This window comes from Vulpes lagopus, chromosome 1, assembly GCF_018345385.1.
Source record: "Vulpes lagopus strain Blue_001 chromosome 1, ASM1834538v1, whole genome shotgun sequence".
Taxonomy (NCBI): Eukaryota; Metazoa; Chordata; class Mammalia; order Carnivora; family Canidae; genus Vulpes; species Vulpes lagopus.
The window spans coordinates 144,515,266-144,579,660 of NC_054824.1; the positions used below are offsets into that span (position 1 = coordinate 144,515,266).

A 64,395-nucleotide genomic window follows, 5' to 3' on the forward strand; every position below is an offset into this window, starting at 1 on the left:
TTTTTCTTAGGTCTACCCTCAATCACGCCCAATTCTCTCTTGTCCATCTTATCCAGAGAGGTGACAGAAGAATGGCTGGGCACAGCCAGACTATGTGAAGTAACCTGCTGCTCTGAAGGCTGTGTGTCTTCCCCAACTTCAGGCTTTATCACCCACTGTCAAGGATACGGGGCAATCCGGTCCCATTTGACATTGAGCATTCCAGACACAATGCCAAAGTCCTCTGGGGGAAAGGAATCATCAGATAACTCCACGTCTAATGCAGCACTGCAAAATGGAGTGACAAACAGGTTAGTAAGTGGGGCACCAGGGTGGCTCAGTGGTCGAGGGTCTGCATTCAGCTCAGGTCATGATCCCAAGGTCCTGGGATTGAGTCCTACATAGGGGCTCCCTGCAGGGAGCCTGCTTCTCCCTCTGCCTGTGTCTCTGCCTGTGTCTCTCATGAATAAATAAATAAAATCTTAAAAAAAAAAAAAAAGGGTTAGTAAGTAATGATGGGGGGCTCCTGGCTCGCTCAGTCAGGGAAGCAGGCAACTCTTGATCTTGGGGTTCTGAGTTTGAGCCCCACGCTGGGTGGGGAGAGGACTTAAAAATAAAAATAAAACCTTAAAAAAAAGTAATCAGCAATTAAATCTGCCTGCTTGTACTAAAAAATCATCAGGGACACCTGGGTGGCTCAGCAGTTAAAGTGCCTGCCTTCAGCCCAGGGCGTGATCCTGGAGTCCCGGGATTGAGTCCCATGTCGGGCTCCCTGCATGGATCCTGCTTCTCCCTCTGCCTGTGTCTCTGACTCTCTCTCTCTCTCTCTGTTCTCTCATGAATAAATAAAATCTTTAAAAAATAAAAATAAAAAAATAAAAATTTTTAAAAAATAAAAAATCATCACGAGAGAGATATAAGTCACATAGTAACAGGTTTGCTGCACTGAAGAATCTAGGTCAAGGACTGAATTATATGGCTAAAAAGCACCAAGGAAGGAAAGAGCTTAAATTCTCTCTTGTCCCAATTTCTGTGTCGTCGCGTGTAGGTACAGAGAGAGAGGACCAAGACACATATGGAAGAGAGAATGAGAGCGAATAAAATTAAAGAAAGGCAACACACATGCTTACAGGTTGATGAAAGAAAGGAAGCTAAAACCTGCAAGCCCCATTGCTTCTTCCTCCTCAGAAACTTCCAGCTCCAGAAAGTGGGAGAGGTTTCTACGAGCTTAGGTCAAAGCAGGTCCAGGAGGGCCGGCACTCACAATACCTGTTGTTGCAGGAACCCCAAAGCTCTCCGGTCCCGCTGGGAAATCTAAGAATCGTTAAAGGGCCCAACCTGCAGCCCCCGGCCCCCTCACCTTGAGCCAACATTGTAGATGTTGTACTGCAAGGTCAGGTCTCGCCCCTCCACGGCGTATCTGTTCAGCAGTGACTTGGAGGCCAGAAGCCGGGCTCCTTCCTCCGCATGACTGACAGCAAACAGGGCCAACAGCAAGGAAGCCAGAAGCCTCATCTTGGGGGGACGGGGTGGGGGGGGACGTCAAGTGGGCAGTCAACCCAAACATGGAAGCACTCGGCCACCTGCCTCGTAGAGCCCCCGCACCAAATCTAGCAGAACTCTCTTAATCTAACCAACACTGGGTCCTCCTTCCCCAACAGCCGGGAGGGCTGAGCCCCCGCCAGGACCTCCCACATGTCCTCCCCGCCGCCCTCTTCCTCAGCTGGTGGGGTCGACCGTCGCACCGGCCTCCTCTGCTCAGCCCCACAGGGTCCGCCCCACGCCCCCTGCCTGGGCCCCCACATCCCATCCGTAGGCCCCTCAAGGGCTCAGTCCGCTCGGCCCTCCCCCTCTTGCCAGGAAGACACGTCCCCCACCCGCGCGGCGCGCCTCTCCCGTCCCTGCCGCGGCTGAGCAGCCCCTCCGCCGCCGCCGCCACCGCTACCGTCGGGCGCCGTTCCGACCCTGGCGACCCCCGCCCGCGCCCCCAAGACTCAGCGCTCACCGCGCGCACCCCACAGTCCTTTCAGGGGGCCACCGAGACCGGAAGGGAGCGTCAGCGGCCCGAAGGCCGGAAGTGAGGTCAGGTCGGAAACCCGGATGCTCCGCGCGATGCCTCCTGGGAATCGTAGTTCCCAGCCACACCCCACACCCGGCTCTGCGGCGCCGGCACGCGGCCGGATGCCTCTGGCCTGCGCTTTCAGTTGCTGCCACCCGGGCCAGGTGCTCCGCGGACCCCATAGGAATAGAGACTGAGTGTGCAGTCTGCAGCGCCCGGTGCGCCCGCGGTCCTGGAACCAGGGGAAAGCTCTTTCTCTCAGGGCTACTGGCATCTTTTCTGCTTGCAGAGGACAAACGTGGTCCTCCCCACATCCTGGAAGCGCCAAGCCCGGAGCTTTGCTTACAAGCCCTTGGAGAGAAAAGCGGTCCTTTCTTTTCCGTCCAGCCTGTAACCGCTCTGGCTCAAGCACATCACTGTGTGTTGTGTTCTCTGCAGTGGGCGCCCTGTCTTGGCTCTTTCCCTGCCCTTTCCATCAGCTGCCAGACAGATGCCCACAAACAGCGAACTGGAAAAGGATGTCCGTGGGGTTCCGCGTTCGGTTCCGCGTTGGTGAATTCAGGTCTTAAGTCTGCCACTCGCTGGCTACCTAACCTTAAAACAGCTGTCACCACTGTAAAGCCTTGCTGCTCAGGTCTGTATAATGAGATAATTCCAACACTCTCCAAGTGTTGGAGGTCAGATAATGTTTTAGTGTAAAACACTAAGCATATTGTCTGGCACAAGTATGTGCTTGGCAAATGCTGACTACCAACATTATTATTCTGCACCTCCACTGCGGCATTTCTTCATCCGGTTGCGTTTATGGAGTCCGTAGCTTGTGCTTGCACTGTTCTAGGTCATAAGGATATGGTGAGGAACAGGACACAGAAGATTTCTCCTTTCTAGGGACTTAGTTCCTATGGAATAATACACATTTCCTGTATTTGTTTTAGCGTGCCCTGCATTCCCAACCTCACACACTAGAGCTCCTTGAGGACAGGTTGTCTGTTTTGCATTTGCTCAGAGTGACAACTCCTCTACACACACCCTCCAAGCGACTACTCTCTTCTTATTCACATCCAGCCCAGCGTTCAGGTCCCTGTCCCAGTCTCATCCCCCCTGGGAAGCCTACCATGGCTTTGCCAGACTACATTGCTCTGGTGTAGCACTGGCGTTTACTATGTTTTTCCCCAGTTTCTGCCCCGAAAAACCCACCTTAATGATTAGATGCTATTTCTCCAGTGTACACTTATCTAAAGGTCCTACAGTGATGCTGAGCACAAAGAGGGTGCTCAAGAAATACTGCTGATGGTGGGAGGTTTTTTGTTTTTTTTTAGATTGATTTTATTTATTTGTTTGTTTATTCATGAAAGACACAGAGAGACATGCAGACATAGGCAGAGGGAGAAGCAGGCTCCCAGCAGGGAGCCCAATGCGGGACTCGATCCCAGGACCCTGGGATCATGCCCTGAGCCAAAGGCAGATGCTCAACCACTGAGCCACTCAAGTGCCCCCCCCTTTTAGATTTTATTTATTTGAGAGAGATTAAGCAAGACAGAGAACATGAGCTGGGGTGTGGGGGGCACAGAAGGAGAAGGAGGAGCAGACTCCCACCTGAGAAGGGAGCCAGATACAGGACTCAATGCCAGCACCCCGGGATCATGACCTGAGCCAAAGGTAGACGCTTAACCAACTGAGCCACCCAGGTGTCCCTTTATTCCTTTCCAAAGCATTGTTTTCATAGCAATATCTCCAGACTTTGAAAGATATGAAGTGTGGATGTTCCTGTTCCTCAGACTCAGCTGCACACAAAAGGAATACATCTTCAGTGCACAAAGTACCCTACCAATAGTCACTCTGGATTCAGGAGAGAAGTGTCTCCATCCTTACTTTGCCCCATTATACACTGACCCTTCTGCCTCTGCCCCTTCCAGTCAAGTCCCTCGTTCATTCATGGATACATTGAGTATTCATTTTTCTTTTTTAGATTAATGTTTTTGTGATAAGTATATGTGTAACATGGAATTTGCCATTTTAACCATTTAAAGTGTACAGTTCGGTAGCCTTAAGTACAATGGCATTGTTATACAATCATCATCACCATCTATCTCCAGGAAATTTTCAACCTCTTGAATTGAAACTCCATACCTATTAAACATAAATGCTTATTCTTGTTCCCCACCAGTCCTGGCAACCACTACTCTACTTCCTGTTTCTAGGAATTTGATGACTCTAGGTGCTTCATGTAAGTGGAATCATGCAATAAACTCACTTTACACAAATAATGCATACTTATATTCTCAGTGAAAAACAAATCAATGGGCAGCCTGGGTGGCTCAGCGGTTTAGCGCCACCTTCAGCCCAGGGCGTGACCCTGGAGACCTGAGATCGAGTCCTGTGTCGGGCTCCTTGCATGGAGCCTGCTTCTCCCTTTGCCTGTGTCTCTGCTTCTCTCTCTGTCTCTCTCATGAATAAATAAATAAAATCTTTTTTAAAAAAAGAAAAACAAATCAAGTACTGAAATAGTGACTATAAATGTCCAGATGCAAATTTAGATGGTCAAGAAATGTTAACTATTTTATTTTTCTGTAATCAAATCTAGTTTCTGTTTCCAGACTTCTCCATAGAGGAGCAGGGACTCCCTAGCCATCTTCTCCAGAGGTGCCTCTAATTTTCTAGAGGGCTCCTGATGTGCCAGAGGCATGGGGCTTGGTTATCAATACTTTTTTTTTTTTAATTTCTCTTAGCTATGGGAAGTCCTTAGTAATAATCAGATTTTTAAAAAGATTTTATTTATTTATTCATGAGAGACACAGAGAGAGAGAGAGAGATCCCTAACCAGATTTTTAAAAAAGATTTTACTGGGATCCCTGGGTGGTTCAGCGGTTTAGCGCCTGCCTTCGGCCCAGGGCATGATCCTGGAATCCCAGGATCCAGTCCCGCATCAAGCTCCCTGCGTGGAGCCTGCTTCTCCCTCTGCCTGTGTCTCTGCCTCTCTCTCCCTCTCTCTGTGTCTCTCATGAATGAATAAATAAATCTTTAAAAAATAAAAATTAAAAAGATTTTACTTGGGATCCCTGGGTGGCGCAGCGGTTTGGCGCCTGACTTTGGCCCAGGGCGCGATCCTGGAGACCTGGGATCGAATCCCACGTCGGGCTCCCGGTGCATGGAGCCTGCTTCTCCCTCTGCCTGTGTCTCTGCCTCTCTCTCTCTCTCTATGACTATCATAAATAAAAAATTTAAAAAAAAAAGATTTTACTTAATTATTTTAGAGGGAGGGAGAGAGGAAAGGAGGGGGCAGAGGGAGAAGGAGAGAAACTCAAGCAGACTCGCTGCTGAGTGTGGATCCCGACGAGGAGCTCCATCTCACGACCCTGAGATCATGACCTGAGCTGAAATCAAGAGTTGGTCGCTTAACTGACTGAGCCACCAGGTGTCCTCTGGTTATCAATATTTCTCCTTTCTGGCATCCACTAAGACATTCAATCCTGTCTGCTTTCAGGTGTGGGTTCCATGGGAGCCTAGCCACACCCTCCCAGCCTTACCCAGACGCTCTGTAGGCACAGGGCCTCTTCCCCTTCTATGTTCCACCTCCTGGAGCCATGGGGCACTTCACTTCTTCCTTGCTACTCGAGGGCATTCCTCAGTTCTGCCAACTGGACTGGGACTGGGGTGAGCAGAAATCTTAAAGAATGTCTTAGGCCACCTCCCCAGGCATGGCCCAGGGCTGGCCAAGAACAAGAACATTCTCTTCCATAACTACAAAAACATTATTATACCCATGAAGTTCAACATTAACATAATACATTATTTTCTTTTCTTTCTTTTTTTTATTTTTTTATTTTTTTAAATCTTTATTTATTTATGATAGTCACAGAGAGAGAGAGAGAGAGAGAGAGAGAGAGGCAGAGACACAGGCAGAGGGAGAAGCAGGCCCATGCAGGGAGCCTGATGTTGGACTTGATCCTGGATCGCCAGGATTACGCCCTGGGCTGAAGGTGGCGCTAAACCGCTGAGCCACCCGGGCAGCCCCAATACACTATTTGCTGATGCAGTCCATATTCAGTTTTCTTCAAAATGCCATCTATGGGGATCCCTGGACGATAAAATCAGGACGCCCTGGTGGCTCAGCGGTTGAGCGCCTGCTTTTGGCCCAGGGCGTGATCCTGGAGACCTAGGATCGAGTTCCACATCAGGCTCCCTGCATGGGCCTGCTTCTCTCTCTGCCTCTCTTTCTGTGTGTGTGTGTGTGTGTGTGTCATGAAGAAATAAAATCTTTAAAAAAAAATAATAAAATAAATATAAATAAATAAATAAATAAATAAATAAAATCTTAAAAAAAAATGCCGCCTATGATTTTCATAGAGAATCCAGGGTCCTACGAAGGGTTACAGATGGCAGCATGGCATGCGACGGAGAAGAGACGGGGAGAGAGGCCCAGCAGCTCGATCTCTTGGCACAGATGTCTGAGGGGCTCTTCTGAGTCCTTGGATCCCCCGAAAATCTCAGACACCCGAAGTTGTCGGTGGACTGTTATCTGCTTCTTACCAAATGTGGATTCCAAGGTAGATTCTGCAGTCTGCATCTGCCACGTCGTCATGATGCCCTTTGAGGGTCTGGGCCATGTTCAAAAGTAGACCATAGTCTACTCTTCTTTCTGCTCACCCATGTGGGTAGGGGTTGGGGAGGCAATGTTTCCATTGCCTGGAATGGATGAGAAGTGAAGCAGTGGGGATGTGTGCGGGTATCTGTAGACCGTGCCCCTTGGACCCCACCCTCCAATTGCTATGACAACCACTTCTGTGAGGACATGGGGACAAGAATTGTGAGTCTGCTGGGTGGGAAGCAGACATGCTGGAGGATCATCACATTAGTGATCATAGCACTTTATGATCATGAAGAAAAAAGAGAATGTATCTTTATCTTCCATCGGCAAAGTAAGGGGGCAGGCTGGGGCATTGGCAGGAGCAAGGGTGCTGACCCTGAGGTCCTGCTTGCTGTGAGCTGCTCCCTCTCTCCTGACTTCTCTTTCTCTCCCTCAGGAGACCAAAGGAGCGTGGGGACCCCCAGGGGCAGAAAATCCATCCTTTAACACCTTTGACGCATCCTTGACATCCATCTACAGCTTCGCTGATGACCTGGGCTACCAGGGGAGCCAGGAGCTGACCAGTGTGAGTGCTTCCCACCCTGCAGGCCCCTCCCCTGGGGTCCCACGCCCCTTGCCCCACCACTATGTGGACACTTTTCCTCACTGACCTCCCCCAGGATGTCCTGCCGCAACCTTCTGTATCTTTTCTGCATCCTTCCAGTTCACATCTTCACTAAACATGGCTCCAGTTTACTGCTTCCAGAATAAAACACCAACAGTAGTAACAAACACGGCTTACATTTACTGAGTACTTACCATATGCTGCTCTGGAAGGTAGAGACTATTATTACCTCTGTTTTTCCAGATAAAGAAACTGAGGCACAAGCAAGTTAAATAACTCTCCCAAGAACACATTAGTAGGAAGCAGAGATGCTAGATGCTGAGGTGTGTGTCTGACCTCAGATCCCCCCCCCAACAACTGCCTCCCAGTTTGAGGCCCTCTCTTTACTGTCCTCCATGGCTTCCTTTCCTTTCAACATTTCTGGGCCGAGAAACACACCTGGTGTAGGAACCTAGCTGTTCCTGATCAGAGGGAGGGCTTAAGCGTTGGCTCTGTTCTTGTTAGTAGTCACCGACACAATATACTGCTCATATTTAAAAGGCATAGTTTAGTGTTTTGACATGTGTAGGGACTCATGAAACCATCACAATCAAGATAACAGACATATCCATCACTCCCAAGTATGAACAGCCAGGATTTCCACAACAGATCAGAGGGCTGGTGTCTGCCTCCCAGAATAAATCTGTATTTAACTGAAGTATTTGCATTGGGATCCTTTGAAAAGAACAACCTGTCTCCTGCTGAGTTCAGTTCAGACTAATCCTGAGCATGTGTGCAGGGGTTGTTTGGGGTCTTCCCTGCAGTCTTCTCAGTGAACGTCCCCTGGGAGGGGGCAGGTCTTCTGGGGGGCAGGCTTCCTGGGGGGACAGGCCTGGGGGGTGCAGGTCGCCTGAGGGGGCAGGGCCCCAGCAGGGGCTGACCCTCTGAGGGGGGCAGGCCCTGCTAAGGCCTGTGGCCTGAGTCTCCCCTCTGACCTCAGCCCCTCTCTGCCTCACTACACCCCTCAGACACGAAGTCCCGTAGGTAACAGGCTGGGTCAGTGGAGAGCACACTTCATTCCTTGCTCTCGGATTCCCCAAGGAAGAAGACCCCAGCCTGCCGCAGTCCAAGAGGCAGAAGCGGAGCAAGGTGGCCAATGTGTGCATGAGGAAGGATAAGGTGAAAGAGGAGGAGGATGAGGAAGAGGCCGAGAGTGCCACTCTGCCCCGGCGATCCTTGAGGGTGAGACGCAAGCTGCCCCTGTACTCGCGGGCATGCCAGCTGGGGCAGAAGAAACAACCTAGCACCCTGGGAAGCAGCCACAGCACGCCCACGTCCAAGACCAAGTCCTCCCGCTGGAGCATAGCCGGCTTCCTCCAGTACCTGTGCAGCTGCTGTAGCTGGTGGTGCCCGAGGCCAGGGCAGGATGAGCAGGGTGACCCCTATGAGGAAGGTCCGGCCAGGAGCCAGGAGAACCCCGACAGCAACCCTTTGTAAATAAAGCAGTTTATTTTTGAAGATGGCCTGTGCCAGCCCTGTGATTGCAGATTTGACTTTGGATTGATTGGATGATTGGTGAGTGGGTTGATTTGGGATCCACACGTCCACTTTTGTCTTCCCCTTCTGCCTTGTGGTCCCAAACCCTTCCTCACCCTTCCTGGCTCTATCTGAATTCCTGTCTCTAGTGGTCCAGGCCTCAGAGAGGTGACCCTGGAAGCCTACAGCTGCCAGAAGCACAAAGGGCCAAGGGCCAAGGGCTTGGCTGAAGCGCACCTCAGGAAAGGCCTCGCTCTTTAGGGCTCCCTTCTGAGCCGGGCTGACTCTCAGCTCAAAGCAAAGCTCCAGGCTTCTAACTTTGCAAATGATAAGATGGGAACAAAAGCAGTTTGTCCAGTCAGGCAACAGCCATACCAGTCTGGCCCTCTTCCTCTGGCTGAGGCCGAGAGGGTCCTCACCCTGCAGAACCTCACCCCTGCCCCTGCCCCTGCCCCACATGCTGACAGTTGGGAGAGCGTCTCTGCGATAGAGAAATGGGGAAATGCAGCCACCCTAGATCAGTCTCCCAGCAAGCACTCCCTGAAGGTGGAGGCTGAGGCCAAGGTTCCTCTGAGAGAGGGCTCTGAGAAGGGCTGTGGGGGCCCAGGGCCCAGGGTGGGGCAAGGAGAAGGCTAGGGGGGCTGTGGCCTCAGCCCGGTCCATGGAGCTCTGGAGCAAGAGTCACCCCACAAAATAGGTCCCGCTTTTGAAGCATATCAATCACTGAGAGCTGCCCAAGGTTGGGAGGTGGGTACCTTCCTCAACAAGGCAGCCCCCTGTTGATCAAGGGTCACCGCAAAGGAGCTGGGAGTGAGGGTGTGGCTAGTAGAGGGATCCTCAAGGTGCCATGACAGCAGCCACTATAATTCACTGAGATCTCTTCTATTTTCCAGTATATATTTAATTTTTGTAAATGCCTCCCGCGTGCTTGAAAAGTGTATTTCAGGGGCATCTGGGTAGCTCAGTCGGTGAAGTGTCTGCCTTCCTCTCATGATCCTGGGGTCCTGGGATTGAGTCCAGTGTCTAGCTGCCTACTCTGCAGGGAGCCTGCTTCTCCCTCTGCCCCTCCTCTTGCCCTGACTCATGCTCGTTCTCTCTCAAATAAATAAATAAAATCTTTAAAAAAATTAAAAATTGAATAAATGCTCAGTTTAAGAACTTACAGTAACCACTGCTCAGGTCTATAAATGAGACATTATTATCACTCTTGTGTCCTTATTCTGAATCACAACTTCTGACTTCTCGTACAGGTGACCACTGTGATGACCTCTGTGGTAATCACTTCCTTGTTTTGCATCATGGATTTTCCTTCTAGATAGCCATCCCTAAAAAGTAAACTTTAGCTTTGGGGCACCTGGGTGGTTCAGCTGGTGGAAGCATCTGCCTTTGGCTCAAGTCATGATCCCGTGTTGGGCTATGATCCTATGTTGGGCTCCCTGCTCAGCAGGGTCTGCTTCTCCCTTTCCCACTGCTGCTCCCCCTGCCTGTGCTCTCTCTCTCTCTCTGTCAAATAAATAATCTTAAAAAAAAAAAAAGACACCCTGCTTTCAGTCCTTTTGGTGTATAGGCAGTAGTGGAAATGCTGGATCATGTGGTAAGTCTATTTTTCATTTTTTGAGAAACTGCCACCACCCTGTTTTCCACAGAGGCTCTACCATTTCACATTTTTGTGGACAGTGTAGACTTCCAATTTCTTCACATCTTCACCAACACTTGTTTTCTGTTTTGTTTTGCTTTTTTTTTAATTGCAGCCGTTATAATGGGTATGAAGTAGATATCATTGTAGTTTTTTAATTAGGCTTCTATTATGTATTTAGGGCAGCCCAGGTGGCTCAGCGGTTTAGCGCCGCTTTCAGCCCGGGATGTGATCCTGGAGACCCGGTATCGAGTCCCACGTCAGGCTCCCTGCATGGAGCCTGCTTCTCCCTCTGCCTGTGTCTCTGCCTCTTGTGTGTGTGTGTGTGTGTGTGTGTGTGTGTGTGTGTGATGAATAAATAAATAAAATCGTTAAAAAATATTTTATTATGCACTTATTTTTTGAAAAGATTTTACTTATTTATTCATGAGAGACACACAGAGAGAGAGGCGGAGGGAAAAGCGGGCTCCATGTAGGGAGCCCAACGTGGGACTTAGGTTCTCCAGGATCACACCGCAGGCTGCAGGCGGCGCTAAACCGCTGCGTCACCGGGGCTACCCAGGACCACGCCCTTAAGCCAAAGGCAGACTATCAACCGTTGAGCCACCCAGACGTCCCTATTATTTATTTATTTTAAAAATATTTTATTTATTTGAGAGAGAGAGAGCCACCCAGGGGCCCCCTACCCTTCTACATTTTTGGAGTATACTTTACTACTCTTTTTAAAAAACTTCTTGAGATGGTTACTTACTACTTTTCAACCTTTCAATTTTTCTAATATATGCATTTATGGCTACAAATTTTTTTCTTTTTTTTTTAATTTTCTTTTTTTTTTAATTTTTATTTATTTATGATAGTCACAGAGAGAGAGAGAGAGGCAGAGACACAGGCGGAGGGAGAAGCAGGCTCCATACACCGGGAGCCCGACGCGGGACTCGATCCCGGGTCTCCAGGATCGCGCCCTGGGCCAAAGGCAGGCGCCAAACCGCTGCGCCACCCAGGGATCCCCAAATTTTTTTTCTATCTACAGCTTTACCTGTATTCTATCAGGAGCGCCTAGGTAGTTCAGTGGTTAAGGCTTCGGCTTAGGGCGTGATCCCAGAGTCCCAGGATTGAGTCCCACATCGGGCTCCCTGCATGGAGCCTGCTTCTCTCTCTGCCTGTGTCTCTGCCTCTCTCTCTCTCTCTGTGTCTCTCATGAATGAATTAAAAAAAAAAAAAAAAAAAGCTGTATTCCATCAGTGTGGGTAGATAATTTTGTATAATTGTTTACTTTTAAAATATTTTATAATTTACATTATTGTCTCTTTTTATTTTATTTATTTTTATTGTCTCTTTTTAAAAAAGATTTTATTTATTTATTCATGAGAGACGCAGAGAGAGAAGCAGAGAGAGAAGCAGGCTCCACGCAGGGAACCTGATGTGGGACTCAAACCTAGGACTCCAGGATCACGCCCTGGGCCAAAGGGTAGGTGCTCAACTGCTGAGCTACCCAGGCGTCCCTGTTGTCTCTTTTTTGACCATGGCTTGCTTAGTAGTATATTTCCTTCTTTCCAAAAATCTTTTTGAGTTCTAGAAAACTGCATTATGATTAGAGATCATACTTTGGATTATTTCTATCCTTTAAAATGCATTGAAAATTGTTGTACTTCCCAGTATATATTTAATTTTTGTAAATGCTTCCTGTATGTTTGAAAAATACATACATTCTATACTTCATTAGATGTGGCATTATATATATTGTATTTTATTGAACCTAAGGTGCACCCTTTGTCTGTTAGGACTGCGTTAACAAAGTACCCCAAACCCCAAACCAGGTAGCCTAAACAATAGAAGTTCATTGTCTCACAGTCGGGAGGTTAGGAGTCCAGAACAAAGGTGTGGGCAGGGTAGGTTCCTTCTGAGCACTGAGGGAAGAATCTGGGCCATGCCTCTAGCACCTGGAGGTTCGCCAGTAATCTTTGGTGTTGTCCAAATTGTACAAGCATCACCCTGATCTCTGCCTTCATCTTCACCTGACATGCTCTGTGTACCCGTCTGTGTCCAAATTTGCCCTTCTAATGAGGGCACCAGTGTAATTGGGTCGGGGGCCACCCCTACTCCAGCATGATCTCATCTTAATTAATTCCATCTGCAATGACTCTCTTTCCAAATAAGGTCACATTCTAAGGTCCTGGGGGGTTAGGACTTGAATATATGAATGTTTGAGGAACGCAATCCAACATATAACACGCTGTTACTTTATTTACCACCAAAAAGTTATAAAATGCTGCCAACTGAACTCTCACTCACTTCTAGGACACCAACAGTTATTAAAAAAAAAAAAAGTCCTCCTTTCAGAGATGTTAAAATATGAAAAAATCTGTGTTTAAAAAAATATTTTATTTACTTATTTGACACAGAGAAAAAGAGAGCACAAGCAAGGGGAGCAGCGGAGGGAGAGGGAGAAGCATGCTCCTTGTAGGGAACCTGATGCGAGACTCAATCTCAGGACCCTGGGATCATGACCTGAGCTGAAGGGAGATGCTTCATTGACTGAGCTACCCAGGTCCCTCAATTTTTTTTCTATTTATATATTTGGGCCATGTTATTAGATACACAAATACTTAGGATTACTCTATTTTTCTGGTAAATGTTACTTTTTATCATTATGAATTAACCCTCTTTATCTCTTAGAGCTGCTTTCAGCCTGAAATTGTCTGGCCTATTATTAATAAAGCTACTCTAGTTTTCTTCTGGCTTGTGTCTGTAGTTTATCTTTTCCCAGACTTTGACTTTCAATCTCTCTGTTTTCTTAGGTTCTATAAATGTCTGTGGTAACTCCCAGCCCCACCCACAGGGAATTCAGAGTGTTTCACATAAAAGGGATTGATTAAAACTAGTCCCTTGCCATGACACTCTGGGACCCCAGCGTCTCCTGGAGTCTGGGCTGAGTCCCTGCCTCCCTACTGTCTGCAGGCAGGGCTAGGACCCAGGAAGTGGTGAGGGATCAGAGGCTGTTCCTCCCGCCTGGGAGCTGTCCTGGGAGTCACCCACCCTGGGCTCTGTGAGGCTGCTCCCAGCCCCTGGAGTGTCTGAGTCTCTGCTCAGCATCAAGGATGGTTCTGTGCCCCCACCTCCTTTCAGAGGAGATCGCCAGGGGACCTGGGCCTTCTGGGCTTGGCCTTGGGTCCTCAGGAGGTGGGCTGAGGAACCCAGTGCCAGGGGGTGGGTCAGGCTGCCCTGCAGGCTCACATTGAAGCCTCCATGTGCAGGATCTTTTGGCCTTGTAGTTAGGCCAAAATATTTTGTTTTATTGACTCAGCCTGACAATCTTTGACTTCTAAATTGAAGCATTTAAGCCATTTCCATTCCATAAAATTACTTCTATAACAGGATTTAAATCTCCATATTGTGTGTACTTTATCCTATTTTCTCTCCTGTCTAAATAAACTTTTTATTTTGAACAAATTTAGATTTATAATAAAAATTGGAACGACAGTGAAGAGGGTTCTTATATACCACACACTCAGTTCCCCATCATTAACACCTTACATTAGTATAGTATATCTGTTACAATGAGTGAATCACTACTGATATATTACTATTAACTAAAGTCCAAACTTCCTTCAGATTTCTTTAGCTTTTAGTTAATATCCTTTTTCTGTTTCAGGATCCCATCCAGGATGCTATGTTACGTTTGATTGTCCTGTCTCCTTAGCTCCTCCTGACTGTGATCGTTCTTCAGACTTTCCTAGTTTCTGATGACCTTGACAGTTTCAAGGAGGAGGATGGGACATGTGGAGTGTTTTCCTTGTGATTAGACTGGGGTTAGGAGTTTTGGGGAGAAGAGAACAGAGGTAAAATGCTGTTTTTATCACATCATCTCGAGAACATTCTGTGAACATGATTCATTGTTGACCTTGGCCACCTGGCTGAGGCAGTGTCCCCTCTAAAGTCACCCCCCATACCCGTGTTCTGGAAGGGAGACCTGTGCAGCCCACACCTGAGCAGGGAGTTATACTCCATCTCCTATTAGGCAGAATATTTATATAAGTTGTTTGGAACTATTCTGTACACGTTTGTCTTTTTTCACCTATTTTTCCTTTCAGTTACTTATTTGTATCAGTACAGAGTCACGAGCATTTACTTTACATTTGGTTAAGTTCTTTATTACTTTATTTGTTGGTCACCTTATTCCAGCCTTGGCCACTGGGATGTCTTTCAGGGGCTCCTGTGACCCTTTGTCACACCTCTGTCGTGGTGGGTTTCCGCTTCCTTACTTTCTGTATGGGATGCTGTGGGCTCATCTTGCACACCTCCTGCCCCAGTCCCAGCACCAGCCATCCCTCCAAGGACCTCTGATTGCCTTCATTGGAGATGGTGTTAGAGACCAAGGCCTGGGCATCAGGTGTGCTTGATGCCACCAAACGTCAACACTCCAAGGCCCCCTCTGCGCTGAGAGCATGGACAGAGGTGTGTGCCAATTCACACATCTACAAATATCTCTATCTGTATCTGTATTAAGCCACACATGGGTTCATACTTATGTCTCTACCTCTAATCCATCACTATGTGGGTCATCCGGCCTCATCCCCTTGCTTATCTAGAAACTCCGTGGCAACAGTGAGAAACCTCATTTCCCGTGGAGGTCCACCATTTGATTAATTGTTCAATCCTAGCACCTGTGTATAGCGGTATCAGAACTATTAACAATACATCCATGGGACATGTATCAACTAGCACACATTGCTAGGCTTCTTTCACCTTTGCTTTTACAGATTCCACTCATTTCCAAGTTATTGGGGTCCACGTCTATGCCCCTCCTCCGTGAGAATATTTCATACATTCATAATATAGATTCTCAGGTTATATCTTCATCCGGTCCTAGGGTCCCCTGACCCCCTAGATGACATGTGTGCTTCCAGTTTGCATGTACTAAGGTTTACTTTGCTGGAAAGTTCTATGGGTTTCAGCAAACATGGAGTCATGTACCCACTAGTGTGGTATCATGCACCATAGCTTCCCCATCAAGAAAAATCTGGACTGCTTCATGTGGTATTTTTTTCTTGTCTTGCTTTTGAGCCCTGACTTTATTTTCTCCTTCTGGCTATTTGGTAGGTCCATGCTGTGCTTCTGTCTGCCGGGTGAGAAGACACCCACCCCTGGCTTCCTAGTGGCTACCGTCCCTAGGCACTTGGCCACCTTCCAGCCCAAGGCGAGGACAGTAGCTACCCCAGCCCTCGTGGCCTGGCTCCTGAGCTGCCGCGCCACGAATCCTAATGCCATGAGACATTATCGTTTTTGTTTTATGGAATCAATGTTCCTTTAGATTGACACACATATTTAGCAATTTCAGTGTTCATCAGTCCATTCTCTTTTTTCTTTTTAAAAAATATTTTCTTTATTTATTCATGAGAGACACACAGAGAGAGGCGGAGACACAGGCAGAGGGAGAAGCAGGTTCCCTGTGGGAAGTCTAACGTGCAGCTTGATCCCAGGACCCCAGGATCATGATCTGAGTCAAAGGCAGACACTCAACCACTGAGCCACCCAGGTGTCCCCCTTTTTTTTTCTTTTTATTACCATGAAAGATCACTCTAAGTGACTTGGCTGGTGGTGGTGGCCTCAGGTTTGATTTGTCTAAAAATATCTTTATTTGACCTTCATTTTGGAAAGCTGTTTTCACTGGGACTGTATTCTGGGTGGGAGTTATCTCCTCCAAATGCAGGGAGGTGGTGTTCCCTTTGCCCAGCCCGGCCTCTGTACCATGGAGATGGCAGTGCTGAACTGTGGCTCCTCTCTGTGCCAACTGCCCTCATTCTCTGGTGGCTTCACACTATTTGCTCTTGGCTTTTGCCTTTCTACAGACTGCAAGTTGATTGTAATTTGTTTGCCTTCCAAATCTGTGAATCATTGGCTTGCATCGGTTCTAGGTAATGGTGATATTATTTCTTGAGGTTGTCCTGCTTCTCTCATCCCAGGGCTCGTTGAACACCTGCTGGCCCAGCTTCCCCATGTCCTCCTGTGCATTCTCCATCGAAGGAAATGGAATTCCAGTGCTCATCCTTGTGGTCTTGTCTCCAGAGGGCTCCCCTTAGCCATATGGAACCTGTTGGCACGTCTGTTCACTGACACCCTAATTTCATTTAGCCCATTTTCTTCACTCAATTCTCCACTTGGTCCTTTCACAATTGTGCCAGGTCCGTTTTTGTACAGTCTCCGGTGTCTGCTGAAATGTCCAAGTTCAGTTTCTGTCTGTGGTTCCAGCTGGTGGAATCACTGTGGGTCCATCTATTGTCCCTCACTTCTGCTTGGTCTCGTGTGCAGCACCTTATCTCATTGGGGCTTCATTCACCTTTGCTGTAGTTGCCATTACGTTCCTCAAGATTTCTGCTGGCTTCTACCAAGCATCTGGAGATGCTAGCAACCTGGAATCATCTTACTCCAGGTTTGAGGCGTGAGAATTTCCAGACCACCCAGAATGGTGGCTGCACTGCAGAATATGTGAGTGGTTTGTTCCCAATTCAACCTTTGGGGCCCTGGTCCACTTGGCTGGTGGAACACCACCTCCCTGCATTTGGAGGAGATAACTCCCACCTAGAATACAGTCCCAGTGAAAACAGCTTTCCAAAATGAAGGTCAAATAAAGATATTTTTAGACAAATCAAACCTGAGGCCACCACCACCAGCCAAGTGGACCAGGGCCCCAAGTGCTGGATCTTTACCAGCGTCCCCAGACCCCATCTCCTGTTCCCTTATGGCTCCTTCCCTCAATGATCTCAAAGCACAGCTCAGGCCCTTACCACGTCTTCTCAACAGATAGAAGTCCCCAGGTCCGAGACGTCCCCGGATCTGAGGCAGAGATTAGGGCCTTTCCTCCTCCCTTCCTGCCCCACCCATCTTGTTGGCCTTTTGATGCTTTTTCGGTATTCTTTGGTTTTCACCCAGCTTTTATTTATTTATTTTTTTTTATTTTATTATTATTATTTTTTTATGATAGTCACAGAGAGAGACAGAGAGGCAGAGACACAGGCGGAGGAAGAAGCAGGCTCCATGCACCGGGAGCCTGATGTGGGATTCGATCCCGGGTCTCTAGGATCGCGCCCTGGGCCAAAGGCAGGCGCCAAACCGCTGCGCCACCCAGGGATCCTTCACCCAGCTTTTAAAACTTCAAACGATGCGACACCTGGGTGGCTCAGTCGTTGAGCATCTGCCTTTGGCTTGAATCGTGATCCTGGGGTCCTAGGATCGAGTCCTGCATCAGGCTTCCCACGGGAAGCCTGTTTCTCCCTCCGCTTATGTCTCTGCGTCTCACTCTTTCATGAAAAAATAAAATTTTAAAAAACAAAAAATTTTCAGTGAAAGTGTTGGTGTGGAAGATCCAATCCACATTATCCGAAGCCAGGGCCTCCCACTCATGGTTCCCTTGTGTTGCACAGAGGCCTAGTCTATACCCTCATGCATAAGACAACCTCATCAGCAGGCGATCTTCAGTTCACATGAGCAGTGGGATGAGCCGGCCCGGCTTGGCCTTAGAGCTCAAGACCAAGAGCTCCTCCACTTCACTTGTAGAAGGTCTGGATGCAAGGGTTTCCTCTGTTTTGATCTTTCTAGCTGAGGTGAAAGGAAAATAGTCTTGCCGTAGTGTCAGAGAACAACCTTTCTGCACTTCCCGGCTCAGTCCTGAGTCGGGGACAGGGAAGGTGGAAAGCAGCCCTGCCTGGTCGTGAGCCCCGACGAAGGCTGGGCCGGCTCTCCCTTCATCATCAATGCCCCCTGAGCTGAACAGATCCTGCTGTATAAAAACCCCCTAAAACCAGGCTGTCTTCAGCCAGCCTCCTTTCCCTCCGAAAACAAACCCCAAGACATCCTGACAACAAAGACCACGTCATTTATTTACAAAGGCCAGTGTGGAAGGTGGGGGAGGGGGGGAAGGAAAGCCACACGGACATCCTCTCTGGATTGCTTGGGACCCTTTCCCATCTGGAGAAGACTCTGCTTCTCTTTCTTCCAGACTCTCAGCTGTGGGTCCTCCAAGCAGCTGGGCTAAACAGCAGAGAGAAGAGACGGTAGGAGCCTTCCTAGCACTCCAATAGAGCAACATCCAATTCCAGAGCAAAGGCATGATTGCGGCCCTCCCCTTCTCTTCCTCAAATAGAACTTTCTGGCCTGGAAGCAAACAGTGAAGACTCCAGAGGCCAGGGCTGCAGAGGGCAGGACTCTTCTACTGTTCCCCAACAGCGAGGAGGAGAGGGGTGGTAGGGGTGCTGCCACAGCCCCGACAGCTTTGGAAGGGGTAGCTACACTGCCCTTGGGGTACCCAGTACCCAGGGGCCCAAGGGACCTAGCTCGCTGGACTGTATGTACTCCTACCCTAGACTGGCCCTTCTGCCTACTTCTCTGTGGTGGGAGAGAGCTCGGGACCAGTCATCAACAAAGAATCTACCCTCTTGTGCAGCTGAGGTGCATGTGTGTGTCCACTGGCACACCCCCCTGCTGCTGACACAGACCTCAACTCCTTCTATGTCTTCTGAGGGGCGCTCAAAGCCCTGGTACCTGGGGACATAGGCAGGTCCTGGAATGGGGCTGGCAGGAGCCCCGGGGGGCCCTTTCTTCCAGCTCAGATTCTGTTAGCATCTGTAGGCCTTCTCTACCAGGCTGGAGCCTTGGCCCCCTGCTTACAACAGCTACTAGGGCCTCCATTCCCTAAGTGTCAATTCTAACTTCAGAGCCATTCCCTTCCTCTAGCAAATCCCAGTTCCCCTCCTTTGCACAGATCTCCATGGGGCTGGTCCAGGGTTTGCTAGCTCCTTGCACGGAGGGCTGTCTCCCCCTCTAGACAGGCAGAACAGGCATCATCCTCTCCTGGGACATCCTGACAAAGCCTAGATGAAGGGATCAGGGCGGGGCGGGGGGTGAGTGGTGAGGAGGAAAAGATAGCCTGTTCACCTGCCCCTCCTTCCGCATGTGTGACCCTGGCACGGGTTGGGCTGCAGGTGGGAGGAGGAGCAGAGAGAAGGAAGAATCACCACAAGTAACCATACAACAAGCAAATCCCTAGTGGGACACGGGAAAGACCCCGTCCCAGCAGAGTGGACAGCAGTCCCTCCAAAGCCTGCACTGCCGCTGGGACATCGGCGGGCTGTGCAAGGTGGTGGTGGGGTCAGGAGCTGGAGCCGACCAGCGAACTGTGAAGACGGCTTACACAGCCCCACTAGAGCAGGGCCGGAGAGCACTCCATACAGATGTGCAGGTTAACACCAAAATTCTCATAGCTCCGGGGCCAGGCCTGCGCCCCTAAAGCCACCCTGCTGTCTGGAGAGGACAGGAGAGAAGATGGGGACGGCAGGCACAGAGGGCAGGGGCCGACAGAGGAGCCACGAACTGGTGCCCAGGGGAGGGAGAGGCGGGAGGCGCGGCCAAGGGGTTAGGAGAGCTGCGAGCCCAGGAGTCTCTCGATGGCGGCATTGACGTCCCCTCCCGTGGCAATCAGGGCCTGCAGGTTGGCCTCACGGTTCATGAAGCCCATGGAGTTGAGCTGTTCCAGCTGCTGCTGGAACCTCACTTCTGGCATCTGCACCTGCAGGGACAGGCCTTGTGAAGTGCGCGTGCGAGGGACTGGCCCTGGGCCCCCAAATTTTGGGTTTACATAGGAGGAAGATGAGCAGTAGGTCTTCTGGAACATCCACAGGGTCAACCAGTGGGCAGGGAGGGGTGAGCTACAAACGGTGCTGAGGAGCCTGCACCCTGGTCTCTACATGGTTGTGGGGAAGACAGAGGGGGTGTATCTCCGAACATCTCAAAGGAACAGACAGGCCCAGATCAGCTCTCTGTCCATCCTCTGGGCTGTTAAGGGCACTCTGGAAGCCAAATGCTCAGGGTTGGGACGATGCAAGCACTGCATAGTCTCCACCCCACCCACCCTCCACCCTTCCGTGCTCACACACAGAGCGCAGGAGGGGCGCAGGAAGGGCTGGGGAAAGAAAGAACTTGTTAGGTTTGGTTAGCCAATCAAAAGATAGGGTCATTCACAGAAGAGAAAGCTTTTCATTTCTGACGCTCCCGTACACATCTCCTGGAAGTGCTTCCCTGAGGGATGTTGGGCAGCACTGGCCGCAATCACAACTGGTCGACTGGAGCTGGGAGGGGCCTGGCAATCCCAAGCCACCAGGCCTCGGACACAATGAACATGCCATCCCGAGAAGGAAAGGACGTGCCCCTGACATTCTCCAGGGTTCTGTGCTGCCTCCTGTCACAGGCCACAGAACCTACGCTGGCCTGACCCTGGCGACTCTCGGGCCAGCCCTCTGTGGGGTCCTGCAAACGGAGCCCTCTACAGGGCTGTGCACACTTACACTTCCCAAATGATTTACAGAGGTCAGAGAAAGGTTAAGGGTCTCAGCTGAGGTCAACCCTCCCCCTCATCCAACCCCCTGGCTTTGAATTTGTGACTCAGGGCTCTAGTGACCTCATCCTCTAGAGCCCTCCTCTCCAGCCTCAGAGGTGGAGGCTGCTTCAGTTACCAAGAAAACCTCCGATAGAAGTACCAGTGGTTGGAGCAGACACTCAGGAGCCAGCATGCCTTGGTTTGCATCTTGGCTCCAGTACTGACTTATTGGTTATGTGACTCTGAGCAAGCCACTTCACCTCTCTGGGCCTCAGTTTCCCCTTTTTATAACAGAGAGAGCAGCTTCCTTACAAGACTGTTGTGAGGAACAGAGCAGCCATGCTCATCCATAGAAGGCACTTAGAACAGTACCCAGCATGCAGGAAGGACTGTCACTATTCTCACTTCTATTTCACGGCTGTGGAAACAGATCTGGGAAAGGTGGCAACCTGCACAAGGCCAGCGAGGGGCCGATGGGGACCTAAAGGTGGGGCTGGCTGACCCCGGGCCTGTTCAGCTGTCTTCATTCTGCTGCTCTGCCCCCAGCGCCAACCCCTCTGCCCCACATACCTGTGAGCTCCCACCCCCGGCCAACAGCTGGACCATCTGCTGCATGAGGTGCTGCTGAGCACTGGAAGCTCCCGCTGGAGAAGATGTGGCGGGGGGTACTGGTGAAGAGGTGGGGGGCTCAGGTATGGAGCCGGTGTTGCTGCCTCCCAGGGGTGCTGGGGTCCGGGACATCCCAAAGGAGCCAAGGCTGTGGGGAAGAGAGACCAAGAGGTGGGAGGCAGCCTCTGAGAGAAGGATGGGCATGCGAGATCTAGAAGGAAGAGTGGAGGGAACTGGAGAGCACAGCCTGGGAGACGCACCCTGGGAGACACATGGTGGCTGCAGGGAGCAGGGGGATGGGTAGGAGGGGGAAGGAGCCCGGACCTTGCTGCCCACCCACCCCCACCCTCACCTGGGTACCAGCCCAGGGGCCTCGGTCTGTAGGGTCTGCAGGCCCTGCTGGATCTGGAGCAGTGCCTGCATGGCACGGGGGTTGGTGAGGACGGAGAGGGACTCTGGGTTCTGCATCTGGTGGGAAACAGGCACAGGAAGATGATGGGAGGCGGCAGGAGGCCACCCAAACCTGAGGCCAGAGCTCTGTCCCCACTGCCCGCTTCAGGTGCCTCACTCACCTGCTGCAGGAAGACAGGGAGCTGAAGGCGGAGCTGCTCCTGCAGCTGGGGGTTCCCCGCAAAGAGCGGCACATTCACCATCATCTGCAGCGGGGGAAGGCAGCAGGGGAGGCCTGGGCCCGCCCACCCCCGCGGTACCCCCACCACAGCTGGATCTCAGAGCACCCCGAAGGCCTACGTGGGGCAGTGAGAGGACACGGAGCCACACCCTCGGCTGCGAGTGGAGGTATGCAGCCCCATGTCTGGCAATGACAACAGCATCCATAAGGACAGCTCTCACTATGTGCCGCACCAGGATCTGAGCTGCCCCATGATCCGGGCACCTTATTCCTATTAAGTCCCTGACCCTGCATAACTCTCTAAAGGAGGACCCACTGCCACACCACTCACAGGCGGACAAATGGGCTGAGCCTATGCAGCCAGGGGGCAGCGGGCCTGAGACACACACCCAGCAGTCCGGCTGGGGCCCAATCTGACCCGCTGAGTCACTGCCCCCCACAAGCTCCCCTTGTGGCAGCTCCATACCTGAGCAGCAAAGTCGGGGTTCTGAGCAAGCGTCTGCATCATGCTGCGCATGTAGGGAGCTGAGATCACGTTCTGCATCAGTTGGGGGTTTTCAGAGATCTGCTGGAGGAGGGCCTGCATCTCTGGGCTGTTGAACACCCCTGGAACGAGGAGGAAGTCAACGGAACGGAGAAAAGGGGTCCAGATGGAAACCAGATGCCTCCCTCCGCTCTCCCTCCTTGCAATGCTGGGTGCTTCCAAAACTCAGAAGGGCAGCAGGAGCACGGGCTCCCAAGTACAGGGGCAAGGGTCCCTGTGGCTTTGGGCTAGCCCCTTCCCAGCTGCTCTGCTAAGGACAAGCTAGTGGGAAAGTGGGTCTCATCCAAGCCCCCCGGGCTATTCCTGCTGAAGGTCAGGGTTGGAAAGGGTCTGACAGAGGTCACCTAGACTCATGGGTTGCAGACTCGTCTTAGTGGCAGAAGCCCCTTCCTCCAACCAGATCCCACTCAAACATCAAATATGCCAACAGTTTGGTTAAAGCCTGGCAGGATGCCTGGAGCCCCCCCACTCGGTCCTTCCTCCTCCTGAGGATGGTCCAGACACCCCAGGACTCAGGAGTATAATTTTAAAGCCACGGATCAGGTTCAAATCCCTTATTTTACAAATAAGGGAATTGAAGCACACAGAGAGGAAGGGACTTTCTGATCACAGTGTCCCCGCGGGGGTACACACAAATCAAAGACATCCCCAGGGTCACATGTACGATCGCAATCCAGATAAATGGGGCTTCCCCAAGGGTTATGCAGTGCGTAACCTCCACTTCTATCCAGAAAAGCTCTGCACATCCCTCTCCCCTGGGCCTCCTACCTGCCTGCCCCAGGCGTGCCCCAATTCCTCTCCCACATGCTCCTCCCCAGGCCAATCCGTTTACACTGGACAGTTCCAGCAGGGCTGTGAGAGCTCTGGAAGCAGGGCCTGCTTTATTGGTGAGCCATTACTCAGGCTGCTTCCAGGACAGGAGGACACAGCCCAATAGAACCCTTTCATCCTCTGAGGGGCGGAGCTACTCCCCCAGGTGGCTTCAATCCGGTCTCACCTGTCTTCAGTATTCTGGAGCAGCATGAGCCCCAATCAGTCCTGGGGCAGAGGGACTCCCCTGGTGACCCCACTAAGCTCCTTCCACCCTAGGACATACCTGACCCCAGGCTAGCCGCATTGATCCCAAAGGGGTTCGAGACTGTCGGGTGCACCTGGCTGGTCCCCGATCCTCCGGTGCCCTCCCCCCCGGACCCGGGGGCCTGGGAGGTGGGGGGCGAGGGGCTCCAGGGGTTAGGGAGGGGCTCTCGGTTTTCAGTCCGCAGAGGCTGGGAGGACGAGCTGTCGGAGTTCCCGGCCAGGGAAGAGAAGGGATTGTTGCCAAACTGGGAGGAGGGAAAGGTTCTGGGTTAAGGGCTGAAACACACCAGGGGCAAGGGCTAGGCCCTCCGTGTCCTCTCACCTAACGGCTTCCCCTCCCCGGGCAAGGGAGAGGGCTCTGAGACCCCGGAGGCCCTGTGCTCCAGTCCCAGCCGCACAATGGGCACCTACCCCCTCGTCCTGCAGGGTGGGACCTGGCCAGTGCTGGTCACTGGGTCACCATCTCCCTGGTGGCTCTAAATACTGGTCTCTAGTGTCCTCTGTGCCTGATGGTACTCTACACACACCCTCCCCGCCATGTAACGACACAACTATCTTCCTTAGCTCCTCAGGGACAGAGACAATGTCATCTATGCTCCCCGCCTGACCCCTCTCCTGACGCGAGTAGGTGCTCAATAAATAACTGTCAGCTTGATGGGAGCTGTGACCTGCCCTGACGCTTCCCCTTTTTGAGCCCTCTTGGTCCCACGGACTCTCCAGACCGTCCCCTCCAGGTCCCCTAAGTGGTATTCTGTGTACCCAGGCACACACAGAGGAGCCCATCTCTGGCTGAGCATGCCTCACACGTCTCCTCCTCCCCAGCCTCCTTCCTTCCCCTCAACAGGCCCCCCGCTTGTCACCCAGAATCACTTCCGGGTCTGCACCCCGTTGTGTGGTGTGCTGCCCAAGGCAACCCTGAAACATCCTCTCTCCAGATTTGAGCACCCAGGAAAGAGCTCTGTCCAGGGGTGTGTCTGCTGAGAGAGTCTACACCCTATTTCCCTGCTCAGGCTCCCTTTCCTGAGGTCCCGGATGGTCCTCACTTGAGCAGCTTCACCCCCTCCTCACCAGGGGGTTTCCTGCTCATCAAAGTGGGTCATGGGGCTCAGAGCTCACCCAGGGCCCTCCAGCTCTGAGGTGCACTTCCTCCACCTGACCAGATGCCTGCTGAGAACAGGCCAGCAGGCCAGGGTTCGTGTACCACAGCCCCAGGCTGTCCCGGTTTCAGATATCCTGTCCTGATGACTCACCCTGCTCCTACCACCACTGGGTTCTGCGTCCTGCTGTGTTTCTCAGGACTTTCTATGGACCGAACCTCTTTCTGACCTCCCTCGAGCAATAACAGCTGCCACTTATTGAGCACCTACTATGCACCTGGCACATATATACTAATGTTTACAATAGCCCTCCAATATACCAGTTCTCAAAGTGTGGTCCTGGGACCCCTGCGAAGCTTAATGCTGTTTTTATAGTTCTGAGGTGCTATTTCCTTTTTTTCACTTTTGTTGTCTCCGTGAGTGGTCAGTGGCCTCTTCTAGAGGCTATATGACACATGACATTGCAATGGACCAAATGTAAAAGTCAAGATGGGAGTCCAGCTGTCCTGAAGTAAGCCAGACATTAAAGAAGTCTGCAAAAAAAATTCTTTTTGAAGTCTGCAAAAATTTAAAACAATGCCACTCTCCGCTAAAGTTTTGTTTAGGAAATTAAAGTTATTTTTGAAAAGAATATGCTGTTTACATTAACATATAGTGGATTTGCACTTATTTTTAAACAAATAAACACTCCTTAGGTTTCTCAGTTTTAACTTCTGATGCAGTGAATATTGATAGCTCTAATCCAGAAAAACAAAAGCTTTTTGGGGCCCTCAATAATTCCTAAGTGTATAAGGCAGTCCAGAGGCCAAAACAATTGAGAACCACTGCTTTAATACATTGCCTCCAGTTTGGAAATGTGAACACTAAGACTCAGAAAGGTGAAGCACCCCACTTTCACCTGCACACTAAACGTGGTGGAGAAAGTATTTGAACCTCGGTTTGCTGATGCCAAACCTCTGTTCTTCCAGCTATTATAGTGGGTCTTGCAACTGAGCCTGCATCAAATTAGCCAGAGTGCTTGTTATATAATCCATCCTCAGCTCAATTTCTTTTTAACCAGATGCATGCATTACTTTGATATACATTTTATTTTTTTTTAAGATTTTATTTATTTATTCATGAGAGAGAGAGGCAGAGACACAGGCAGAGGGAGAAGCAGACTCCATGCAGGGAAGCCTGATGTGGGACTCAATCCTGGATCTCCAGGATCACGCCCTAGGCTGTAGGCAGCGCTAAACTGCTGAGCCACTGGGGCTGCCCTGATACACATTTTAAACTAAACATTTAAACATAATTTAAAATAAAATATTTTTTCTTTATATACCTTATTAAAGTAAGTCTTTTAAAAACTCATAGCTGTGATGCCTGGGTGGCTCAGCGGTTGGGTGCCTGCCTTCAGCTCAGGTCATGATCCCAGGATCCAGGATCGAGTCCTGCATCAGGCTCCCTGTGAGGAGCCTGCTTCTCCCTCTGCCTGTGTCTCTGCCTCTCTCTCTCAGTCTGTGTCTCTCATGAATAAATAAATATTAAAAAAAAAAAAACCTCATAGTTGATCCCTACAAACACTTTCTAAAATTTGAAAGAGCAATGCCAAGAACCACCAAAAAGACGGTGGAGAATAAGGTGGGGGGTTTACTCTGCCAGATGCCCAGACTGAATTAAGACAACATGACACCACTATAGGGACGGACAGACCAGTGGAACTGCATAAAGTCAGCAAGACACACACTTCTTTGTGGAGATCTGGTGTAGGCCAGAGGCAGCATGAGCAACAAAATCTGTTAGGATAGCATGGGCCACTCAGGATATGGGGCTTTTTCTCTTCAACAAGGAAAAAGTAATGTGAAATCCCATCCTCCCATCTGGGCACTGGTTTGGGGGAGGTGTTCACTTTGTGAAAATCCATCAAGCTATACACTTATGATGTGTGCACCTTTCTGAAGCTGTATTATTCTCTGATAAAAGATTTAAAAAAATTTTTTTTAATATTTAAAATGTTTTTAAAAAGCAAGTTAAAAATTATACGAACAGCAGGATACCACTTCTGAGGCTTAAAGTATGCAAATCAATGCTGTGGATTATTTATGGATACAAACACAGGCCATAAAAGAATCAAAATGGTAAACACCAATGTCATGGTAGTGGTTCGCACTGGAGAGGGAAAGAGTAGAATGGGGCAGGGATACCTGATGGCTGCAATTCTATCTGTAAGGTCATATTTGCATATATTAAAATACTAACATTAGCTACCTCTGGGGTGGAAAAGTGGTGGCCGGGAGTTGGAAATAGAAGGAGTCCTTTTGTTTACTTTGTGTAACTTTGGAACTGTGAAATGTGTAAATGTATAATGTATTTACTGTAAATTAAACTTAAAAAAAAAAAAAAGAGCCAAAAAGGCACTGAAACTATATCGGGCTACATGGATACAAAAGAATGCTATATTTTTGTCTATACTTTTTATATACTCGAAAGAATTCATAAGGCACTTTCAAAAGTGCATATTACCAAGCCTGATTCCAGAGACTGAGTCAATCAGTAGCTCAAAGGTGGGGACCAGGAATCTCATTATCAGTAAGTTCCCTGGGTGATGCTGATGCAGGTGATCCATGGACCACACTTGAGACACGCTGTGCTGAGGTTGGCTGTCACACCCCAGGTCTGCCCCACAACCTCTGAGCCCCTGGTGCAAGAAGCTGTCAGATCTGTGGACGCTACGCCTCCCCCACTTCCCTTGGGAATTCTGCTCTACTTTCTGCCCTACCGCCTCGGCCCCGTGCCAAGCTGGACCATCCCTGCCCATGCCATGAGAGCTGTTCTCCAGCCCAGGCCTGCTCTCGGAGGGCTGGATATAGGAGGAGGAACAGGCAGCACCCCAGGCTTGCCTGGGTCTGGGGCAGGAAATCCTGAGCCCAAACAGCCCTCCCACAGCCTAGCCCCTGGCCCCACCTGTTCCCGGGCAGCACTGAACATCGGCTCTTGGATGTCTGTATACATGCGACGGAGGGCATTATACCCTCCAGGGATGCTCTCCAGATTGCTCAGGGCCCGGTCCTGGTTCCGCATCATTTCTTGCATCATGGCTGGATTTCGAGCAAGCTCCATTGTCTGGTGGAGAAGGGCGAGAAAGGAAGAACCAGAGGAGTACCAAGCTTGGGCGAGGGTGGGCCCAGCGGAGGGGGGTCTGCATCAGGACCAGGGTCCAGCGCCCAGGAACTGCCCCACAGTGGGGAGTCAACTAAGGTGGACTTCCTCCCTCTGTTGTCACCTTGGCTCCAGCCCTGCCTCCCTGTGGGGGTTCTATGCAGCTTTCTGCACCATGGTACAATGAATCCAGATAGGCAGAGGGCAGCAGCTCCGCTTCCTTGGGGGTCAGGAGGCCACACAAGTGTCAGGGAGCAAAAGGAAGCTGAGTAAGAAAGGACGTGAGAAAAAGAAGGAGGCAGCAGATGCTCAATCAGCATCTATTAAGCACCAACTACATATACATACTGGGCAAAACAATTTACACGACTGAAATCATAGGATCCCCACAATACTTGTCCCAAGGAGGCATTTCTTTCCCTATTCTGTAGATGAGAAAATAGGCTGAGACTCACTGAGGACACATAGCTGGTTAGTGGTGGAGCTGGGTTTCCAGGCCAGGTTGGTCAGCCTGCCCCAGACTGTACTGTGGCTCCCGGCAAGTGACCACAAGTCAGGGAGGGAAAGCATTCACGCCAGGACAACGCTACTGACACCCTCTAATCCTGGCCCTAGGCCTCTGGCCCGGCCAGACCTTGAGAAACGAGAGGATGGGGGCTTTCTCTTTGGAACCAACAGCTTGCTGTCAGTGAGGGCTGGCCTATGCAAGCTCCAGGAGACAAGTGGAGATAGGAGGTAAAGCTCCTTGTCCGCACCCAACTTGGGATGCCTTCCCTGTCCTCATTCCCAAGTCTGCTCCACACTTGCTCCTCTGAAACGCCCTTACGACTCAGACAGTACACTGATTCCTTGCCCCATAATTCCTTCCTTCACTAAGTGTCTGCTGAGTGACTTCTACACTCCAGGCAGTGCAGAAAACACTCGCAAACCCTCGCTCTAAAGGAGCTTATTTTCTGGCAGACCCAGCGCTGATGCCACAGCAATGCTGACATCATCTATCCTTGTCCCGTGCCGGCCTGGCCATAAGGCGCAGCTCCCAAAGACCAACACAAATTTGTATCTGCGGGATCTCCCTCGGCCACTGGCCCTGCCTGGGCCCCCGCTCCCTGAACACCGTAATGCCTTTGCACCTGCGGTCCCACAGCCCTAAACACTCTCCTCTTTTTCCTCATCTGGGTCTCAGCTTGGGTGACACTTCCTCCAGAGGCTGCTCCGGGTCCTGGGGTAGGGCTGGGAGGCCTTTCCTGTGCTCCCGGGGTGGTCCCACGACCATCTCTATAATAGCACCAGCTGCACTGCATAATAATTGTGCACTTACTTGTCCCGCTTCCTTTTGAGACCAGAAGTTCCTGGAAAGCTAGGCTACTACCCCTTCAGTGTTCAAAATGTAGCTGCTGATGAGTAAGTAAACCAACAAGCCAAGGCAGGACGAGGCGAGAGAAGTCAGCATGGCTGGTATGCTCCACATCTTGTGTGTCCTGTCCACCTGCACCCCACCTTCTCTCATACCTACCTGCCTCATGAGCTCTGGGTTGTTGAGCATGTGGCTGATCTCAGGATTCCGGTCCATCAACTGCTGCATCTGGGGGTTGGCCATGATCATATGGCGCATCAGGTCAGGGTTGGACATCATGTCCTGGACCAGGGGGTTCTCCATGATCTGGGACAGCATCTCAGGATTGGACATCAGCTGTCTCTGCATCTGCTGCTGTAGCTCCATGAAGTTGGCAGAGCCTAGGCCCAGGCTGCCCAGGCCCAAGATGCCCCCAAAGCCAGCTGCAGGGAGGGGCTAGGGTCACAGTGTGCCGCAAGACCCTGCCCCCGCCAGGCCACAGCCACTGGTCAGGTCTCCGGATGGGCCTTGTCTGCTTCTCACATCTCCCTTTCCAATCCTTCCCCTGGCCCCAGCCCTGCCCCACTGCTGGCAGAGATGGGAGCCTCAGCAACCAAGACCTCTCTGGCAGCAGACGCTGAGAGCCAAGCCCAGTACTGTGCACAGAGAGGGCGACCGACCGTGGTGGCCTGCTGAATGAGCAATAAATATTCCCCAACTGGTCACTGCTGGATCCCCCTGGTCCCTGCACGCCCATATCCTCACCCCAAGTTCCCCACATCCGCAATCCCATTTCCTCCCTCCCCCTTTACACTCATCCATGCTCTTTTCCTCTGGGAGGGCCTCATAGACCAGTTTTTCCCTCCTCTGCTTTGCTCAAGTACCAGTGTCTGGAACTCCATGTACAGGGGTCCCCTATCCCCGTCAGACTAGGAGCAGGGACCGTGTTTCTGTCTCCTCTTGGCTCTCCCCTAAGCCCAAGCCCCACACAGGACTGTGATCTCCTCCCTAAGGGCTTACAGAGTATGGATGCAGTAGCACTGGGGGGTCCCTCCCCAGCCCCAGGGGAGGGACCCCCCCCACTGCTCCTCCGGCTTCCACTGCCAGCATCTGAAGTGGCGCTGCCAGAGGTGGAGGGCTGTGCAGGGGTAGCAGGTGAAGCAGGAGTGGTGGAGGGTGCTGAGGCAGGGTCTGGAGTGGAGGGGGAAGAAGCAGTAGCAGCAGCTGGATCTTGAGCCCTGAGAGACAGAGAGATAAAGTCCAAGCTGAAGTGAACAGGAAGGAGAGAACAAGGATCTCCTTTTGGTGCAGCTACTGCCCTAACGCCACCACCTTCTCAGCAACCCTGGGCCAGGTGGTGGGGGGGTGGGGGGGCTCCCCCAGCCACAGGGGTGCCGCTGGGGGCAGTATCATCTGCCGGTCAGGGCATTCTGGGAGAGCTACATCAGGTTCCTTTCCCCTGTAGGGGAGCCGTCCAAGGGCCACCTTCCTGGGCACTGGCATGGCCCTCCAGGTAGGTGAGCGACAGGTAAGAATGTGAGTACCAGAGTAGGAAAACAGGCCCAGTGAGAAGTTTGATCTACTCCTCTCCTGGACTTACTTCTGAGGGGTCTTGATGACCAGATGGACAGTGAGCCCATCCTTGATCCCATGCTGGTTCAGTGTGTCCCCGTCCTTGAGGATCTTGCCTGCGAAGATCAGGACCAGCTGATCCTGCTGAGCCTTAAACCTCCTGGAGATTTCCTCTTTGAACTGTGGTCAAGAGGCAGAGGTCACTGCAGAGGTTCCCTGGGCCCCACCCACCAGGGACCCTGCCTCTAGTTTGGGAAGTCCCTTCTGCAGTATAGACTCCATCCATCCAGCTGCAGTGAGCTGTGCCTTCATTAACCAGAGACGGACTAGTGACAGGCTCCCCTGGGCTCAACCCCAGGGTCTCCCACCCTAGAAGGCCCAGCCTTCCCTGTGACTCTCCCCTCAGTCCCTCCCTGCTGCTCCCTGTGGTGACAGCACTGCCCTGGTGGCTCTCTTGGTCCCAACTCCTTCAGCAACCTTGGACTCAAGCCCCTGCAGCCTTCCATTCTAGCCACCAGGTCTCTCTGCCCAGGCCCAGCCTTCTCGTAACAAGGACAACACACGGACCCCACAATCATTGCTAAGAGCAGCGACCATTCAGAAGTGAAGGGTCGCAGACTGATAAGATACACATGGGTCGTTATCTCCACTTTCAGGCGAAGAAAACTGAGGCTCAGAGAAGTTATGTAACTCACTCTGGGCAGACTGGAATTCGGGTCCTGACACCAAAGCCCTGGCTCCTGACCCAACACTCGGCCTCTCCACTCGGTTAAAGCTGATTTCAAATTGAGCTCTGCAGGGCAGAGGATGCACACTCTGGAATGTGATCATTTCACATTCCAGGGGGGCAGTGATGGCACTAAAGTTTGGCTTAAGGAGAGGCAGGCCCCCAAATCTACTAGCTATCCCTCAAACCAAGCCCAAACACGTCAAACAGGATACTCTCTCTCAAGAGAGTGCACTTGCTAAGCCAAGGCAGCGTCCAGATCCCTGCCTTCCAACCAGATGGCCTCTCTAAAGCCCTGCCTATGTGAAATTCTGGAGCAGCCACAGGGGGTGGCGAACACAGGAGGTGTTCCCTCATTCACTCGGTCAACACACTTTTATTGAGCACCTACTGCACACAGCAAGTTCCGGAGGGGCGAGGGCCAACTGTAAGGGCCTTGATTTGAAAAGGTAGGACGGATCAGGGCGGAGGGAAACGCTCCCCCAGCACCCCGCGCCCCAGTCCCGGGCGCCCCCGGGCGCCCCCGCCTCCCGCGGCCCCTGGAACCCCGGCCAGCCCCCGGACGCACGCGGCCCGCATCCCCAGTGTTTCTCCCCTCCCCGCTGCAAGGGGCCCCCTCCCCGCTCTCCGCCACGCCCCCAGCCCAGGCCACAAGGCCAGCCCCGGCCGGGCATCCGCCGCACGCGCCGCGTTGGCCAGCGCCCCCCCGCAGGGGGCCCCCCAGCCCCGCTCCTGCACTCCCGCCCCTCCGAGAGCCTGCGGGGCCCCCGCCCCCTCCGCCGCCGGCCGCCCCCCCCCCCCCCGCCTCGGGGCCAACCCCTCTCCGCAGATCCCTCCTCCGCCACCCTCGCGGCTCGTACTACCTCCTTGACGGAGGCCCGATCGCAGATCACTATTTCCTCCTTGTCCTTGGGGGTCTTGACGGTGACCCGAATGGGGGGCCTGGCCTCGTCCCCGCTCGGCTCCGCCATGCCGCCGCCGCCACCCGGCCGCCCGCCAGCCCGCCCCGGCCCCTCCTCCCCGCCCGGCCGCCCGCCCGGCCGGCTCTGCTCCGGCCTCCGCCCCTCCGCCCTCCCCTGCCCTGCCCTGCCCTCCCCTCCTCTCCTTTCCCCTCCCCTCCCCTCCCCTTCCCGCGGCCGCGCCGCCCTCCGGACCAGCTGCGCTCACAGCGCCCCGGGCGGCCTGGTGGGGGCACTGCAGCCGGGACCTCTCGGGGGCGGGGCCTCTCTGGGCGGGGCGGGCCTCTGGCCTCCAGCGAGGGCGCTCCACCGTCCCGGCCCGCCACCTACGCGGGGACTCAGGCTCCGGGACCTGACGCAGTCCCCGTGGCCGCCCCGTTCTCGGGGCTCCCGGGCCGGAGTCCTCCATGCCTGGACGTCCCCCCAGAGTCTCACCTCTGGGACTGACCGTGCCCCCAGGGGTCGTGGCCTGCACAGGGTTGGCTAAGGACGGCTCCCAAGGGAGCCGGCGTGGGCTGGGTTCGGCCGGCGTGGACTTTCTGAGCCCCGATCCCGACCCCCGGGGTTGTGCACGGCGTAGGAAACTGCCCTGAAGAGTAATCGAACGTGTGCCTGACCAATACTGGGATTTCTTTTTCAGTTAGTGGTCAGGGATTGTAAAGCGGGCATGCTGACTCTTCTTTCCCCAGGATGGGGGTAGGGGGTGTTAAACGTCCTTCCAGTCCTGCCAGGTCCTTTCACTCCCGCTCTTCCCGCCCCCCACCACCACCGCGTGGTTCCCCCGGAAAGGCGAACTGCACTTCCCAGGGTGCGCCGCGAGGCCGCATGAAACTACAAGTCCCGGCGCCCCCCGCGGCGGAATGGCGTGGCGGCGTTGCGTCGCCGCCCCCGAGCCCGGCCGGGACCTCCGGAGTTTGGGGAGGCTCCCGCGGAGGCCCGCGGGAGGCAGCTCAGGGGCTGGCGTGGAAGCCCAGACCTGGGAGCCGCAGGCATGCTGCGTCCCAAGGCTCTGACCCAGGTGCTGAGCCAGGCCAACACCGGCGGTGTCCAGAGCACGCTGTGAGTGTGGCCGGGAAGGGCCCCGGGGAGGGAGGGTCTGGGGGGCGCGCTCTGCCCTGACCCCCGCTTTCTCGAGGCGCCCGGAGGGAGGCGGGCTGAGAGCGCAGCCGCCTTTGTCGCCGCCCCCAGCCCATCTGTATCCCTTGCCGCCGCTCGCCAGGCTGCTGAATAATGAGGGGTCCCTGCTGGCCTACTCCGGCTACGGGGACACGGACGCCCGGGTCACCGCGGCCATCGCCAGCAACATCTGGGCCGCCTACGACCGCAACGGGAACCAGGCGTTTAACGAAGACAATCTCAAGTTCATCCTCATGGACTGCATGGTACGGAGAAGGGCCCACCCCCTGTCCCGAGGGGTGCCATGGGGCCACCTGGACCGCATCCTGGGGTTGGGATCTCCGAGGGTGGCTGAGGGCTGGTCTGCTGCAGCAAGCAGTGGTGAGGAGGGAGCCGACCACCTAGTACTGACCGGGCTTCTGGTCCGCCGGCCATGGTCGTCGGTGGAAGCCTGGGCAGGCAGGCCACTGCAGCTCTCTGAGTTTCCTTACCGCATCTCACCCCCACACGCGTGTGCGCTCACAGGGTGGGTCTCAACATCAGACGAAAGGATGTGAACTGAACGGCATTGTCACCCCAGAGTCTCCAAACTGTAGGCCGGACCCTAGTTTACAGAAGAAGGCACCAAAGTCCAGAAAGGGGAAGTGGCCATTAGACTGAATTTGCAGAAACAGAAACTTGTTTCATTCACCTTTGTATTTGTTTGGCCAACAAATGTTTAGGTCCCTGGGGTGTTCTGGGGACTAGGGACAAAGTAGTAAACAGGACAAACAAAAACCGCAGCCCTAGTTTCTTACAGAAGCTTACAGTTTTACATATGCTGTAAAATATGTATGTAAGTCAAAGCAGTAGGGTGTTAGATACTGAACATGCTACGGGAAACATAAGTTAGGTGGGGTGTGTATCAGGGACAGTGTCTCTGAAAAGGCAACACTTCATTAAAGGTCTGAAGGAAGTTGGCAAGCCATGTGGCTGTCAAGGCCTAATGAAAGTTTGCTGAAACAAACTGAAAAGGTCCAAGAGCGAACTCTTCCCCCAAGGATTTCTACTGTAACTGGGCTGCCAACCTCATCCTCCCCCCACACCTGACCAGAGACGCCATTTCATTTCAGTTGATGACTTGTATTTGGTGCCTAACCTAGAGTTGGTGCTATAGGGCAATAGCTTTCCAAGGCCTTGTCCACATCACAGCCATAAGAAACACCTTTTCAGTCAGAGCCCATGCCCCCCAGCTAAGACAAAAGTTTCACGAAATAGTACTTCCCTTATAACATGTGATACACTCTGTTTCCCGTCTTTTCAATACTGATCCGTCTCCTTAATTGATTGAACCCAAGAGTCAGATCTACAATTTGAGAAACTTTACCATGGGAAAGAGAACTATCCATTAGGCTATTTGTTCCTACACCCCTTACGGTGTCTTTGGGTTTAACCCATAATAATAACATCACCCATTTGGACAGCCCTTTGCAGTTGTGAAACTCTCCTGTGTACTAGCACCCTCATCAACTAGGAAGAGGTAGGGATCACAGAAAGAGAAACCAAGTGTCCGGGGGATTGAGTGTTCCAGGGGAAAGCTGGTTAGTTAGACGCTGTGCTGATGCTGGAGTCTGAGCTCAGGACCCCACGTCCAGGGCTGTGGCCAGAGCCCCTCCTCTGAAGTTCCTGCCATGCCCAGGGCATGGAAGGAAGAAGGTAGTCTCTCTGAAGAGGACCTCTTGGGGAAAGAGGGCTAAGGGTGCCAAGCAGGACATCATATCCCACAATGTCACCCCCACCAGGAGGGCCGCGTTGCCATCACCCGGGTGGCCAACCTTCTGCTGTGCATGTACGCCAAGGAGACGGTGGGCTTCGGAATGCTCAAGGCCAAGGTGTGTAGACAACCGTGGGCCTAGCCTTTGTGCTGTTGGCTGCCTGCTCCCACCTCACGACAGTCCTGGAGTCCTCTCATGACCGTCACTGGCTGTGGACTGACCCTAGGAGTGGGTGGGAGCGGGGTGCTCAGCCAGGAGTGGGCCTGCATTGGGGGTCCCTCTAGTGGCAGGCCGTGTACGGTCCTGATTTCTCCTCCCCTCTTGCAGGCCCAGGCCCTGGTGCAATACCTGGAGGAGCCCCTTACCCAAGTAGCAGCATCGTAATGATCCTTGTTTGAAGCTGGGGTCAAAAAGATAAATGAACATTTACAGGGGCAGGGCCCCCTTGGGAACCTTTCTGGATTGGGGGGGACTTTGCTTTTTCCAAGAATAAACTTTAACTCCTATCTTATGTGGTGACTGCTCTTTTTTAAAAATAGATTTATTTTACTTACTTTTTTTTTTTAAGATTTTATTCATGAGAGACACAGGTTGAAGGAGAAGCAGGCTCCTTGTGGGGAGCCCAACGCAAGACTCGATCCCAGGACCCTGGATTCACAACCTGAGCCAAAGGCGGACGCTCAAACACTGAGCTGCCCAGGCGTCCCTATTTTACTTACTTCTTTTTTTTTTAAGATTTTATTTATTTATTTATGAAAGACACAGATAGAGAGGCAGAGACACAGACAGAGGAGAAGCAGGCCCCACTCAGGAAGCCCCATGTGGCACTCGATCCCGGGTCCCCAGGATCATGCCCTGGACCGAAGGCAGGCGCCTAACCGCTGAGCCACCCAGGGATCCCCTATTTTACTTACTTCTTAAAAAGAGTTTATATATTGGAGGGAGGGAGAGAGAGAGAGAGAGCGCGCGCGCGCGAGCAGAGGAAAGGGCAGAGGGAAGAGGGAGAAGCAGACTCCCCCACTGAGCAGGGAACCTGATGCAGAGCACTATCCTAGGACCCAAGTCGTGACCTGAGCTGAAGACAGACTGAGCCACCCAGGAGCCCCTGATGACTATCTTCTTGAACAGGAGGAGCCCAGGGAGGTGGCAGGGAGCAAGGGTTGCTCAGGAGAGTCCTGAAGGCCCACCTCTTCCCTTGCCCTCTGATGGCCATGTCATTTCAGCGGTAGTGCCTCAGCGCCCTCGGCCTCTCAGCTATAGGAGTATCTGGGCCCTGCCACTGTGAGCAAGTGTTCACCCACCTGAATGGCACACCTTTGGGAGTGATTGCAGAGGAGCTGTGACTGGTGGGGGACTGGTTGGGGGTTGTATTGGGCAGAGAAAAAGGGCCCTGCAAGTCCAGTGACCTTCAGCCCCAACCTGGGGAGATGCCTTTTCTGCTCTTGTGGGTGAGAGTGTGCACAGCTGTCTAGAGGGGCCACCCCCACTCACATAGACCCTCCAATCTTGAAGCCCTTTGCAGTCAATATGGCTCTATTTGGAGACCTGGATGTTGGGGAGAGAGTATTAGGAGGCGTCCATCTCCAGATCCTGGCCTACACTCAGACTCCTCACCCCAACTGTCCATTTTTGCTCCAGGTTCCCCCTCCCTGGCATCCTTAGAGCAGATCTGGACAGGGAGCTAGCAGCTCCTAGCCCAGTGCCATAGGAAGGGACCCATCCCAGGGGAGAGGTGGGTTTCGAGTTTCTGCTCCACCCAGGGTGAGGAACACTGCCCATCCCAGGCCCTGGGCTGTAGGGAGGGGCAGAACCATGACGTGGTTCCCAGAATTCTGCACTGTAGCAAGGGGATTGGCACCTGTCAGCCTCAGCCCCTCGCCCCAGCAGCCCTTCCCCTGGTGGCCCCAGTCACCCCCCACCAGAGGCTCTGAAGGAAAAACAGGAGGCCAAGCAGGTTTCTGCTCCCTGACAGGCTGTTTCTCACTGGTGGCTGCTCAGGTAGGTCCCTGGTCCCAGGAGCCCTAGCACCATGCAGTTAGTCCAGAGCTGGCTCTCTGAAGGTCCTCCTGGGCCTGTCCCAGCTCCCCCCACCCCCGCTGTCATCCTTTCTGCCCCCCCTCCCTGTCCCAGCCCGCCAGGCCACCGTGGGAGCACCCGCTGAGAGCAGACACCCAACCTGCCTAACCTGTCTGACGTCATCCTCTCTCCACCCACCTGGGCCCCAGGTCTCTGCTGCCTGCTCTTCCTGTTCTCAGCTTCCGTCCTCTTGGCTTCCTTGCAGCACCCCCACCTGCCAGAGCTGAGCCTCCCAGGCCCTGCCTAGCCTCTAGTCGGCCCTCAAGCCCACAGCCTGCGGAGGTTTCTTTACCCCCAATGAGTGGAGCAGCAGATCCGGGTCTCTGGAGAGCTGAGGGTTGAGGGCATTGAGACGTGTCTCCCCTGCCTCCGAAGCTACTTATACCCTCCATGCAGAACCAGGATGGGGAACAGAACCGAGGAAGATTATAACTTTGTCTTCAAGGGTGAGTTGGGGTCTGTACAGAGAGAGACTGACTGAGTCAGAATGCCCCTCCTCTTTTTACCTGGTACCAGGACCCTCCCAGGGCTCCTCATTCCTTTGGAGTAGAAAGGAAGCTGCAGGGAGTGGGGGAGGGTCTGGTTACTGGGGCAAAAGTCCTGGAGCTGCTGCTTCGAATGCTTTGCTTCTGCAGATAATGCTGTTGATCCGTCCTGGGTGGGGCCAAGTTAGGCTCCTCTGCTCCATTCGCAAAGGAAGCCATGTCCCTAGGAACTGTTAACCACTGCAGCACAAGAGATTGAGGTCAGACTTCAGAGAGGACTTCCCTCCTGAGAAGAGGGGGCATAGCCTTGAAAGGAAGAAAGTCCTGTTTCTGGGTGGACATGCAGGAACGAAGAGAAAGGAGAGCTCTGTCCCTTTTGCAGTGAGGACAGGGAAGATAGCTTAGATGGAGCATAGGATCTAATAGAACATGGAGGACTCCGAAGATTAGGGCCTTGTCTGCTGTCCCTTGGCAGCCTCTTTGGGCCCAGATACCGGACGCAGGGTCAACTTGACTGACACTGGAAGTATGCATGCATCTCTCCTGCTCCTTTCCCTCGGCCCTGCATTGGACCCCAGTAGACCCCAGCCCCCAAGCACCCACACCTCCACAGCTCCTTCAGGGTGGGGTGGACTGGCAGAGCTGTGAGTCCCTGTCCAGCCACCCCACCCCGCTGCCTCTCCTGGCCTAAGCCCCACCCTCACTGGGGCTAGAACTCGAGCCACTGGGGCTGTGCTGCTACTCGTGACTGCCCTTTCCTGAGTCGTTAGTCACCAGAACAACCCCAAAGTGTATCTCTCGCTTTACAAGCATTGTGGTCAGGAGCCAGACTCACCTCTCCCATCTCAGCTCTGTCCACTATTAGTCGTGCAGGTTGGGGTCTCTAGAAGCAGACACTAAGTTTGGAACATAAGGAGTCTCATCTGGCTCAGCACCAGTGAAAGGAAGGGAGAGGAAATGGGGAGAAACCAAATTGCTGCACAGGGTCACAGAGCCTCAGCCAAGGGCAGTGCTGGAAGCAGGCCACCCTGAGAGGGACAGTCTCTGCCGAGGCAGCTCTGTGCACCAGGGCAGGGGCGGAGGGAGCTGCGGCTAGAGTCTGGCTGCTGGTGGTGCTCCCGTGGCCACAGGCTCCACCTTCCTCAGCACAGATAGGGGCAGCACACTCTGTCTGAGGCCGGCTGCTACTCCCCCAAGTGCCTGCTTTTCCTTGGCTGTAAAAATGGGATGACCGTGACTGCAGTACATGCTTCGTGGTGCTGTGCTGGGGGGTTAAATGAGTCAGTCGTGTAAGGCTTTCAGGATGGTGCCTGCACATAGTAGGTGCTCAATCAACACCTACTGTCTCCCTTTTACAGACAGCAAGTGGCTGACAAATGGTCACTAAAAGTCAGTACTCAAACCCAAGTCTTAGCACCTTTTGGGCCTGAGGGCAGGGCTAGGAGCCCACCCACTGGCAGAGGTGAGGTGGGATGAAGTTCCCAGCGGGGGAGGCAGGATGCACACCCACACCCACCTGCTCTCCATTCATTCCTGCCCTGCACAAGTTCCAGGGGGCTTTATAGATTTTACAAACAAGGAAACTGGAACCTTGAAAAGCTGAGCCACATGTTCAAGGTCACCAGCTAGTGAGAGACTGAGTGGGGACCAGAGCCCAGAACATGTGGCTCCCAGGGCACCAACCTACTTTTCCAGAACCACCCTGGGAGTTGTCCTGTCATCCTGGACGTTCACTCAGGCTCATTGGTTGTACTTGCATCAGCCCCCATTGCCCTGCTGCAGCCCCCAGCTCACCCGTGGTGAGGACAGCTGGGCCCTGGACATTGCCCACCAGCCCAGAAGCTCTCTGCGGGCCCCTCTGGTGGATCCGGGTCCCTGGAAACCTGACAATGAAAGCACCAGCCTGCCCAGAGCAATCTTGATGGTGACAGTCTTCTACACTCACTACAGCCGGGGCAGTATCTCATTTACTTCTCAACAATCCATGAAATAGTATTGTTACTGCCATTTTTCATATGAAAAAGAATGTCAGGATAGGCCTGTCTGACACCCATCCCATGTTCTTAACTGTGTGCCTCCTTGGGGACAACTGTATCCTAACTTCTTGCACACTCCCCAGTGCTTCCCTTCCTCCCACGATGTGTCACCTGCCAAACGTGCTTCCCCCCCACGTTTGTGTTGGCACAGTGGCTTCCAGCACACGTGCCGAACCTTGAGGTCCTCCCAGCTCCCACACAGGCAGGCACAACACTGTCACACTGCCTAGTTGGGAAATGTGTGCCCTCCCCAGACCTCCTACATCCCTGTCCACTTCCATGCACCCTGCCAACTTCATAGCCCCCTGAATACTGGCACCCCACCACCGGAAATGCAGACTGACTGTAGCCACATCCCCACAGACCAGACCAAGAACCCTTCTAGGCCTGCAGCCCAAACTCTTGGCCCTTCACCTGGGAAGTCTGGAAATTTCTGGCTGGCTCCCCGCTCAGTTTCCTGGGCTCAGCTCCCTTTCCTGATGGGCAGACCCTGAGCTCAGCCCTGTGTCTCCACTCTTGCAGTGGTGCTGATCGGCGAGTCAGGCGTGGGGAAGACCAACCTGCTGTCCCGGTTCACACGCAACGAGTTCAGCCACGACAGCCGTACCACCATCGGGGTCGAGTTCTCTACCCGCACGGTCATGCTGGGCACGGCCGCCATTAAGGCTCAGATCTGGGACACAGCTGGCCTGGAGCGGTACCGAGCCATCACCTCCGCGTGAGCCTGGAGCCAGGGGGCGCTGGGGGGGATTAGGGGGTGTCCCTGGAGGAGAGGCCATGGGGCCATGGTCTCCCTGAGGGGATCCCAGGGCTCCATGGCCCCTGTGAGCCCCAGGTGCTGTAAGCCACACAGGCTGAGGCAAGACCCAGTGATACCAACTGCTAGGGTGGAAAGCAGCAGCTGCTGGACCACTTCTTGAGCCTCTGCTACATGTCCAAGGGGGCACGATGCACCTTCTAAGTGCCACGGGACCAAGATGCTGTAATTAATCCCTGCTTAATACAAAAACCTGGGGCTCAAGCAGTTGAAGTCAGGGAGGATTGTGGATAGGGTAGGTTGTGGGACCGAGAGGGCCCTCACTTCTGCTTTGTGCTCAGCATCCTTTGCCATTTCCCCATGAACCTGGGTGGGCTGTACCCCTCAGCAGCATCTTACAAACACTCAGAGGGGACAGAGGACTTTCTGCCTCCTGATGGCCATGCAGAACAATTCCCAGGGAGCATCAGGCCATGTGTGAGGATGGTGGTCTCTGTGTGTGATTGGGGACAGCATCTGCTGAGGAACAGCAAGCAGGAGACCAAGGCTTCGGTCAAACACACACTCATGGCTCCCAGACTGGTCACCAAGCGCTTCTGAGCCTCAGCTGACATGTTGCTAAAATGGGAAGAATGAGTTATCACAGGACGTCTCAGATGGTCAGCTCAGGGACTGCCACATGGGGTGGACATTCAGCTAGTTCTAGGGAGATGGCCACAGGACAGAAGAGGGTACCATGGCACAGGAGCCATGTGAGGATGAGCCCACCGAAGGTGCGCCCCTAGGGGGCTGTGTTAATCAGAGCTCAGGTGCATGGGTGGACAGGGAGGGCTAACTTCAGAGCAAAACACCTAAGGGAGCCATGGCTAGAAAGGCAGGAGGGAGCCAGAGAAGGAGGGGGATGCTCTGAGTCTCCAGTACCAGTAACCCTGGAGGGCTCAGCATCGGGCTCAGAGCCCTGAGTTGCCCTGACCCGATCTGGGTCCCTGGACCCCAGCGTTCATATCTCTCCATCCCTGGTGCTCATCTGTGATGATTTGGCTCAAGGGCTCTTCTCTCACCTTGCCTCAGTCGCCCGCTCCACCCCAACCCCAGGTACTACCGTGGTGCGGTGGGTGCCCTGCTGGTTTTTGACCTAACGAAGCACCAGACCTACGCCGTGGTGGAGCGCTGGCTGAAGGAGCTATATGACCATGCTGAGGCCACTATCGTTGTCATGCTCGTGGGCAACAAGAGTGACCTCCACCAGGCCCGGGAGGTGCCCACTGAAGAGGCCCGGATGTTTGCAGGTGAGAGCCCCCCCAAGTCCTCCCCAACCTCCCCCCCCCTGTCTGGACTGTGTAACTTCCCCCACCCCAACCCCTGCTCCCCCCCTAGGACCCCAGCCTGGACATCCTCCGTGGGACCCCCTACCGCCTTCACCTTCTCCTTAGAGCTCCCGGCCTTTCCTTTCGGTCACCCTGTGTCCCTCGTTACGTCCTGCCACTTGCCCCAAGATCGTCTCTATGGGCAATTATTTGTGGTTGACTAAGAGATCCGCAGTGTGGCAGGTGCACTCCCCACAACCGTCTCCAGTCATGCTTTCCCTAGGAGACCTCTGGGGTCAGAGCAGCAAGATGCAGTGGCTAAGCATGCAGGCCCTGGTGTCCAGTGGTGCAGCCCCACATCTCCTGGCCAGCCCCAAGTCCTTTGTTCAATCTCTGTGCTTCAGCTTCCTCTCGTGTAGAAAAGCCTTCATGGTCAAAGCTGCCTCACAGGTGGTTTCAAACATGAAGTGAGCCACACACACCAAGGCGTGAACACATAGTAAACATTAGGTAAATGTTATTATTATTGTGTTTCCTTTCCTGCCAGAAAACAATGGGCTGCTATTCCTGGAGACCTCGGCCCTGGATTCCACCAATGTAGAGCTGGCCTTCGAGACAGTCCTCAAAGGTTAGAACCCCTGCCTCCCATTTGGCACCTCCATTCCATCCCCGAGGCCTCTGTGGGCAGTGGTAGGAATGCAGACACCCAGCCCTTGTGCACCCTAGATGATTCTTCAGCCCATCCATGGCCCCCCAGTCCCCCATCAAAGCCTCTGTAGGGCACCCCCTCCCCAAGTGTGAAGCCTGAGGAAGGAACAAGAAGGCCATCCCTCCCAGGGAGCTGAGTATTAACCCATCTCCACCCAGGTAAGTAGAAGGGATGCAGGTGCCCAAACTCCGCTTTCTTCCAGCAAAATCTCCTTCAAGTGTGGTCACACCCTGTGCTTAGCGAGGCAGTGTCCTGTGTGTATGGGGAGCGTGGGCTCTCAGGCTTCTGACCCTGCCACTGCCCTCCACCCCCTCAGAGATCTTCACCAAAGTGTCGAAGCAGAGGCAGAACAGCACCCGGACCAATGCCATCACTCTGGGCAGTGCCCAGGCTGGGCAGGAGCCAGGCGCTGGTCAGAAGAGGGCCTGTTGCATCAGCCTCTGACCCCGGCAAGCACCAACCCTGCCCCCACTGGCTTCCCGTGCCCCATCACCACCCCAGCCCCAGGACCCTTTCCTGCTCTGTGGTTCCAGATGTCAGAGACACTGGCTCCCTGCTCACTGCCCCACAGAGCTCTATCTTCATGTTCCCTGCAAACCCCCTCATTTCTATTACCTGATCCCCCCCCCAGATTTGGCCTTCAAATAAAGTCATGTTTTGTACCAACGTCTGGCCATCCTCCTGGTTCTCCTACATGCCTCCCTTCACCTCTGGCCCCTATTCCCCACCACCTCCATCCTCCCGCCAACACCCACCACCTCCCAGGGTCAGCTGCCTCTGGAGCCCTGTGGTCTGGGGACAGTGCCAAGGGGGGGGGAACGTGCCCACCCTTCCCTCTGCCAGCCCCCAGGGCAGGTGGGGGAGGGAGAACATGGGAGGGGGGATCTGCAAGGAGAGACAAAGGAAATCACCGGGCAGGCACCATCTGGTGCCCAGGGCCCCGGTGCCAAGAACTGAGGTCACTCCAATGCCAGTGGTGAGGGGAGGAGGCTGGGGGGGTCAGGGCCAGCCCTGTGCACATGTACCCAGGAGGTAGAAGGTCCAAGCCTCCTAGCCAGGGTGCTGCCTGAGCCCTGAGGAAGGGGGCATGGAATGTAGGGAGGGACTGTCCAGTGGGACGAATGGGGGTGGGGAGCAGCACTCTGCTTTGGAGCCCGCTGTCCAGGCAGGGTCCCCCTTGGCCCGCCTGGCCTTCCCCACTGCTGCAGGACATCCTGCAACCTCCTGCCCCCAACAAGAGAAGGTGGTACCTGGGGAGAAAAGGGAGGGAATTGGACAGCTGGAGACTCAGGAAGGGAGCTGTGGAGAACAGGTGTGAGCGCCGGGTCCTGCCTGGGGTGGGGGGCCCATGTCACCCTGGAGAAGCCCCCCCCCCCAGCTGCAATTCCCCAGGGGCTCTGCCCCACCCGCCAGGGCTCAGACCAGCGTGTGCACAGAGAGGCTAGAGCCTTAATTAATAATACTTTTAATAAAATTAAGTTCTTAATAGCACATTTAATACATTAACCCTCCCCCTTCTTGGTTTCTTTGCATTTTGTGCAACATCACTTTGACTCGATTATTCATGGGTCCGTTTTGTTTCCCGCCTTTATTTTGCTTTTGAAAACTTTTTCCTTGATGGATTTGTGTGTATCTTCACTAGATGCCTCAAATTAAGTCTGACCACAATCCTACTCTACTTTCTACAGTGGAGAGACCATCCCCCTGCCCCAGGGCCGTCTCCCTCCCACCCTACCCCACCCGCACCCTCCAGCAGGAAGGGGAAGTCCCCCCCCCCAGACTCTACCTTCCCAAACTAGCGGGGTTTCTAGGACAAAAAGAGCAGGGGGGGGGAATCTCCCTAGGTGGGGTGAGAAGAGTAAATCAGGAAGAGGGAGATGTGTTTGGGGCCTAGGGCCATGGAGGGGCACAGGACGGAGTCTCAGGTGTGGTGGAACAGGCCTGCTCCACATCCCATCCCGCATCCCGCATCCCCACCAGGGAGCATCCGCCCTGAGCCAGGGCCAGTTGAAGGCAAGTGCTAAAAAACATTAGTTGATTCCTCACATGCAAAAGCCAAGCTCCCCAGTTTTCTGAGGGAAGGGTGACAAGTGCCCTCAGGCCAGGGCACATGGGTGGCCCCGACCCAGACAGTTACAGGCTGAAGTGGACTGAAACACAGGGTTAGGGGCAGGGTCCCCCAAAGTCCCTGCTGCCCTGCCCCTGCCTTCATATCGCTGGGGGCCCTGTTCTCCCAGGCCTCCAAGGATAGCATCTCCGCGGTACCTGGTGGGTGGGAAGTCTTTCTTGGAGTCTAACTTCTATGAAACAATAAAGCAACCCGGAGAGCACAGTCATGCTGTAAAGAGCCATTATCTTTGTTACCTCACCGCTGCTACAGAGGCCAAAAGGCCCAAATGGGTGGGAACAAGGACAGGGGACTGATCCCCTCGGTCCTCTTGAAGCTCTGAGGAAGTGGGAAGTATATGCGTGTCTGTTTCTACAATGACCCACCAGGCTCTTGAATCAATCCGTGCTGGGGTGGATTAAGGTCACACTTCAAGGAGAACTTCCCTGGGGCCTGGGAGAAGTAGGCCCAGGAGGGTCTTAACTGAGCAGCCTCCACCATCCCAGAGAGCCCCAAGAGGACACAGCACTTTGGAGTAAGGACTGCTCTGCAGAAACCAGGGCTGGACAGGGTGGTGGCCCCCAGGCACAGGGGTGCAGGCAACCACACTCACTCTCTCTGCTGGCCCCATCCAGCTCCTGTGCGGCTAAAATGATCAGTGTCCATCTTTCAAAGACCCTGGGGGCCCAGCCCCTCATCTATTTGTCCTGCAATTTAAAAATCCAAGGATTCTCAGAATCGACCCCAGCAGACTGGAAGGTCCGACCCGAATTAGCAACTTGCTCCCACCCTGGTACCTGGAGACGTGGGGGGGGGGGGGATTCCTCACATGCAGGGTGGACTTGACCGCTTCCCTCATCTACTTTCCTTTTCGTTACAACTTTTATACATTCTACTGGACCCAGGGGCCCTCGATGCTACTAAACTTTAAGCTATCTGAATATCGTCTACTAAGTAACTAGTAATTCTTTCTTTTTCTCTAGGATTATATGAAATAAATTTGAATTATTATTATTAATAATTATTATTTTGTAGTATTTTTTTCTTTTAAACCCCTCGGTCTTTCTTTTTCTTCTCTTTCTCTCATTTTTGGTTAAACAAAACAAAACAAAACAAAACAATTTCTCGCACCTCTCTGAGGGTTCCCACAGGCCTCTAGGCCTCAGTTCTGGACTTCCCCCTCCTCACTTGCCCCTGGGACAGGGCAGGGGAAGGGGGGGCAGCCCAGGATCCTCAGTCCAAGCGTCTTCCTTTCTCCTTAATCCCTTTCTTTGTTTGGCTCTGCCGGCTCCCCCGAGGGGGAGGGGAGCGGGGAGGGGGCCCATGGAGTGAAATCCAATCTACTAGCGGGGCCCCAGAGGGACCAGGTTCCCCCAGCCCCCCTGTCTCCACCACACATCCCAGGATGCTCCCCACGAAAAGCAAATGACATTCCTCCCCAAAAAAAAGTGGGGGAAAAAAGGAACGTAAACCCGAACATATATTAAAAACACTTTTTTTTTTAAGATTTAACTCTGAATACAAATGTATTTTTTTCTTCTTCTCTCCCTACATATATTCTAAACCTTCTAAAGTTTTTTTATTTTTTTTAAGGATCACTTTATCATAAAATAAAATATCCTTTTCATATAATAAATTACCTAATAAAAAGTCTTTTTTTTTTCATATTAGCCCAGGTTCTTTGCTACATTTATACGGTAATAAACGCCTTTATTAAAATAGAATATTAAATTATAAAGAACTGCTTTTTTTTTTTTTTTGCTATTTTTGTTTTGTCTCCTCTGTGTTGGTCGCCTATCTCGCTCCCTCTCACGCTCTTTCTCTCCTCTGTTTTGTCTTTCACTATGTGTGTTTTGCGTTGGTTTCTAGGTTTGGCTCGATTCGATTTGTAAGGGTGGGACTGAATTTTCTGAGCCCCCTAGCATAACAGTCTTCTGCCTTTGTGGGTAAGAAGTGGAGAGGGGGAGGGGGATCGACAGACAGACATCCCTTCTTCCCACCCCCCTCCCCACCCCCCTCAGCGACCGAGGGCGCCCATTTGGTTTGGTTTCTATTGTACAGACATCTCAGGATGGCTCACATTGGCGGGAAGGAGGGAAGTTGTCACAGGCCACTTTCCTGACTGTGACCTCCTTCCTCTCCCCTCCCTGGCTGGTGGTGTGGAGGGGTCGGCCGAGGAGAGGTGGGTGAATTCACAACAGGAGGAAGGAGAGGAGGAAATCCCCCTCCGAACCTCCATCCCTGCACCCCCTCTCCATCAGATAGAATGGGACTTCCAAGCAAGAGTGCTCACAGATCAGCTAGAAAAGTCCACTCCACTATATACAAGAATCTCCTGGGACCCCCAGGGACTCCCATCCCCCACCTGCTCCCGGCCCGCCCGCGGAACCAGAAGGGTGGGAGGCTGGTGGCAGCCCCAGTGAGCCTTAGGGAAGCAGTGGAGGGGGGGTGCTAGGCCTGTTAGCAATACAGGACCATACTGCACCCCAATCCCGCCTGGTCTGCGGCCCAGCGCCCTCTGAAGACCCAGCCTCTCTCCTCAGCCACAATGGGGGTGGGGGGACAGAGACTTCATGATTTGCTCGCTAATAGGGGTTGGGTTCGGGTCAGGTCCAGAGAGGGGGGCGGCTGGGTGTGGGAGCTGCATGGGAGGGGCAGACCCTAGGTCCACCAGCCTCTCTACCTGCCTCAGGCTCCTCCCTGCCCCCTGCACAGCAGACACTAGCCTGACTCTCCGTTTCCACCGCCAGAAGTTCCAGCCCAAGAACTGTTCCCTAAATACAGTGCCCAAGGATGGGAGAGGCAGATGTTTGACCCTTAATGTACCCCCAGCATTTGTCCCCTCCTCAAGCTTTACTGAGATTGGGGATACATTCCATCAAGAATTCAGGGTGTTTCTTTGGAGGAGTGGGGAGGGCCTCCAGATGCCAGAAGAGGAATTAAAAGGAGGGGTCCATCCAAATGCTCTTCTCCCCTAGGTCTTCCCAGGTGGGTGGTGAACCCAAAGCTGCACTAGAAGGGGCAGGGGGAGGGGGAGAGGGAGGAAAGAGACTGAGAAGGGCAGGGCTGGGAGCCACAGCCATCAGGGGGAAGCAAAGAGGACAGCTGGTGGAAAGAGAAGAAGGAAGAGGAGAGCCCAACAGGAGGAAAGATGGTGAGGAGCGGGGCAGGGGTGGGCGGGGCAGAGAGGGGCTCACTCTCTGGATCCCTGCACCCAACTCTGTGGGGAGATGAACACTGAGTCCCTTGTGGATTGACATGCCCTCCCACCCCAGAGAATCTGTGCAGACTTCTGGATGGGCCCCAACACCCTTATGCCACTGGAAATCCAGGAGCAGATTCCCAAACTGGATTTCTCAGTGGAGGGTCTAAAGGGTCATGTGAAGAGGTCAAAGGCCAGGGCCAGCAAGGGCTGGAGGGTTGGACAGAGCACCTCTAGATATGGATGGTGATTCCCCCTCTGCAGAGGAAGGGGTAGTGTGACAGAGATGGGGTTAGACAGAGGGGGTCAGGACGCCTTAACGGCCACCTCTGGCAAAACAAAAGTTTCTCGTAGCTGCTTCCAGATTGAAGGGTGTGTTGAGGTATCAGAGTTGTAACTCTAGTAAAACTTCCTGCCTGGCTCCCTTCCCTCCTTTTCAGGATGGGGCAACTAGAGGCTCTCCAGGCGGCCCACCCACCCCCCAGCCACCGTCGCCTCCCCTCCCCCTCCCCATGGAGCGAGTATCTCTAAGCACCTTGCCCCTTAGATCACTGATTTCCAAACCCCACCCCCACCCCGTGGAAAACAGATCCAGGGCAGGCCCCTGGGGAGGGACCCCGAGGCCAGGGGCAGGGGGCTTAGGAGAATATTCTGATGGCTTGCGTGGCTGTGATGTGGCAGACGGGACACTCCGGGTCCGTCCTCTCGCAGATGCGTACTGCACACTCCATGCAGAACAGGTTGTGTCCGCAGGGCACCAGCGCCGCAGTCACCTCGCTCTCGAAGCACACCATGCAGTCCCGCCCGCCGCCAGGGCTCCGCAGGCCGCCCCCCAGTTTGGAGAAGCCCTGTAGCGGCTCTCCGGGCGGGCGTCTGGGCAGGGCGGCCAGTTCCGGCCCTGCAGAGGCGGCTGGAGAGCGGTGCGCCCCCGGCGGCGCGGCGCGGGCCTTGGCGGAGGACGACGAAGACGAGGAGGCCGAGGAGAAGAGCACCGAGGTGGGCGTGGCGTTCTCCTGGCCCGCCCAGAGCGGGGGGCTGGTCTCCGCCACGCTGTAGTACACGTCTTGCTTGCCCACTCCGTAGCCCGGGAACAGGTAGCCGCTGTAGCCGAAGTCGCTGCCCTGCTCTCCCAGACGCGGGGCCTCGAAGCCCGAGTCCACGGCGCACTCGCCGATGCATCCCAGACTGTTCTGGCGGAAGGTGGAGAGCGGCTTGCAGCCTGGCGGGTGCACGCGCCAGGCCTCGGAGTAGCGGCTGTCCAGGCCAGCTTCGGGGCTCCCCGCCAGGAAGTCGTTCTCGTTGTTGTACTCGAGGATCTTGCCCGTGCGCACTGCAATGTGCGTCTCGATCTCCTCGCGCGCGCGCTCCACGTTCCCCGGGGCCCCCGTGATCTCAAACACCGGGTCGCGGTCGCGGCTTGGCGTGATGATGTACGTGTTGGTCTGCTGCTGGATGCGCTTGATGGTCGCGCCCTTGGGGCCCACCACCAGCCCCACCACGCGGTAGGGCACCCGCACGCGAATGGTCACCTGGCCAGGCAGGGCAGGCGCCACGCCGAAGGCAGCGCCTGACTTGTTGCGGGAGGCGCGGATCATGGAGAAGTGCTCTGCTGCCGATATGATTTCCCGTCGGGCTGTGGCCACGTCCTCCCTCCTCCCAGTCACCATGAACACGGGCTCCTCGCCTCGCACCGGGGTCTTGATGTACGTGTTGGTCTTGGCCCGCAGAGCCTTAATCTTGCAGCCTGGGATGGGGGAGGGAGAGAGAAGGGAGCTCACAGGCCAGAAAGGTCTGCGTTGGGGCTATTCCACCCCTGCTCCCCACTCAAGGAGCAGCCGGCTCCTGGATGGTGGCTCCACGATAGTCACTTGCATATCTCAGATCTCCCCAACGTCAGCCACAGATTTCCACAGATTTCAGCTTTTCCCCAGTTCCATTCAGGGCCCTCCTAAACCAATCATTCCTTGAAGCCAGAAAATTATCACTGACCCTCCCAGACAAGCCGCTTACCTCAAACCTATGACCTTCTCCCAGCCTTGTGCTGTTACCTCAATTTCTATACTGGGTCCTGGCGGCTCGCAAACTTCCAGATCACTTCATCATACACCCCTCCTTCCACCAACGTCTGTCACTGACCTTGATCTTAACATAGAACCCCAAAGTACTGGACCCCACAACCTAACCCTGACTTGACCTGCATTCATGCAGAGTGTCCTCCAGTCTACTCAGAGACCCCTGACACCCATTTGCTGTATGATCTATGACCCACCCCCCATGACTTCCACCCATTAGTGTCTCTGAGAAGGCCCCAAATTCATAGCAAGTTTGCAGAAACTGGCAGAATGTGGGAGACCCGGAAAGGTCTGAGAATTAGAGTCTCGAGAGGGAAGAAGTATGAAGATGCAAATACTGATGTGTGAGGTATAGCACCTGACCCCCATGGACACTCCCACCACCCTGGCTCCGGAGGGGGATTCAGCTGAGCTGGGATGGGGGCTGACGAGGGGAGGGACCCACGCTGGTGCTCTGAAGCAGGAGTGGGTTACAGCTGGGACACTGCAGGGAGAGGCAGGAAGGGAAAGAGGAAAGCCGAGACAAAGAGAGACAAAGACAGAGAAGGGAGGAGAGGAGTCAGGGAGGCTGGCACTGCCACAGCATCTCTCAAGGCTGCAGACCTCCGACGGCTGGGCCTCCCTCCGTTCCCTCTCCCTGCTACCAGCTTCCCACACAGCCGGGCTCAGGAGCTTTCTCGAAGCACACATGCCACACGTGTGTGAGTTTGCACATACATGGACCTAAGAGCCATGATGTACTGGGTGCCATTATCTCAACAATATTTGTGGTGCAAACCCAGGGTGCACGCGCATGCACACACACACATGGATAGCCCATGTTCTAACCCATCATACACTCTACTCTCCCACCTCCATCATCCATGGCCCTCAGCAGGCACATTCCTCTGCACGCCCACAACTTTTGCCCCCCTGCACATGTAGACACATTCACACCCTTCTCCAGGTACATACTCACTGTACCCTTTCTCATCCCACCACCCCAGGCCCTCTCCCGCCCCCAAACCAAGGCCAGCAGTCAGAGCTTTCTGACTCTGCCCCAGCCCTCCAGCCACAGGCCTGAGGGAAGTTCTCACTGGCTTCCTCTCCTTGCTTCACTCCAGATGGCTTCTTCTCCAATCCCACCAGATTGGCAGGTGAGAGGATGGAGTGGGTTGGAAGCAGTGCTCCTCACCTTCAAGAGACCTCAGGAAGGAGAATTTGCTCCTCCCTTTTTGTCTTCAGACCTCTTGGCAGTTGAGAAGTCCTACCTGTTGTCAAGCCCACATCCTTACTGCTTTAATGTCAGTCCATGTTTGTCCTATGTGTGAGGCACAGAGGAATGAGCAGCAGTGATTCCCTCTCCTACAACTTCTGCTCATATAGCCTGGTCAGCACCTGGGGACTGGCTCTAAGTTCTGGATCCCATAAACTTAAGAGAGAGTTGGGCATCTGTGGGGGTGGGGGTTGGGGTGAGGCAGACAGGCCAGGCAGGAGAAGAAGAAGAAAAGCTAGGGTCCCAGAGGTACGGAACGGGTGGGCCTCATCCTGGGGTTTGGAACTCTGGAGAAGCATCTCTGGGAGGGAGGACCACAGGGCTTCACCTTTGTAGAGGTCAGAAAGAGGCATGTTGGCACAGCAGCGGGGGAGGAAGGTTAGACGAGAGGGTGGACTTCCCTGTACTTAAGGACCTCGGGGAGGCTTCTCTTCTCCAAATAGGAGAAATGCCTCACTTGTATGAGAGACAGGCCCACCTGCTGAGAGGCAGAAGAATGACTCCATGAAATCCTGGGGCCTCCCAAGTCCCACCCCCACACCCCTGAAAAGATATCGGTGTCCCCACCCAATTCCAGGGCTCTGGGTCCCTAGTTTCTGGCAACAAGAGGAAATCCAACTTTTTGAACCAGAAATCTCAAGAGATGGAGCGCCCCAGGGGGATGAGGGCTGTGCAGGGGAGTGGCATCTTCCCCTCCTCCATTCTGGATCTCCCCGCAAAATGCCCCCAACCCCCAAGCACTTCGGGTAGATGAGGTGGGGTGTGCTGTAGGGGCCCCCCCTGGCTTGCCTCCCCTCTTCCCCCCTGCCAGCAGCAGGCCTCCTCCCTCACTCCCAGCCGGAATGCAGCTTCTCTATTGTTCCCCACTGTGGGACAGCTCCTCCCCTGCTCCTCCCCCACCCCATACCTCCCAGCCCAGCCCCCTTGCAATTTCCAAATCCCTCCCCCCCGACTCCCCTTTGGGAAGCTGGGAGAGGGAAGGGTCCCCAAGATCCCGTCTGCTCAATCTGGACCCTCACCAACATACCCACCCCCATCCGCCCAGGGATGCTGGAGCAGAGGAGGGTGTGGTATCAGACACACTACATTGGATTAATTCTACACCCCCCACCCCAACAACACACCCAAACACACGCCCTCTAAGCAAACCTCCACGTGAAGGCTCCTCACCCCCCCAGCATGGCCCCTCCTGCCCTGTCCTACTCTCACACTACCAGAGACCCCTCTCCAGGCCTCTGGCCCCTGGCTGTAGCCAGCCCAGAACAAAAGCCTGAGAGGGAGGAGAACAGGTCCATGCCAGGACGTGGCACTTCGTTGGAGGCACCCCTTCCAAAACCCCACCACCGTTCAACTTTGGTGTGTGGGTGACCACAGGACTCCCTCCTCCCAGCAGCCCCCCCTCCCCACCTCTCCCCTGGGCTGGGACCCTCCCATGAGCCACACCCCCTTCCATTCCTGCACTCAGCCCAACAAAGAGACAGATACTCAGTCTAGCTTCCGGAGCCAGGTCTCCCCCAAAGTCTGTAACTCCAGCTGTAGGGGGTCCCAGGGGTGCCCCCTCCCCAACCCACTAACAGATCCCGGAACAGGGGCTTCTGAGTAACTCTGCACATTCTACCAGCTTTTCTGGCTAGGAGTGGACATCCCCTCCGGACAGCCTCCCAGGATTGGGAGAAGGATCCCCTCCCTTTCCCTCTCTCTAGGAGGGGATATTTCTTTGTCTAAAAGCAGAGCCCTAGGGAAGGAAGGATCTGAAGAACAGTCCCGGCTGGGGGTAGCTGGGAACTTTGTGGCACTTGGAAATCGGGGTAGGGGGCGGGTCCCCCTTTGTAGGGAAGGGACAGAGCCAGAGGCGGGCAAGGAGAGAGGAAATGAACTTTCCGTGCTGGGATGGGGTGCCCCCCACTCCAGTCCCTCTCCGCGGTCCCGGCGCCCGCTTACCTTGCCTGCCCACGATCTCGGCCACGTGCTCGGAGGTGGGCACGGGGACACACTCGGTGGTGTTGCTGCTGCCCTTCAGGCGCAGCTCGGCCTCTTTGTAGAGAGCGCAGAGCTTGGCGTCGCTGGCCCCTTTGGGGGCGGTGGGGGGCTGGGGCGTCTGCGCCGCGGGGGCCGCCGGCGGGGCGGCCGGGGGCGCCGCGGGCGGCGGCGGCGGGGCCGGTTGCGGGGGGGCGGCTGGCTGCGCGGGGGCGCCGCCCCCCCCACCTCCCCCGTCCTCGCCCGCCGTGGGGGCGGGGGGCTCCCCCAAACCCAGGAGGCAGAGTTGATCGAGAGCCAGCTGAAGGGCGCGCTCGTCTTCCAGCAGCCCTCGGTCCTTAGCGCTTCCCCCGAAACATCCTAGTTCTCCAAAGCCCCCATTTCTTTCCATTATTCCAGATACCACTAGACTAGGCATGGCGAAACAAAAGCTGGGGGAGAGAGGGAGAGAGGTGGTGGAAGGGAAAAGAGGAGAGGAGGGGAGGGGAGAGGAGGGGGGCGTGTGGGGAGGGGGGAACAAAGAACTGGGGAGGGGGGAAGAAAGCGAGATAGAAAGATAGACCCTCCCCCTAAGCCCCCCTCCCCAAACACCCTGTAACCCGACTCCCCTCGCCCCAGCCCCCGGGGTGGGGGTGGGGGGAAAGAGAAGCAAAACCGAGGAAGCAGCTCTCCTCTCCGCTCCGGGGGTGACGGGGGGCGGGGGGCTGCGGGATCTCTGCCCCCACCCCTCCCGCCTAGGACCCGGGCGGTCCTAGACCCCGCCGTCCAGACGCCCCCCTCAGGCTCCCGCACCGAGCCCCGGTCCGGGAGCGGCGCCCAGTGGCCCCCAGTCGAGCCCAGCCCCTTCCAGCGCTCAAACTCTTTTGTTTTAAATGAACTGGATGGAGCAGCATGGAACTGCGGGCGGGGGGGGGGGGCGCGGGGGCGCCTAGGGCATGCCGGGAGTTGTAGTTTCCCGCCCTCGGGGGTGCGGGCTCGGGCTCCGCGCCCGGCGGAGGATGGGGACGTGCCTTGGGTCTCTAGCCCTGCTCCGAGGCCGAGCGGGGGGCGGGGTGGAAGGCGAGGTCCCTAATTTCTCCGAGGGGCGGGCGCGGGGGACGGAAGCGGAGCGGGTTGGAAAAGGCTAACCGAGCGCCCCCTCCCCAGACGGGCTCCCCCCATCACCGCGCCCGCTTTCACCCCCACCCCCCTCCCTGTCCAGGCCTGCCCGGGGTCCCCCCTTTCTTATGGTAATGAGGGGGCGAGGGGGCGGGAGCCGCCCAGCTGGGTGGCCGCGGCCCCCTCCCCGCCTCGCCCCCTCCCAGCGCGCTGCCTCCCCGCCCCTCCCTCCCCGGAGTCGTCCCGGCTGCGGGCCGCGGGGACGCCCTCTCCGCATAGCAGACAAAGCCCGCAGCGCGATGCGGGCGCCGCCGGGCGGTGCGCGCGGTGGAGGCCAGGATGGGCTGCGGGGCTGGAGGGCGGGACCCCCCGGCCAAAGACGGGGTCCGCTCCCTCCCCCGAGCGGCCAGCCGCCCCCATACCCTCCCGCCCCCCAGTCTCGGAGATCTGAGCTGCACCGACTGGGAGGTGAGTGTTAGTTCTCGTCCTTCCGAGCGGCCAGGGGAGCCGGCGGGCCGCGAAGGATGGGCGGGTGGAGGGCCGGGCGGGGAGGCAGTGGGAGTCTTAAAGCAAGATGTGACTTCACAGTTTCGGGGGAGAGCCCAGATCTCGGGGCGGGACCGGAGGAGGGAGGAGAGCCCGGGTCGACTGGGGACCAAACTTCCTTCAGGCCCCGGCCGTCCACACACGCCTTGGGGGTAATTTGTTCTCTGGCCTTCCCCATCATTGCACTTGGCTTCACCCGCCTCTCCCCGCAAAGCCCGTTAATTCAGCTCCTTGGACTCTGGACATTTGGTGAAAGTAAAAATAAGTTTTTAAGGCATGAATTGGACAGTTGGGTACTTCTAGAGGGACTTCAGGGAAGTCGAAGCATCTTGCAATCTTTTCTCCTCCCCTTACCCCGTATCTCCAGCATTTCTTTTGTCACCCTTTTTATCTCTGGGCCTTTCCCAAGAGGAGATAGGGTGGCACTGCAGCTTGAGGCCTTGAGGGTGGGCTTTAAGAACTTCCCAAAATAATTTTATAAGAATGGGTGGGTGAGCCACAGTAGTAAGGTGTCCTTTTCTGGAGTGCCTTGGAAACCAAAAATCTGAACTGGTTTGTGAGGTAAAGTGCCTGGAGGCAGGAAACATGAGATGACCTCACAGAGCTGGCACTGTGAGGCTGTGGGGGCTGAGCTTTGAAGCCCAGTTCCCTAAGTCGCTTCTTGGAAAGAGTGGATGTGGACACCCATGGGACAGTGTGGGCCAGAGTGGAGGATCTCACAAGGGCTTGGCACACTGCAGGACTTTTGCTCCCACTCAGCAGGACATCTAGAGGGAAGGGAGCCATGGCAAGGAACCCCCGGAGGACCCCAGAGTGGGGCAGGGGTGCCTCCCCCATTGGAGATTTAACACAACATTGACAACAAGCTTTATGGCTTGAGTGGGAGAGGAAGCAGAGAGATGGGCTCTTGTGCCCTCTCCTGCTGCCCCAGAGACATGGATTGGCGGACCTGTGCGCCTGGGAATTACGGAGCTCTCCCCAGCTGGGCGCGGGCTCCTGCTCAGTGGACCAGATGACTGTTTTTCACCTTGATAGAAATAGCAAACAGTTGCATAGGACTTATTGTGTGCCAGGCATTTTTGTCACCAGCTGGTCTGAGCCTTCCCGTCCCCATTGAAATGAGATTCCCCCTTGATACCCACCCCTGAATTTGTCCTGTTTCCCACTTTCCTCTCCAGTAAGCTAATTAAAGCAGGAGGTTAATGACCAAAGAAGCCTTGGGGATTTGGCCAGGGTGGAAAACAAAGGACCCAAACAAGTGTGTGTGTGTTGGGGGGAGGACAGCTGCTGAATGGGAAGGGGTAGACTACGGAGTGGGCTAGGGAAGGCGGAGGTCCTGCTGGACCCACCTCACGGAACCAACAAAGACATCAGCCCCTGGGGTGTGTTTCTGCACCATGTGTCCATCCTTAGGGTCCTGCTGAGGCTCCAGACAAATATCCAAGGTGGGAGAGGCAAATGTGAAGGTGTGCCCCTGGAGGGCATGGTGTGTGTGTGTGTGTGTGTGTGTGTGTGTGTGTGTGAGTGGACTTGGGTCCATGGCGTGGGTGAACACGCACACTGTATGGGGTATGTCCATCAACAGTGGGGACTCCCTGGTTGCCCAGCTGGCTGAGGAGCCCAAGGGTGGGCACCCAGAGGAGCCCGGTTCTATGGGGCTGGCTTTTGATGAGTCCTTGTGGGCTCCCCCCAGAGGCCAATGGCCTCCTTTGTTCAAGGGACTCCCCTCCGCTGACACTTGTGTTGGCCAAGCTAGGTTTCTGCTCAAGGGCCCTCCTCTTCCTCCTTCCATCTGCCTGCCCAATCCAGAATTAAGGCTGAGGGCCTTAGCTAAACACTTTTGCTTGGAAGCAGACAGCTGTGCCCACCTTCCACCCCCCCACTGTCTGCCTTATGACCAGAATTATGTAGGTGGCATATTCCTCCACTCAGGGACTCAGAGGACAGGACTGTCTCTCCTCTTTGTCATCGCCCACCACCTGGCCCCCCACTGCCCGGCACACAGTCCTGCCCAGAGCAGAAGCTCAGTAAGGGTGTGTTGACCTCACTGCATATTCGAAGCTTCATGGTGTCTGAGGGAGAAGCAGGCCTCTGGAGGCAAACATGCTGCTTGCCAGTTCTACCCTTTGGATGATCATTTCCTGCTGAGCCTCGATTTCCTCATCTCTGAAATGGAAAAATGAGCCCCTAGCCCCTAGCACAGCGCCTGAGTGCTCCTAGGTGTTCCATCAGTGTTGGTGTTCTGGCCCTGGCTCCTGGCTGGTTTCTTGTTGCAGGACTTGAGCTGGATTGTGATCCTCAATAATTTTCATTCATTCATTCTCTCGGCTGACTACTTCCTTTTGAGCTCTTAGGGTGTGCCACGTAGTGGAGGAGATTCTGACCCACCCCAAGGCACTGGAAGCCAGTTCTAGATCTAGCCTTGCAGGGAAAAGATTATCCCAAACCACCAGCAGATAATTCCAAAAATAATTCCTGTCGAGTACTGGAATGCAGGCAAAGTCTATGTCTCTGGCGCAGGGGTGCACATGCGGGCCAGGCTCCTAGCCTCAGGCCCGAGGAACAAAGGACTCTGTGGAGCTGTTGCGTTGGCTGTATGTGCAGTGTGCATCTATTTGCAGGTGTATCTGTGTGTGCGTGTGTGCGTGTCTGTGTCACACAGGCCTGGCTGCAGAACACAGGCAGGGGAGGCAGCCCAGGGTTCACATGGAGGCTGCAGGACAGGAACTGGGTGGCTGCTCCAGACTGCACCTGTCTGTGTGTGCAGCTGTGTCCCTTCTCTTTTCTGAGCAAACGTGGGCTCTTTATCTATGCAAGTACCAAGGGATGGGGCCCACACCTAGCACTTGACCCTCCCATGCTCTATTCAGAGCCCCCAGGAGCTGCCCCAAAGAGCTGACTGGCCCTAACAGAGGTCATAACCTTCTTCCTCTCCTCTTCTCTCCATCTGTGTGGGCCAGCAGGGTCTCTTCTCCCATGTGTTATGGGGGCTCCCTTTTCTCTCCTGAATACAGCGCCCTATGGGAAGTCCACCTTGCTATCTAAACACCATGTTTCCTGCTGAGAATGCAAACAGTTTTCTCTCTGTTGCTGGAACCCACTAACTCATTAATTTCAATCAATGAGAATGTATTAAGTAAAATTCTTTAGGACACACAAAAGAAATATCAGATGTGATCTCTCTCCTCAGCAAGACACAGAAACTAGACTATGTGACCCAGAGAACACAGCCCAATAGGATTAAGCCTGAGGGCAAAATGGTCTTTGGGACTTGGAGGGCCACAGAGAGAAGTGAGGAGGCCACTACAGGTCCTCCTGCTGTTGTGGACTGGCCTCCAAGGACTCTGAGGCCAGATCCAAGGTTTGGACCTGGACAGACGCCTCTGCCCTTCCCCTGGGCCCACTCCAACACCACCCCCACCAGGTCCCCTGCACTCTCTGATTTCTCTAGGGAAAACAGCTCAGAGGGGCTAGAGTGGAGCTAGGGTCCCCCTAGGACAGCTGGCTGACAGGGCCCCTCTGAGACTCAGGGCGGACCCTGGCGTCCAGGAGGCGGGTGATACTGGAGCTGTGACAGTTGGTCCCCAGATTCCTCTCCCAGTGGCGCCAGCTCTGGTTTCGGGCTCTCTGGGGGCAGGGAGGGGGAAGCCGTAAACGTGCCCTTGCCAGGTTGCCTGGGAGGGACTTTCCCCAGTGCCCTTTCCATGCCAGGCACAGAGCTAGATGCCAACAGGGGATACTGTGCTTAGGACACAATCCCACACGGGTGAATTAGCGGATATAAACCACGTGCTTGTTGCAGAGAATGTCATAGGTGGAATGACATAGAAGTTGAATGAATGAATGAATGAATGAGTACTGGAACATCAATTATCTAATGGCCTCACTTTACAGAGAAGGAGAATCCAGGACCTATGACTGTCTTTTTTTGTTGTTGTTGTTTATTTATTCATGAGAGACATACAGAGAGAGAGAGGCAGAGATATAGGCAGAGGGAGAAGCAGGCTTCATGCAGGGAGCCTGATGCAGGACTAGATCCCGGGACTCTAGGATCACGCCCCGAGCTGAAGGCAGATGCTGAAACAGCTGAGCCACCCAGGCGTCCCAGGACCTATGACTGTCTTGTGCCTTCTTCTGTTCCATCATGCTGTCTTTTTTTAGGAAAGGGAAGGAGAAGTCAGAGAGAAAGAGAGGGGTGGGAAGGGACTCACCATTTTTTGAGTGTCTGTTGACTGCCAGGCTCTCTTCTCAGCCTCTACAGACTTGATTTCACTGAATTCTCTTTACAACTCTGTGAGGCTGGAGATGCCAGCTCTGCTTAATATTAGGGACCTATGGCTCAGAGAGGTTAAGTAACTAGCTCAGGTCATACAGCTGGTCAACAGATCCTCTGGTGTTGGAAGCTAGTTCTTTCTGACTCCAGAGCTTGAGACCCTGGAGGGAAAACAGTGACACCCACTGAGTGCCTGGAGGCAGGGAGTGGTCACTGAAACTGGAGCGGTTTGGAGAGGCTTCTGGGATGAAGTGGATCTGGAAGCCCTGGAATATCAGTGAGGTTAATCTTTAGGGAGATGACTGGAGGGACTGCTGGAGGCTGGTGCCAGAGGTGCCCAGGGAGGCCTGCTAGCTGGGCAGGTGGCCAGCTTGCCTGGATGCTGAGGATCAGGGCACAGGGGGAAGACACGCAACTTTGAACTTTGACCACGAGGTGGCGCTGCAGGCCGACCGCTGGGAGCGGCTCCAGCCTGGACTGGACAGGGGCCCAGATGTTTCTTCCCTGCCTGCCACAGCACCATGCCCAGCCCTGCCTCCTCAAGTGTCACCTGGAGCTCCCATCTTGCCCTTTGCTGGTGGGGCATCCAACACACGGGAGACCAGTCTATTCCTGACTCAAGGAGAAAGCCCAGGTGGCGGAGGTTGGGCATGCCCATGGTTGCATGCTCCAGGCGTCCTGAGCCCCCTCTCACTGCTTAAAGCTGGCTTCGTGTCCAGCTGCCCTCCCGAGTCCCTGTGAAACACTGTTCAAGGGACAGGCCAAGGAAACTGACATTAGATGCCAACTGACCTGGGTCTGAAAGGCAACAGCAATAGTAATGCGAGCCTAGTAAGGAGTCAACTGTTTCTATCTAATTAGTGTATGTGAACACTTGCTGTGTCAGGTGCTGTTCTCGGCACTGGAGATTCGGCACTAAACAGGATCTGCTGGTGCTCTCTCGGAGCCCATGTTCTGGGTTTGGGGGGCAGACGGGACACAAGGACATCATGTAGTTTCTGGTTGCCATGGTCCCTATGAAGATAAATAAAGCAGGACGTGGGGTAGGAAGGCATGAGGTAGCAACTTGTTCCCTCTTCTCCTGCCCCCTTCACCCCCGTCCTCTTCCTCTGTCCCACCTTCCTCCCTCAGCCCCCATGGGGGAAACAGGAGCCCTGGGCTATGGGTACAGGGTCTGCAGCGGCACCTGCTCCCCCACCCCCACCGCACCAGGCATCACTTCCCACCCTGTGGTTCAAGCTGGGAATCTGGAGCAGGCTGTGATTCCTGCCTTCCCCTAGCCTCCTCCCATCCAGGCCATCCACCAGCCCTCCCAGCTATACCTCTGGACGTTTCCCAAACCCATCACTTCCTGCCCATGCTGGTGCCCTCCTGATGAAGCTGGCACCATCTCCAGCCTGCAGCCGCCTCTCTACTCTCCCTCCTACACTCCTGCCCCGTCTCAGCACACCCTCTCCCATCTATTCTCCACACTGTGGCCAGAGAGATCACTTTAAAAATGAATCTGGTCATGAAATTCCCCTTCTTAAAACCCTGCATTAGCTCCTTTTTGCCATTAGATTTGAGACCAAACTCCTGAGTGTGGTTTAGAATGACCTTCAGTTCTGGCCCTGCCCACCTGTCCATCTGGCTCTGCCCTTCTTCACACTCTGCTCCAGCCACAGGGGCCTTCTTTCAGGGCTTCAAGCAACTCCCAGCTGTGGTTCCCTCGACCTTCACCTGCCTAATGCTGGCTCATCTTGCAAGACTCAATCTCAATATCAGTTTCCCTGGGAAACCTCCCTTGCCCATTGGGGGTCCCTTATCATTCACTACCCTGTGTTACAACCATCTTTTTATGCTTCTGTCTTCCCAGTGTCCTGGGCGCTCCTTGATCCCAGGGACTGTATCTAGCATACTTCTGTTCCCCAGCTCCAGGCCCGGGGCCCTGGCACACGGCACACAGTAGATGCTCGGTCAACATCTGCTGTTTGGAGGCTGGGCGTGCTCATTCATACTCCCCTCCACCCCGCCAACCCCACCAAATACTCAACTTGTCCATCTTACCTACCACCCTCCACACCCAGCTCTATCCCTCTCTCCTCCCCACCTATGCCATGCTGGGACCCTCATTGCCCTCCCTCATCTCATCTCTAAGGGGGTACTGTCTGCAAAGCCTTGGCATTGACTTTCACTGGTTCCTCCCCTCTAGCACTTAGTCTGGAACTCAGTAATGGCCCTGACTCTCTGGTGTGAGTGCTGACTGCTGGCTCAGAAGGGACCTCTAAGCATGTAACCCTCTCAGCCACTGCTGGTGAAGGAAGTCTCACATGTGGTAGGCTGAGAGTGCCAGATGTACCTGGGTCCTGCACTCCTGCCAACCCTGTCCACCTCCGAGGCCTTCATGGCTGCTTCTTCTGTGTCTTGAGCCCTCTCCCCCACTCTTCTTGGCTATCTGCCATTCATCCTTCCGAGCTGAGCTCAGGGGTCATGCTCTCTAAGATGCCTTCCTGACCACACTGACCACATCGGTGTTCCTCCTGGGCTTGCTATGGCACCCAGTCCTTACCCCTCCATCATCACCTAGTTAACTTGAAGCCCTTTTACTTGTTCTGGAAGCCGCAGGACAGAACCCCCATCCCTAGGCCGGGAAGTGTCTCTCCAGAGCCTTGCACCCCTGGTAAAGATTTGTTGAGTGAATGACTGAGTGAATAAAAGGAAGAACATTACTTTATGGTACTGAACAAATCAACCTCCATCTTTGGGCCTCAGTTCCCTTTTCTGTAAAGTAGGGGCAAGAGCATATAGAAAAATGATGTGCTTGTACATGTCTAATAAGCCAGAGGAGAAAGAGCCTAGGTGTGTGGCAACTGCCAGTGCCCATGGTGTAGAAATCCTCTCACGGTGGCTGATTTTGCTGGAACGGGGGCACTGGTGGACTGGTAGGCGGGCTGGCTGGGGCCAGAGTGCCTCCATAGCACTCATGGTTCCAGTGTCCTTATTGCCTCCAAGTGGGGCCAGGTCCAGTCTGTTTCCCTCTTGTGTGACCTCTGACCTCTGACCCTGCCATCTGCCCTCCTTCTCCTAACTCTTCACTCTCTCCCTGCCTTCTCCTTTTTCCACTCCTTTGTGCACCTGTCCTCTAGAGCTGTGGGCCCGCAGTTTCCGGGCCTGCAGTCCCTCCTCTCTCACACACCTGTGCGCAGCTGTGCCCAGCAGAAGCCTGGGTGTGGCTATCCTACCATCTGTGGGCCCTCTGCAAATTCCGTCTCTCTGAATCTGTTTCCCCATCTATAAAATTAAGATAATAGCAGCAATTACCTGTCGGGATTGTTGTGTGATCAGTGGGAAGAGGCATGTAAACTCACTGGTGTTGTGTGCACAGCAAGTGTTTAATAAATGTTCAGGCTTCACCTTCAGCATTACTTCCTCTGGGAGGCCTGTTCCAGAACTGCAGGCTGGCTGTGGTGCCCGGTTCTGTGCCCCCTGGCATCCCGAGCTGCCCCGTCAAGGCACTCCTCACAATGTCTCTGCTTGTTCCACGAGGGCACCAGCCCTTTGGGGCGCAGGTGGTGAACGTAGGTGAAGGAGGGGAGACTGGCTGTCCTGGGAGGATCCCCACCCCCCACCCCACGGGCCCAGACACACCCACCCGTCATGAGGCCAGCAGGTGGCGCCTGTGCCCGCGGGGCTCTGCCCCTGGCCACCTCCCTGCCTGGGCCAAGTGGTCCCAGTGGGGCAGGAGAGGCTGGTCCTGCAGTGACTCTCAGGGACAGATGTTTCCCTACAGGTGCCCAGCCTAGGTTGATGGGAAGGGAGTGAGGGCTGCCGGGGCAAGGAGTCTGGGTGAGGGGGTCGGGGCACCCACCCCGGAGCGGGGACATGAAGCAGGAGGCCATTCAATCAGTGAGTCAGAAGCGGAGATCCAGGAACCAGACACAGTGAGGGGACAATGTGGTGAAATCAATCAGTGAGAGGAAGGGGAGGCCCGGTTTCTATGGCAATGGTTGTGTTTGTGGCAAGCTGGGGATTCCTGGGTCCCCAGGCCTGTGAGCAGTGATTCACCACAGGAAGGAGAAGGTTTCAGAGGGCCTGGGTGCTGCCACCAGTCCGGATGCCTGTGGCTCCTTTTCAGTGCTCAGCACACGCTCTCCCAGGTGCCACCCAGAGCTTGCGCTCTGCCAGACACCTGCCTGCCCGCCCTCCAGACACCTGCCAGAGCCCCTCCCAACCAGGGGCAGCCCCCTGCTCCTCACTGCACTCGCCCATCTCACTGATTGCCCCACTGGCCCTCTGGAATTACTACTACTCCATTTTATAGAAGAGGAGACAGTCACCCTGGCCAGGATGACACGGGTAGGACACGAGTGGCAGAGCCAACATTAGAACCCAGCCTAGTCTGACTCTGACTATGCATGTGAAGACCCAGAAAGAAAAAGGAGAACAGAGGCACAACAGATTGTGTGTGGCTAAGATCCAGGATGAGATGAGAAGGGGCCCTCCATCTCCCTCTGCCTCCCTGCCTGCGCTGCCCTGTGTGAGCCCAGCGCTGATAGGGAGGGAGGCCTGAGTGGGCCACAGCCTGGGCATCCGGAAGCCCAAGAAAGCAGTCTCCAAGTCTGGTCCAGCCAGTGTCCCCCATCACTTTCCCTGTCCCCTGGTCCTGGGGCAGGAGAGAGAGACTGTATGGGGGGGATGTGTCATATCTGCTCCTATCCCCTGCTCTCCGCCCCTGCCAGCACCTGGGAGTTCCCATCTCTCTGTTGCTGGCAGGCCAGTTTCATTATTGATAAGCCATGGGCCCCCACAATTTCAGTATGAAAGGGGTATCCCCTCCCACCCCCAGGTCCTGATGGCATGCAAGACGGAAGCCCAGCCTTTCCCATCTCTTCCCCTGCAGTGGAAGGGACAGAGGTGGGTAGGGCCTTGGGACTCTTCCAATCCAGCCCTCCTCTTGTCTTACACACAAGAAAATTGAGAAAACCAAAGCCTGTAGAAGGAGAGCAATTTTTCCAAGGTCACAGAGTGAATTAGTGGAAGAGAAAACTAGATCCCTAACTCCCGACTCTACATTCTGTGATCCCAGAAGAATATTCTTGAATCTGGGCACTGGGTTCTCAGAACAGAGTCAGGTAGACGGATGAACAGAAGGAGAGAGCAGATTGGCTGGGATAACCTAGGGAGTGTAGCATGTGAGAAGAATGTG

General features: G+C 54.4%; 5 protein-coding genes across 5 annotated transcripts in view; 2 read left to right on the forward strand and 3 right to left on the reverse strand.

Annotated features, from left to right (window-relative positions):
• SSR2 (signal sequence receptor subunit 2) overlaps window positions 1–2,071 on the reverse strand; it is a 6,645-nt gene extending 4,574 nt beyond the window's left edge. The window contains exons 1-3 of the mRNA XM_041724575.1: window positions 1,985–2,071; window positions 1,340–1,494; window positions 169–267 (exon numbers count right to left, since the gene is read on the reverse strand). Coding sequence (XP_041580509.1) covers window positions 169–267; window positions 1,340–1,494 — 254 coding nt within the window. The 5' untranslated portion in view covers window positions 1,985–2,071. The remainder of the gene's footprint in view (window positions 1–168; window positions 268–1,339; window positions 1,495–1,984) is intronic.
• Window positions 2,072–18,234: 16,163 nt separating this feature from the next.
• UBQLN4 (ubiquilin 4) lies at window positions 18,235–32,561 on the reverse strand. Its single transcript, XM_041765803.1, has 11 exons — window positions 32,345–32,561; window positions 30,783–30,934; window positions 30,203–30,420; window positions 29,363–29,625; window positions 27,655–27,813; window positions 23,631–23,856; window positions 22,457–22,596; window positions 21,932–22,015; window positions 21,712–21,827; window positions 21,321–21,507; window positions 18,235–19,943 (listed from the first exon to the last, which is right to left on the reverse strand). The coding sequence occupies exons 1-11, from the start codon at window positions 32,450–32,452 to the stop codon at window positions 19,791–19,793; spliced, it is 1,806 nt and encodes a 601-aa protein (XP_041621737.1). The 5' UTR covers window positions 32,453–32,561; the 3' UTR covers window positions 18,235–19,790.
• Window positions 32,562–33,292: 731 nt separating this feature from the next.
• Window positions 33,293–35,816, forward strand: LAMTOR2 (late endosomal/lysosomal adaptor, MAPK and MTOR activator 2). Its single transcript, XM_041764752.1, has 4 exons — window positions 33,293–33,499; window positions 33,660–33,822; window positions 35,338–35,427; window positions 35,638–35,816. Exons 1-4 carry the CDS (start codon window positions 33,432–33,434, stop codon window positions 35,692–35,694), a joined length of 378 nt encoding a protein of 125 aa, XP_041620686.1. The 5' UTR covers window positions 33,293–33,431; the 3' UTR covers window positions 35,695–35,816.
• Window positions 35,817–37,515: 1,699 nt separating this feature from the next.
• Window positions 37,516–43,346, forward strand: RAB25 (RAB25, member RAS oncogene family). Its single transcript, XM_041724192.1, has 5 exons — window positions 37,516–37,832; window positions 40,430–40,625; window positions 41,760–41,953; window positions 42,519–42,599; window positions 42,997–43,346. Exons 1-5 carry the CDS (start codon window positions 37,790–37,792, stop codon window positions 43,122–43,124), a joined length of 642 nt encoding a protein of 213 aa, XP_041580126.1. The 5' UTR covers window positions 37,516–37,789; the 3' UTR covers window positions 43,125–43,346.
• A 2,499-nt stretch (window positions 43,347–45,845) lies between these two features.
• On the reverse strand, window positions 45,846–53,711 carry MEX3A (mex-3 RNA binding family member A). Its single transcript, XM_041723405.1, has 2 exons — window positions 53,258–53,711; window positions 45,846–49,733 (listed from the first exon to the last, which is right to left on the reverse strand). The coding sequence occupies exons 1-2, from the start codon at window positions 53,709–53,711 to the stop codon at window positions 48,628–48,630; spliced, it is 1,560 nt and encodes a 519-aa protein (XP_041579339.1). The 3' UTR covers window positions 45,846–48,627.
• Between the last annotated feature and the right edge of the window lie 10,684 nt (window positions 53,712–64,395).

Coding starts and splice junctions, on each gene's coding strand:
- UBQLN4 (XM_041765803.1), bottom strand. CDS start 32,452: ATGGCGGAGCCGAGCGGGGACGAGGCCAGGCCCCCCATTCGGGTCACC. Junction 22,597..23,630: donor TGCGGCTAGCCTGGGGTCAG/GTATGTCCTAGG, acceptor TCCTCGTTCCAG/GGGTGTTCAACAGCCCAGAG. Junction 22,016..22,456: donor ACCCCGACTTTGCTGCTCAG/GTATGGAGCTGC, acceptor CCCCCGCTGCAG/ATGATGGTGAATGTGCCGCT.
- LAMTOR2 (XM_041764752.1), top strand. CDS start 33,432: ATGCTGCGTCCCAAGGCTCTGACCCAGGTGCTGAGCCAGGCCAACACC. Junction 33,500..33,659: donor GGCGGTGTCCAGAGCACGCT/GTGAGTGTGGCC, acceptor GCCGCTCGCCAG/GCTGCTGAATAATGAGGGGT. Junction 35,428..35,637: donor TCGGAATGCTCAAGGCCAAG/GTGTGTAGACAA, acceptor CCCCTCTTGCAG/GCCCAGGCCCTGGTGCAATA.
- RAB25 (XM_041724192.1), top strand. CDS start 37,790: ATGGGGAACAGAACCGAGGAAGATTATAACTTTGTCTTCAAGG. Junction 37,833..40,429: donor TTATAACTTTGTCTTCAAGG/GTGAGTTGGGGT, acceptor CCACTCTTGCAG/TGGTGCTGATCGGCGAGTCA. Junction 40,626..41,759: donor TACCGAGCCATCACCTCCGC/GTGAGCCTGGAG, acceptor CCCCAACCCCAG/GTACTACCGTGGTGCGGTGG.
- MEX3A (XM_041723405.1), bottom strand. CDS start 53,711: ATGCCTAGTCTAGTGGTATCTGGAATAATGGAAAGAAATGGGGGCTTT. Junction 49,734..53,257: donor CGAGATCGTGGGCAGGCAAG/GTAAGCGGGCGC, acceptor CCCCCATCCCAG/GCTGCAAGATTAAGGCTCTG.